This window comes from Taudactylus pleione, unplaced genomic scaffold (genome assembly GCF_031769625.1).
Source record: "Taudactylus pleione unplaced genomic scaffold, aTauple2 ptg000139l, whole genome shotgun sequence".
Lineage (NCBI taxonomy): Eukaryota > Metazoa > Chordata > Amphibia > Anura > Myobatrachidae > Taudactylus > Taudactylus pleione.
In genome coordinates this window covers 979,294-1,051,382 of record NW_028284541.1, presented here as the reverse complement: position 1 = coordinate 1,051,382, position 72,089 = coordinate 979,294, and the positions used below count along the sequence as shown (strand labels likewise).

General features: G+C 45.2%; 1 protein-coding gene and 1 long non-coding RNA gene across 3 annotated transcripts; one reads left to right on the top strand and one right to left on the bottom strand.

Moving 5' to 3' along the window:
- Positions 1–21,164: 21,164 nt before the first annotated feature.
- Positions 21,165–39,879, top strand: TMEM179 (transmembrane protein 179). Its single transcript, XM_088473744.1, has 4 exons — positions 21,165–21,807; positions 33,101–33,238; positions 34,641–34,719; positions 38,191–39,879. Exons 1-4 carry the CDS (start codon positions 21,395–21,397, stop codon positions 38,368–38,370), a joined length of 810 nt encoding a protein of 269 aa, XP_088329870.1. The 5' UTR covers positions 21,165–21,394; the 3' UTR covers positions 38,371–39,879.
- Positions 39,880–50,872: 10,993 nt separating this feature from the next.
- LOC148522759 (uncharacterized) lies at positions 50,873–55,425 on the bottom strand. Of its 2 annotated transcripts, none has more exons than XR_015878506.1 (3): positions 55,268–55,425; positions 53,668–53,790; positions 50,873–51,606 (listed from the first exon to the last, which is right to left on the bottom strand). It is a non-coding gene; the product is annotated as an uncharacterized LOC148522759 (long non-coding RNA). The 2 variants fall into 2 exon arrangements; XR_015878505.1 differs by having other exon boundaries at positions 53,668–53,779.
- Between the last annotated feature and the right edge of the window lie 16,664 nt (positions 55,426–72,089).

Sequence of the window (72,089 nt, the reverse complement as noted above, 5' to 3'; positions counted from 1 at the left end):
GACCATCGCGACCATCTTTTTGGCCGCTCGCATAAGCTGTGGGTGGTCACCCACAGCTATGCGAGCAGAAAGGACGGCCCTGATTCAGAGCGAGCGCTCTGTCAGAGCGTCCGGCTCTGAATCAGGGCCTCAGTTCTAAGGATATTTTTCTTAAAAAATACTATGAGAGTATGTCTGCTCATGCGCTGCTAAGCTATGCCACTACCATACCTCCCAACATGACCCTCTCCAGGAGGGACACAATGCTGTGGTCCTGGACTTCTTTGGTAATTTATGATTGGTGGCGGCTCCAGAGGTGGGGCTGCAGCACAGTCCAAAATTCAAATAGGGGAGTCACACCAACTGCCAGTGAGTCCCAGCCAGTGATGCTTGGCAGTGTGTGAAATGACAGTTGGTGAGGCTCCCCTATTTTACTTTTGTACTGCGCTGCAGCCACACCTCTTAGCAGGGAAGTCCAGGACTAGAGCATTGTGTCCCTCCTGGAGAGGGTCATGTTGGGAGGTATGCGCTACCACCCCTGCTCCTCCGCTTGCACTTACCTCGGTAATCGGTGATCCTCCTCTCTGACTCTTTAGTTCATGCATGTGTGACCTCCGGCAGAAGGAGCCGGATGGGGACGGAGGGGTGAAAATGGATCCCTCTTCACAACCCGGGACTCCTTATAGGAACGAGCTTGCGTCTGGGAACAAGCGCCATCTGAAGATGGCGTAAGTTCCTGCAGTCAGAGTCCAAAATTATATTATTATCTGACTTTTATGGATTTAGGCCCTCATACTAGTGTATGAGGACGGCGGGTCACATCGGGGCTGAAAAGTAAGCAGGAGATATCTGTGATATCTCCAACGTTAATTTTATCATGAATAGCCCTGACACTTAACTTACACAAAAGTAGGTGAAACTGTTAATTTTCACCTGCTTTTGTAGATATTAAGTGATGATGAAAGGACCCCAAAATATTTATCCCTGTCACATGGCCCCCCTTTAGACACTCTGGTCAGTCTCTGTGTGCATGCAAAATAGGTTATATGACTCTTTGTGCAGAGCAAGCGTAAAGCAACTGACTTGACTCAGGAAAGCTTCAAACATAGTATATCTTTGCATCTGTACATCAAAGAAAGATAATATTAGAATTAAATAAAAAACAGACATGAATTCATTATAGGAATGTAGTTGATATACCAACGGCCAGGAAGCCGTCTGTCTAAATCCCGACACGAGACTAAAGACAGACGTCAAAATACTGACAGCAGTCTAGATCTCGATGCCGGAAACCCGACAGACGACTTGAATGTAGGTAAGCCGGCCCGTCTTTGCTTTTAGCCGCAATGGGGGGGAGGGGGGGTTAGGTTTAGGCACCCCCGGGGGGGAATTAGGGTCAGACACCCGCCAGGGAGGGTTAGGGGGCTAGGGTTAGGCACCTCCCGGGGAGAGTTAGGATTAAGGTGCGGGGCAGGGGGGGGTTAGGGTTAGGCACCTCCAAGGGGAGGGTTAGGCACCCCCGGGGAGATTAGGCACCACTAAGGGAGGGTTAGGGGGGAGAGGGGTAGGGTTAGTGTACTTATCTGCCCCTGTTGGGATCTCTTAGCATCGGGAATCTGACATCGGTATTTCACCCGGCGGGTACTCAGCCATCGGAGTATCATACCCAACTCTACATTATAATGTGGTGTGCAAAGGCTGTGATATTATCCTACTGTATTAATTTTTCCTAAAGTGAATTTGACGGCTGATGTCTCACAGATCTTCAAGGAATTTTGGGAGACAACTGGAACACTTCTCTCTACCCCCTGGCTGGACTCTGTTTCTCTAGGTTACACCTGGACTTTCTCTACTGCTCTTTGCTGGTATTGGACTCCATTTGTTCCACTAGGGCTCCCTCTATTTCTCTTGGCTAGACCTGGACTCATCCTGCTTCTCTGGAAGCTTGTTCAAGGCTCTTTGTAGATAATTATCTAGCTGTGAGAGACCACCTTTTGGGACTGGCAATTGCCTCTAATAGGGGCATGTTCACTAGTAATAATTATGATTTAAACTCGTTGGAGTCAGCTTTTCAGAAAAGGGATACTTTTCCCCCTACACTGTGTCTGTCCTCCTTTCTATTCCCTGCTGCCTTTCACCCCCTTCTGTGAAAGACACCGCAGATATCTGATCCAGCCCCCCCTTAACCCCGCGGGTGTCTGATCTGGCCTCCGTGTAAACAGCAGCCTTTGAAGATTATCGAGGGCTGTAAGTCATCTCAGGGTGGCGTACAGTTTTTCAGTCAAGTTTTGAAAAAAAAAAAGCATTTTCGGAATTTGATGAATTTCATAATTTCTACATCCGTAAAACTAAAGTATGGGGATTGTGGAATTGATCGAGGCATATTTGTACCCAGGAGATATTTGTGATATCTCCTGCGTTACATGAATGATGAATGGGTCTGACTTAAATCATACAAAAGTAGGTGAATATTTAATTTTTCACCTGCTTCTGTATAAATTAAGTGATGATGAATAGACCCCATAGTCTGGCAGCAAACTTGTAGCTCCTCCTGATTGATTGTCAGCTTTTGTGAACAAACCGGCAGCATATTTCCATACGTTTTGCAGCTCTGTCAGCATTGCAGCTTGCTCTGTGAGATTTACTGTACTTCTGTTAATCTGGTGATAATTTGAAACAACTGATTTGTTGTGGTTTTGGTCTTTAAATCAGCTGTGGGTAAACTAGCACCTTACCGTACATATACAGCTTTGCGTATTGCCAGGCGATACGCAAAGCTGTATATTCCTGGGCTTAACCTGGGCCGCAACTGGGCATACACACTGAAGAGAACCATCTTATTGGAGTGTCCAAGGTGTGTCGTGGGCATGCAGCCAGAGTTATGCCTGGCTGAGTCACCCACCGAGGGGTCGCTTATTTCAGTCATATCGTGTGCGCTCAGCATGAGGTAGGTGTACGCGCTGATGCTAGTGATAACGTCTACTCTCACAAGGGGCATATTCAATTAGACGTGAAAAGTCCCGTACTTTTCACATGCCGGACTTTTCGCTAACATCGCTGGTTTTCCGTGCGAAAAAGTATCGCGCGCGTCCCCGCTTATCCCCGTACTCAATTAGAAATCCACGAAAATGGCACCCGGCGAAACGCAAACAGGTGAAAAGTGCTGTCAGATTTGGGGAACTCAGCCTGAAATCCCCCAAAAGATGCACTAACATTGGGGATCATGGTAGATGCCCCCGAATAGACCTGCTGAAGCTATTTGGGGTACTAAAATGCTCTCATTAGCTGCTAAATAGCGTCTTTGCACAAGTGGTGAAGAATAGCATTTAGCAATTTTTTTGGGGTGAAAATAACTAGTCCCAGCAAATTTGGGGTACATGAAAATGGGTACAGGCATGGTTAAAAATCGCATAAGTGAGGTTTTAAATAACGTGGCAACCACAACTTCAGCAAGCACCTGCAATAAAAAAAACCTCCCCCATACTTACAGACTCTCCCCAAAGTCTATTTAGCTAATTTTTAAGTTTGTACCCCTACTTTGAATTTTTTCGCTCCCTTTTTCAAAGTAAAATTTTGGGGTGTTCTTTTAATTTTTTTAGGATTTTTTTTATGCAGTTTACCTTTCCTAAGGGTGCAGGATGGTTTCCCCACCTTTGCACCCCAAAACCGCAATTCTGCACTTTTTTCGACAGCTATTCATAGGCGAAACTTTTCTGCCTGGTAAATTGCATTGCGTTTTCGCACCGGCGAAAAGTCGCAACAGTTGAATACGTGGATAAGTTTCTGTTGGCGAAATGACGTCACCGGCGAAACTTTTTTGCAGAAAACGGCTTTTCACCGCTAGTTGAATACGGCTCAAAGTGGGGAGGTGGGATTCATATGCATTAAGACATACATACAATATAGCCCCATTAGTATTCTGTTTGCAACCATCTACATTCTGACCTGCGTGGGACTTGGAATCCGGCCTAAAGTCTAGTATAGTATTATTTTGAATTTAATTAAGATATTTCCCCAATTCAGATATATTATATAACATACATGGAATCCAAAACTACCTTCCTCTGCATAAATAGATGCAAATTAGAGAGATTACCAATTTGCCTCCCACACAATGATAAGAATACAGCACTTCTTTGTGTTGCGGATGGCTGTAATTATTTAAATGAAGCAATTAGAGAAAAGTATACAGAGGAGAAAGATACGAAGAATAATTATGTTACAGAGGTAAAGGAGATGACTGTTTAACGCAAGTGTGCATTTGTACTGAGAACCTTTCCCACACAAAGGAATTAAGAATATGTCATGTCACCTAATGCTACCGGGGCATGTATTTCACAGAGTGATGGAATACCTACTGCCAGAGTAAAAGTCAGCTAATCATAATTATTCAAAGACTAAGGAGTATAATTTGCATAAATATTGTTTGTAAAAACCAATTAGCAATAAATTGACACGCATAACCAGCAGTAATTAAGCCATACACAAAATACAATTTCAAAGTCCATATTCATATTGAATACAATGAATTCTGTGCTAATGTAAATCATATTTTCACATATTTTTATAATGATTATTGTGATGATTATTATTATTATGTAATATATGCTAGTGATTGTAATTAAGAAACCCCACTAAAGTCTTGATTGACTACTCAGGGGTGTAATTGAAATTTCTTGGACCCTATAAAATTTTACCATGGGACACACACTTTTTTTTTTTTTAAATATATTGTTTATTATGACTCTTTAGCACATAAACAAGAGTAACATGTACTTTTGCACAATAATATATAACATATCAGCATACAATGCATAGTATAATATTGATGTCATATAGGTAGTCAACAAAATAGTATATAACATATATCACTTTCAATACAGAAATTTCAAATTACATATAAAATTCCAATAAATGTGTCCTGCCACCATGCGGATAGAAGTTCCCCCCCCCCCTACATCAATATCGGCGGGACATTATCCACAATTCGTAGTTCGAACCATGGCGTAGGAGAGAAACACTTATGTAGTAACTGCTTGTACTCAGTGGCAGAGTGGACACATAGCTCTCCCACATCTCAAAAAATTTACCAACCCTGGTCTCGCTCTCGAAGGATGCCTCTACCCAGTCCATCCTGAAAAGATAGAACAATTTTTCCCTTAATAGAGAAAAAGAAGGGGTTTCCGGTTGAATCCACATCTGAAGGATAGTTTTCCTCGCCGCTGCGCTTATAGCTAAAAGCAATTTTCGCCCTCCCTTAGATACCCTTTGGTCATTTGGCAATATGCCAAAAAAAAATTCACTAAATGATCAGTTGCAAATTTCCAAACACCCAACCAGAAAACCCTCACCAGGGGACAGGCCCAGAGACAATGAAATAGGTCGGCATTTTCTTCTTGGCATCTATAACATCTATGCAAAGAAGAAGCTCCCATTCAATAACCTTTGTGAGGGCTTATATACGTTCTGTGAAATATATTTAAAAATAACTCTTTGTAGGGGCTAGCTGGTATGAATGCTGTAAGTAAATTATTATTATTATTATCCTTTATTTATATGGCACCACAAAGGTTCCGCAGCGCCTTACACAGTACATAAATGAGCACACAAGAAAAAACAGTAATAGTAATACAAAACAATGCAGGACAAGGACATGGTTTACAAACATTGCTGCATAACACAAGCAGCAGGACATGAGCAACCAGGTGTTAGGTGCCAATTGGGGAGTTAGGATTACATGATAGTATAAGTAAGGGAGGAAAAGCACATGAGGGATGAGGGCCCTGCTTGTGAGAGCTTACATTCTAAAGGGGGGGGGGGCAGACAGACAGGGACAACACAGATGGGGTAGATAGTGAGGAAGGAGCATGGAGCAGTGGGTTAGGATATATGCCGCGGCATGTGTATAAGATGACCTTGTGTTATGTCAAAATGAAGTCCTCCATTCATCTACCTCTATGACAAAAATAGATTTTATTTATGTGCTATTTGCATGAGAAATGTACAAAATAAAGTGTTTGCCCTTTAAATTTTTGTCTGTTACATTTTAGCATCTAAATACATCCAGCTAAAATGTGGCTATTATGGGACTGTCCTGCCATCCTAATAGTGAGTACTATAGTCCCGGCTGCTGGTTGCTATGCCATGCTCCTGTGAGTGGGTGCTTCTTACATGCTAGGCCCACCCACAGAGAGGTGCAGCCATCCCCAACATGCAGTGGCCATGCCCCCTCCAGGGGGGGACCCCCCGGGATGTTGCTATACTCTGGTCCAGGATTTCTCACGGCAGCCCTAGAGGGGACCAGCAGAGACAGTAGGGAATAGGGCTTAGTGGTGGGGTAGCAAGTCCATGGAGGGAGGGAGGTGGTTAAGAGTGGAGGAACAGGAAGGGTGTTTGAGAGAAGTAGAGGGTTGTAAGGGAGACTGGTGAGAGAAAAAAGGTGGAACAGCAAGTGGAGGAGACTAGAGGGGCAGGATAGGGGTGGAAAAAGTAGGTAAAGCAGAGGATTATGTAGACACTGAATAAGAGGGGTGATTGAAGTAGAGGTGTTCATGCTGTGGTAATAAGTGAGGTGAAAACTGGAGTGGAGACTGTGTGATGTAGGGACAGTGTGGATAAATGTGGTTAGATGTTCAAAATACAGGTAAACTTATCCACAGTCAACTCCGGGAAATTATATAACCAATGAGACAACCCCGTTTGAATACCCTCATAATCAAGTTTTACTCGTAGAAAATTATAATGGATAGAGATGGCCTTAGTTATGGGGGAATGGCCAAGAAGAGATCCAGCGAATTGGACCAATCCTGTGCAGAAAAAAATTTAATAGTTTCACTAACATAATGTTGAGCCTGATAGTACGCAAATGGGAAGGATGACAGAAACTCATATTTCTCCACCTCCTGTTGGAACGTGAGAGGCCTCTTCATATTATAGTCCAATAGACACCCAACTGATCTAATTCCATTTGTCACCCATGAGGTAAATGGGTAATTAGCCTGACCCCGTTGAAACTCAAGATTAAGCACAAAAGAGTTAAAAGTTGATCTATTAGTATTTAGAGTTGATTTGTGTCTCAATATACACCACAGTATGCGTGTACTCCATAGGAGAAGATTTTCCTTCAAACTGAAGGGGAATATCATGGTCTGACATGTGTAGAAAAGACACCAAACTACAATCAGAGAGGAAGCCACCTTCTAAGGCCGAATCGGTATATGTGTCTGTGCAATGTAGCCAGTCTCAAAGATGACGCAAGATAGCCGCATGATTGTATTGAGTAACATTAGGAAAGTTTATTCCTCCATTTGATTTCAGTTGCTATAGGCGAACAAGGCCTATTCTACGATGCCCATGGTTCCAGATAAAGTGTACAAACTCTTTGTTTATCATTTTGGTATCTTCCAAAGACAACAAGAGAGGAAGCGATTGCAGGAGATACATTATCCTAGGAAAGGATACCATTTTTAGCAGACTAGCTCTGCCCAAGTAAGAGAGTTGGAGACGACCCCATCCCCCCAATTCCTTGCAGAGTTCCGTCAGGGCTCTAGTAATATTCATACTGTAGAGAGATGCAGGATTTTTAGTTATTTGGACTCCCAAATACACAAAACACTTTTTTGCCCATACAAAAGGAGTACTAGCATGCCAAGAAGGGCGCATGTAACCCGGCCGAAGATATAAAGAAATCAATTTTTCTGGATTAATCTGTAAACCCGAGACAGCCCCGAAATCCTGAAGTAAATTGAATAGGTGATGTAGAGAGGAAGAGGGTCTAGAGATATATAATAAGATGTCATCTGCAAAGGTGGTAATCTTCAGCTCTCGGGTGCCTATTGAAATACCCTGAATAACTGGCGACTATTGAATGAGCCGTAGTAACGGATCAAGAGATAAATTAAAGAGAAGAGGGGACAGGGGACAACCCTGATGGGTACCTCATGTCACGACCAGGGTTTCTCAGCATGGTGGTCGACGGGTATTACCTGTGAGGTCACTGTGGTGGGGGACATCTGGCGGTGGTGCTGGTGTGTGGCGAGGGGCATTGGCTGTGCGTGGTTCTGCACGTGCATGCTGTCACATTGGGCTGGCGAAGCCTGGCAGTGCTTCCGTTCTGTTTGGCATGGGCACCGCCATCTTGCCTCCGGCCATGTGATTTGCTCGCCCAATCCTGGTTTGTCACATGCTCTCTCTGGCCAGTCATGGCACAGCTCTTGGTATTTAGGGAGGTTCAGAGCCTCACTTCATGGCCAGTGCAACGTGTTTCTCAACATAGCTGAGAGAGAGTTCCCTGTGCTCACCAGTTACCTGTGAAATGCTACCTGCCTGCCTGCTTGTCTGCTCCAACCCCGCTGGACTACCCTGCATCCTCCATAACCTTCCCCTTGCCTTAGTACCTGAGTCCTGCTGTTCACCCTGCACCCTGCCTCCACTGACACTCTGCTGGATATTTCTTCCTCCGTCTGCATTTTCCATTAATCAGTCACCACCTGGACAGTTCCCCTTGTCTGCCACTACCTGGACATTTTCTATTAACCACTACCTGGACATTTTCCATTGCCTGTCACTAACTGGACTTTTTCCTATTTGCCTCACTACAGCTCCCAAGTGCACTTTAGTGCTATACCCGGACTTTCTGTTTTATCACTACCATGTCTGTTAAGCCACTCATTAAAAACATTTACTTTTAAACCTGCTTCAGTGCCTGCACCTATTACCACCCCCGGTCCACAACAAAACCAGAACCTCACACCTGGAAACATCTCCACTGTCTCCCTCCATATCCCATTCAATAGTAAAGAAGTCTTAGGAGATGTATAAAAATAACGTATAAAATCTATGAAGTTCTGGCCAAAAGCTCTTCGTGCCAAAACTCCACGGAGATGGGGCCAGAGAACAGTGTCAAACACCTTGTGACAATCTAGACTAAGAAGCATGTTATTTGAAGACGAGTTACCAGAGGAGACCACAGTAGCTGCTACAGCTGCTCTTATACCTTTTATGGAATGCCTACCGTTTACAAAGCCTAGTTGGTGGGGAGTAAGAAGATCTGGAAGTATAGTATGAGTTGCAATCGTGTGGCCATTATTTTGGCCAATATCTTAAAATCTACGTTACGCAATGTAATTGGTCTGTAAGAGGCTACTAAATGGGGATCTTTATCTGGCTTAGGTAGGAAGATAGTATGCGCTGAGTTAAAGGTAGGATATAGGGGAGAGCGTTTGTGTATACGCCTATAAAGTTCCAACAAAGTGGGAGCTATATCATGTTGCATTAGTTTGTAATATTCCCCAGAAAAAACATCTGGGCCCGGTGTCTTGTGAGATTTAAGATTTGAAATAGTGTCATTTATCTCAGTTGGAGAGATGTCTCTATCCAACCTATCTCTCTGCTCTCTGGTAAGTCTAGGAAGGCGCGCTCAGTCAGTAATCTATCTTGGAGATCCATATCTATAGGCCTATCCTCACAGAGACTTTCATAATATTTCTGAAATTGTTCAGAGATTAAATTTGTCTGAGAATATGAAGTTCCAGAGGTAGGATCCCTAATCATGTGAATAAAAATTCTCCCTCCTTTAGCCTTGGACATTGTAGCCAACAATTTTCCTGACCTATTTCCCCAACGGAATATTTATTTTTGGCGTAGTGTAATTTACACTTGGCCTGGGAGAGCAAGAAAGACTCCATCAATTTACGTGCCTGTTTGTAAACTTCAAAGGAATCTCTGGTTGGATTGGAGACATACATCTGAAAAGCCGAGGTCATATCCGTTTGTAGGGACTTATATTGAGTATTGGCTTCTCTCCTTTTTCTAGAGACATAATTAATAATGTGGCCCCGCATCACCGCCTTTGCCGCCTCCCAAAAGAGCACAGGGTCATCCCAATGATCGATATTGTCATCAAGATATTCATTCCATTTGATTGCAAAGAAACTACGAAAATCTTCTGATTTGGATAAGTATGTGGGGAAGCGCCAAAGACAGGAGGCAGTTACCAGAGACGTATCATACAAAGATATACTAATTGCGGCATGGTCGGAAATAACTATATCACCCAAACTTTCATTTGTATCCTTGAAAATAGGGAATCTGCCACTAAAATTTATTCAATACGGGATAAGGTTCTGTGAGCTGCCGATAGATGTGTATAAGACCTACCAGTGGGATTTAAGATTCTCCACAGAGCAACCAGGCAGTGGAGAGACTCAAATCGTGTCAAATGTTGCCAATAAACCGAGTGAGGTCTCATAGGGGGAGTAGATCTATCCAACACAGCATCAGCAACCATATTAAAATCGCCTCCCACTATCAGATTCGTAGAGAGATCGGTTATAAAATCGGCCGGGGTGTTAGGCGCGTAAAGATTCAGTAGAGTATATTTAGTGTTAGAAATTTAGATGTCTAGAAGAATGAAACGCCCTTCTGGGTCTATGTATTTATCTAGAATCACATATTGTAAGTCACGGTACAGTATTATAGCCACCCCTCGTGATTTATTTCTAAAGGGAGCAGATATGCCTTCACCAATCCAGGAATCTCTCAATGCGGAATCGTCCCCAACTCTAAAATGCGTCTCCTGCAAGAATACTATGGAAGCTTTACGTTTTTTCAAGAAATGTAGTGACTTTTTCTTTTTAGGGGTATGTTTAGGCCTCCCACATTCCAAGAGATTACCTTTAAAGTGTTATCCACCCGAGAAGGTGCAAGCAGAGTTGACACCATTAACCAATACCCTCAGGAGGGAAAACAACCAAAAGAGACATACAGAAAGAAAAAAACATCTCCCCGTCCCAGCCTTCGAGGAGACATCACTGAGGGGGGCCATCCGCATGTCAGGCCAAACATTTGAAAAGATACATTACATTTAATACAAACATCAAAAAAGTTATGGTACATTTTAATTAAGAAGAAAGTGAAAAAATGTGCCTCTGGGTCATTACTTTTTCCTTTTTTCCATCCAAAAACATCTGTACGACCCCTGATAGAAGGAGAAGTACAGGAAAAAATTGCAATAGATATGAGAGTTATCAATAATAACATGTTATACCGTATGACTATGACACACACATTTTTATAGAGAGGGACACTCTCCCGTCCCCTGGCTTTTCATTACTATAGTACCTTGCTGGGTTGGTTGCCTGGATCTGTTTTGTGCATCATGCTCACAAAGAAAGGATCATAAGAGTTAATTGCCCCACTTTAAATTTGGGGCCCTTTATTGTCATCCTGCAGTGCAGGGAGCCAACTAAACTTCCTGGTGGCCACAGTCATCACTCTATTCACCTATGAGAAGCACAATTGGCAGCTACATGGCAATGGAAAGTTGAGGCACTATAAATGCAAAGCAATAGAAGGGATGCAGGTGTCTCCCAGGTTCCTCTGTTATACATTCATCAACCAGGAATCCTATTGTAGATAGAAAGTTAGAAAAAATATTTTTGGAAGGTTCTGTGCTGCTCTGTAGAGTGAATGCAACAGGTGCAGCTGACTGGATCATTTACATCGCAATCATATCGTTTATTGCTTATAATGTATTTGTATTTTTTTTTTTTTATTTATTTATTACAAGCTACACTTAATCTGAAACAAAACAAATAACCAAAAAAGTTCCTACTGTAGTGTATAGTGCGATGCACAAGGGGCCTATAATAATACCACTTAAAACTTTAAACTTTACTATTTAGTTTTAGAAACCTCTTGCTTTACTAGGATACTCTGTAAAAAAAGGAAATGTAAAAAATTCAAATGACTGAAGTGTATCAAAAAATAAAAAGTGTTTTTAAAACTAATTATCTGCTGCCAACAGTCCTAAATATATTATAATCCTAATAATTTAATCATTGATCTTATGCAAGTCCTGTAGGGAAATATTAAATTGCTTATCTGACAGTGCTGATGTAATATAACTGATGGGTCTATTTGCTCAGCCTTGGATGGAAATAAAGTGAACTGAGACAAAGTACCAGCCAATCAGCTCCTAACTGCCATGTCAAAGGCTGTGTTTGAAAAATTACAGTTAGGAGCTGGTTGGTTGGTACTTTATCTCTGTCCACTTTATCCCCATCCAAGGCTTAGTGAATAGACCCCATTGTTCTTCGATTCTCCTATGTCTATTAAACAGGAATTTCTGAAGCAGCTTTTTTCAAGAGTAAACTATTCCTCTTGTGGCAATTACCGATAAAAAGGAAGACTCCCTTATATACTGGTCCACGTTACTGACTGCAAATCAAAAATTACGGTCTGATTCTGAGCCGTACGAAAACGCCAATGTCAGAATCAGGTGATCATTTTTTTTTGTCTTTTGCGTGTGCGTCTAATTCGCACTGCGCATGTGTACAGAGCTAGTGCACGGATTTGCAGTTGCGATGTAAGCACATGGGAGACCCACAGTCTCAGAAATGTTTTGAAAATATATTGAACGTTCCTGGGCGGTGACAGGGCGCTAAGCGGACGCACAGAGATAGTCTGTCTTATGGGCGTCTTATGGGAGTGTCGCACATCATTTTCAGATGGCGAATCTGCAGCTGCCATGGAGCCATGATGGTGTGACCGATGGTGTCTAAAGACGCACCAATTAGTATTTGAGGGGATGTAGATATGACACCGGCAGACGAGATGTCGCCGGTCTATATCCCGACAACGAAAGCCCGACAGGGGACTTAAGATAGAGGTCGAAATACCGACGCCTATCTTAATCCTGACGCCGGAATGCAGAAGGACGCAGGACTGATCGAGGCAAGTCCCGGAATCTCAGCACCCTCCGGTAGGGTTAGGGGACACTGGGGAGAGGTTAGGGTTAGGCAACCCCCGGGAGGGCTAGGTTTAGGGTGTGGGAAGGGAGCACTTAGGGTTAGGCACCACCCTGGGAGTCTTAGGGTTAGGCACCAGTAAAGGAGGGTTAGGGGGGCCGGGAGGGGAGGGTTAGGGTACTTACTAGCCTAGTCGGGATCTTATCCTGTTGGGTTTCTGGAGTCGGGATTTGAACCGGCAGCAAAACATACCCATTCCGTATTTAAGCGTCCATGTACGCTGAAAGTGGACGTCTCAGTCCTTGCACGTCCGGATGCATGGATGTACACCAATGAAGGGCTTTGTAGTGGCATTAGCATAAAGTCGCAAACGCGACTGTGGCAAATATACAGTCACGGGCACAGCCCCTGTCATTGTATTATTGTCTTGTTCAATTATTGATACAAATAGCGTAGTCATTGTTTCCCCATATACTTCCGTTCCAAAATGAACAGTAATAAGTACTAAAATATCAAATTCACATGGTAATAAACAATCCTCATTGATATATTTTTCTCTACAATCTTAAAAGTATAATATACACATCTCCCTTTATATCACTGGGTTGCTTGGATCGGTATGCAGTCAGGAAGCCGGCGGACCTAATCCCGACAGTCGGCTTCCCGACTGCTTTATCCCGGCGAGGGTTAAATGACAGTCGTCTAGATCTAGACGCCTGTCATTTTACCGATGCTGGGAGACCGGCGCGCGGCATCCTAATCGAAGGGCTGCCGGGCGCTGACAGCCGCGGGGGGGGGGAGAGTTAGGTTTAGGGCTTGGGTTAGGCACCCCCGCGGGAGGTTAGGGTTAGGCTAGGGGGAGGGAGGGTTAGGCACCCCCGGGGGGGACTTAGGGTTAGGCACTGCCCCGGGGGACTTAGGTTTAGGCAGCGTGGAAGGGGGGGTTAGGGTTAGGCACTTAGAGGGGGGACTAGGGTTAGGCACTGGGGGGAATATTAGGGTTAGGCACCCCTAAGGATGATTAGGGTTAGGGGAGGGAATTAGGTTAGTCTATACTTACCTTAGGGACGATCAGGATTTTCACCCATGTTGGGCAGCCGCTGTTGGGATTCTAACCGCCGGAATCATACCGATTCCCTTGGATCATATTTCGTGTTATGGAGGTTGCCTGACATAAGCTGTATCAGGGCCCTGCGCCGCGGGAATCATTTTTTGATTGCTACATTTAATACAATCTATTAATTATGCAGCACACTCTCTATATTACGTAATAACAGGCAGCACAGATATTTTCTCCGTATCAAATATTATTTATCACTTGTTTTGGCTAGTGATAAAAACTGAAGCCATTTGCCCAGAGGCATTAATACAATACCAGTGACATCAGATGTCAAATACGATCTGGTGTGACACATTGGGCTAAATGTAATAGGGTGCGAGCCAGCGCTGCTGCGGGAATACATGCCAGTATTTTTAAAGTGGTAATAATTTTAAAGTTCAACAATAGTACAAGTTTTACCCAGTCTTGTGCATATTAACAATAATGCTTAACCAATTAACACAAAATAAAGTAACACCACCTTTAGTATACAAATAAAAATATCAATTGGTGTTCTAGGTTGGCGCTACTTGTTAATAAAAAATGTGCCTTACACTGTTTCTCTTCTATAGAAGTACAGATGTGTCCACATACATCTAGCCTCCTTCCGCGCTAAACAGTACTTCTAGTCGCGCCATGCTGTGGTGTGACTCGGTAGCGCTGAGCATCTTTTTGTGCGACTTTTTACCTTCATATGCGTCTCTCCAGAGCTATCCCCCTACGCCTCTGCAATGCCATCATCCTGCGCCGCTCCAGAACCATCCTTCCAAGTCTTCCCAATGCCATCATCCTGTATTTCTCCATCACCATCCTCCTTCGTCTCCCCAGCGCCATTCTGCTGCCCTAGCACATAATATCCCCCTCCCCAGATAGATCACCGTCTCCCCTTAGCACTAAATAACCCCCTTTCCCTCAGACAGATCATCTCACCCTAGAACAGTATTACCCCCCTACCCCTCAGACAGATCATCTCCCTCTAGAACAGAATAACCCCCAACCCCCTCCCCTGACAGATAAACATTTTCCCTTAGTACAGAATAACCCCCTCCCCCCAGCAGATAACCATTTCCCCTAGTACACAATAACCCCCCCTCCCCCCGACAGATAATCATTTTCCCCTAGTACAGAACAGCCCTTCCGGACAGATATCAATCTTTCCTTATCAGGTAGTGCAGCTCTGCAGGCAGCCTACCAGGCAAGCGGCAGGACATTTTTTTTTAAAGACTGACAGACTGGCTGCAGCAGGTGCCGATTACAGCGCTGGCCTGCAAATTGCAATCAGAGACTCTTGCCCTGTCTGAGTCTCCCGGCCAGCCCTGACTGTCTCCAACCTGTCCCCCCCTGTCTACAGTCTGTCTAGCAGGGTGCAGCTGGCAGCCTGGGAAGTGTAGTGCAGATGGAGATGGTGAGCAGGCATTATCAGCACTGCTTCCTTTCCCCTGTGGATGTGCCCCCAGTGAGTGTATTGGCAAGATGTGATCTTACCTTTCATGCCGGTCCCGGACGTTGACCAGCTCTGCCTCCGAGGTGCGTGACATCACCGGCCGGCATTTGTGGCGCGCGTAGCTCTGTGTCAGATGGGTGGGACTTGGAGCCTCTCCTCTTCCCGCGATACCAGCCGCGGACCGCACTATTATCTACGAAAGGCAGCCATCGGGAAAGAAAGCTGTGACCGGGGACATGCTAAGGGGGGCGGGGCCGCAGGTGACAAGTGGCCCCACACACCAATCAGCCCACCGGGTATCTTCCCACTGTAGGCAAAGGCCAATTCGCCCCTGTATTCCCACAGCGGCTCCAGCTCACACCCTATTACATGTAGCCACATTATCTCTCCTGAATGAAAATCAGAAAGAAAGAAAAGATATTCATTCATATACTGTACAAATCTAGTTAAGTACATGGAAAACTATAATATTAGAGCAATAACACCAAAACAGTCTTTTTTTTACCCCTACAATACATATAGGTGTCTTGTTTTGTTTTTCTGTTTATTAAAATGTGCAAACAGAAACAACTGGGAATGTATGGAAGTGCAGATTCTTTCTGGCTTATGATACTGGACTGTGTAATCGGAATGACCACACTACATTTTCCACAATGACCTATACTATTTGGAGCTTGGCTGCATAGGTTATTAACACGCCATCCTCAGATGCCTATGGCGAAATTTTAGCAGGATAGGTATCTTGCGACCCTTCTGCCACAGCCTCCATACTCTGGTGAAGCTTTTCAGTAAATGACACTGCAGCGCATGCACAGTGCCGGGAAATGTGGAGGAGTCCTTCGAAAAAGCGAAAGAATCATACATTATGCCAGGATGTAATTAGCAGGGACAGCAGGTTATCGAAAAAGCTTGTCCCTGCAATATAACTTTGGCGCATGAGGGATATATAGTAGTAAAAAATTTAATAAAATGCAGACTGAAAATAATTGCAGCACTGCCCTTGTTATTGCTACATAGACCCCTTAGGGGTCTAGTTACTCAGCAGTGTTAGGTAACAGAGTGAAAAGTGATAAGGTGCCAGCCAATCAGCTCCCAACTGTCATTTTTCAAACACAGCCTGTGAGATGGCAGTTAGGAGCTGATTGGCTGGCACCTTATAACTTTTCACTCTGTCTCCTAACACTGCTTAGTAAATAGACCCCCTAAGTCTTTCAATTTCAGTCCCTGCCCCAGAAAGAGCTTACAACCTAAAGCTGGCCACACACTAGACCAACTTTCATCCAACCAACCAACTAGTTGATTGGTTGGAATGAAAATCTGGTAACGTGTGGGAGTAAATGATGATCAGCAATTTGCTTCTAAATGCCAGAAAACAGATGAAAATGGTCGTCAGACAAGTTTGTTAAATGTTTGATCTCAACAATTTGTTCAAACAACAGTTTTTGTCCATTTTCCAGTGTTTGGTAGAAAATTGCTGATTGTCATTTGCTTTCATACCTTACCAGATTTTCATTACAATCAATCAACTAGTTGGCTGGTTGGACGCAAGTTGGTCTAGTGTGTGGCCAGCTTAACAAATGTACACACATAAACACTAGGGGGCAAATTTACTAAAATGAGAGTTTTTAGAAGTGAGTTTTAAAGAGATGTTGCCCATAGCAACCAATCAGATTCTACTTAACATTTAACTAGCACCTTCTAGAAGATAATAGCTAGAATCTGATTGGTTTCTATGGTCAACATCACTTTTACAACTCACTTCTAAAAACTTTCACTTTAGTAAATTTACCCTTAGGGGTCATTTTTACCAGAGCACCCATAGGAAACCCACACAAACCATAGGAGACCATATAAACTCCCCACAGATAGGGCCCTAGTTGCACTCAAACCCATGACTTCAAAGCTGTGAGGCAGCAAAGCTAACCATTGTGCCACCGTGCCAAATCTCGCTTTCCTGAATTTTCACAGCTACATTAGAAAGACACGAAAGCTTGAAAAGCATCAGCAGAAATATATTGTAGAATTTATGTAGCTTTTATGTAAAATAACAAGAAATGGGCTACTTTAATATGGCTTTGTGTTACCCTTGTCTTACACATTTCTTTGCTTGCATGCACTAGGCACATTTTTTAAAATGTAAATGAAGATAAAATGAAGAAGGATGGAGCAATGCTTAAGTAGTGTCCTTTCTATATTACATAACAGACAGTTATGCTGTCCATGGTGCTGATATCTTACAGCTGAACCCAGCAATCCCTCAGTTCCCCTGCATCTCACCAAAGCCCCGATCTTACCACAGCTCCGATCTTACCACAGCCCCCTGCATCTCACCACAGCCCCGATCTTACCACAGCTCCGATCTTACCACAGCTCCCTGCATCTCACCACAGCCCCGATCTTACCACAGCTCCATGCTCACAGCACCCTGCATCTCACCACAGCCCCGATCTTACCACAGCTCCGATCTTACCACGGCTCCCTGCATCTCACCACAGCCCCGATCTTACCACAGCTCCAATCTTACCACGGCTCCCTGCATCTCATCACAGTCCCGATATTACCACTGCTCCCTGCTCACAGCACCCTGCATCTCACCACAGCCCCCTGCATCTCACCACAGTTCTCTGTATCTGACAACAGCCCCCTGCATCTCACATCCTCCTGCATCTCACCACCACCCTGATTTCACCACAGCCCACTAATCTCACTACATCCTGCTGCATCTCACCACAGCCCCCTGACCTCAACACAGCCACTGGCATCTCACCACACATCCCCCTGCATCTTAGAGCATGGAGGTGGCTGCTGCTGCCCCGGACAGAGGGGGGATGGTGGGGGATCATTGAGATGGCTGCTGGTGCAACAGCTCATCTACTTGCTGCAGAAGGGGTGCGGGGGGCAGGTATTTTGAATACAGTATTATATATAGTCAGTGCTATTTTTCTGCAGGAACACAGTTCCCGAAACTCTCATTAACTGTCCTGGGCCAAAATGTATTTTCCACAAGATAAGTTTTATTTTACAGTCCCTTTTGAGTGCTTTCCTTTCTAAATACTATATATATATATATATATATATATATATATGGGGCGGCTGGCGATGGTGAGTGACAGCTCGCCCTGTTTTGTAGGTGGGTAGGAGGGGTGGCTGCACACACGCAGGCGTTCCCTTAGGAACGCCTGGCATTTTGGGGCGGCCCTACTGACATCACTAGTGATGTCAGTAGTGGACTTCCTGCTCTATTAGAGCAGGGAGTCCACTCAGGCTTGCAGCAGCCGAGACCCTACCCCAGGGTCTTGTCGCAAGCCTGATGGTCACGATAATCACCACGGTCTCCAGCCCGCTCGCACAAGCTGTGGGTGGAGACCCACAGCTTTGCGAGCGACCTGGAGTAAAAAAAAAATTCCCATAGACCCAGCGAGCTGCCTGCGGCAGCGAGCAGGTCTTAATAAGGGCCATGTTCTTACTCTGGAAACCACTAAAACCCTGATCCATGCCCTCACCATCTCTCGCCTTGATAACTGTTATCCACTGATCCCCAGCCTACCTATCTCACACCTTAATCCCCTTTAGTGTCTTCTTACTTACGCTGCCTGACTTATTTTCCTCTCTCAATGCTCCACCTCCCTCTTGTCAATCCTTTTATTGGCTCCATGTCCAACTTAGAATCTAATTTAAACTCCTGTCACTCACATTCAAAGCCCTAAACCATTCTTCTCCTCTCTACATCTTCATTCCCACATGCACTGCCTTCCACCCCCTTCACTCTACCAATGACTGCCCTCTCTACTCCTGATTCTCCCATACCTGTCTCCAGGATTTCTCACATGCTGGTTTAATCCTACAGAATTGCCCCTTTGCACTCTATCAGACACCCATCCAGAATTGTCTACAAACATGGCCTCAAAACTCATTTCTTCATTCAAGTATACCCCCATCTGCCTAAACCTTCATCCAATGCTTTACCCAACTCTGCTCTCATCTTCCTCTATGTGTCCAGCCATTGCCCCACTAGAATGTAAACGTTTGTGAGCAGGTCCCTTTCTCCCTATGTGATTTCACTGTAATTATGTACATTTGTAAAGTTGGTAACTTGTCTGTAACTACCCTGTATGATCACCCATCTCTTATGTAACTATGATTTATGTTTTGGCTACTATGATGGACACTACAGAAACCATCTGGTGCCATATATGTACAAAAGATAAATAACTTGACTGCTGTAAAACAATTACACTATTGGCCTGATTTAGCATCGCAGGTAACTTTAGTTGTGCAACCTAAAGATGGGTTGAGAACAAAAATTGCACCTCTTAGCATGTGCAAAAATTTAATCTGTATTTACAGATGCACATATAATTGCTTGTGTCACTTTCAGCAGCATCTTGTGTCACTTTCAGGAGCTATGCCCCATTCTGCCACCTGTTCCGGCTATCTAGAGTAGTCTGTGCCCTGTTCCGGCACCTGGAACGGATGGATAAGGCAGTCTGTGCCCCTTTCTGGCACTAGGAATTGGCTGACTATGGTAGTCTGTGCCCCGTTCCGGCACCTGGGTCAACTGGCTAAGGTGCTCAGCGCCACGTTCCTGCATCTGGAATAGCAATCTAAAGTGGTCTGCATCCCATTTCAGCAGCCTGAATGGCTGGCTAAGGTGGTTTGTGCACAATTCTAACACCCAAAATGGCTGTCTATGGTGGTCTGTGCCCCATTCCGGCACCCGGGACATCTGACTATGTTGGTCATTGCCACGTTCAGTCACCCTGAATGACTAGATAAGGTGTTCTGCGCCTCATTCTGGCACCCGGAAGGGCAATCTAAGGTGGTCTGCGTCCCATTTCAGAACTCTGAATGGCTGGCTAAGGTGGTTTGTGCCCTGTTCCAGCACCTGTCTGTGGTAGGCTGTGCCACGTTCCAGCTGGCTTTGGTAGTCTGCACCCCATTCCGGCACCCGGGATGCTGGCTAAGGTGGTCTACACCCTATCCCAATACACAGAAAGGCTGGATAAGGTGGTCTGCGCTATGTTCCGGCAGCCAAAACAGCTACGTGTGGTCTACAACCCATTCTGCCACACTGAATGGCTGGTTAAGGTGAGCTATGCCCTGGCACTAGGAACGGCTATCTAAGGTGGTCATCTCCCTTTTCCGGCTGGATAGGTGTTCTGTGCCTCATTCTGGCTGGCTATGGTAGTCTGTGCCCTGTTTCGGCACCCGGGACGGCAGACTAAGGTGGTCAGTGCCCCGATACCGGCACCTGGAATGGCTATGTAAGGAGGTCTGCGCCAAGTTCCGGCACCCTGGCTAAGGAGGTCTGCGCCCCGTTCCGGTACCCGTAGCAGCTGTCTAACGTGGTATGTGCCCCATTCCGGCACCCAGGATGGCTGGCTAAGGAGGTCTGCACCCCGTACCGGTACCCGTAGCAGCTGTCTAACGACGTTGTCTGTGCCCCATTCCGGCTGGCAGAACTGATGATTAAAATAGTCGTAAGTTCAATTATGGAACATTCTGCACAAGGAATTGAGTTAAGAAAAAAAAACCTAAATCAATAAACTGATAGGCAATGGATTTCTCAATCACCCATCTCATTACATCCTCTGTGACCAATACCCCCCACTCCCACATTAACAGTTTGCAAAGGGTAATTCATTATTAACCATATATAATACAGTATTCAAAACACCTGCGTCCCCCTCAACTCTGCAGCAAGTGTTACATAGTTGCTGAGCTGTTGCACCAGCAGCCTTGTCTGTGCCCCCCTCTCTCTCTGTCCGGGGGCAGCAGCAGGGGGGTAGGTATGAGGCTGTATGTAATGTCTCCCTGCACAGGGTCCCCCGGGTGACAGCAGAGCCACTGTAAGGACCGTCTCCTCAGTCCGGGGGCAGCAGCGTGCGGGGAGCCGGCTACAATATCTCGCTCACTGTCTGCCCGGTGCCAGCTGTCACAGACACAAGCTCCCTCCCCAGGAGGGGAACGCGCATACCCAGCTCCTCAGCGGCAGGGGTCGCTGCAGGGAGCTGGTCCGGCGTTCCGGACTCTGGTCAGGACACAGTCTACTGCATCTGGGTACTGCTGCCCCAAGTCCTCCTGCAGCTGGCTGGGGCAATAGGAAGAGCAGAAGGGCCATGGATGAGGGATATAAATCGCGGCCACCCTGAGCAGCATCATCATCTCCCCGGGGCTGGGGCACCTGTGCGTATTTGCGCAGCCTCCCCGCGCACCCCTCCCCGGCTGCTGAACATGGCGATGAGCAATCTCCTATTTGCACAATGCGCCCTGTATTTCCTGGCCTTCCTCTTCAGCTTCATCGCCGTGGTGCCCCTGTCGGAGAACAGCACTGATTTCCACGGGAGGTGTCTCCTGTTCACTGAGGGCGTGTGGCTGAGTGGGAACATCACGCTGGAGAGGGAGCACTTCACGGTGGAGGAGTGGGGACCGGAATCCGCCTGCAGGTTCAGCGTGCTTACCGGGGTGCTGTCCTTGCTGGCCTCTGCCGTGCAGGCCTGGAGGTCCCTGTTCCTCCTGTGCAAGGGCCATGAGGAGTGAGTACCGCACATTAGGAATGGGATGGGGGGTGAGGGGGACTGTAGATGCTGGGTGTACATTATCACTGATTAGACTGTGAGCTCTCCAGCCGTAACAAGACATAGAAATAATAATAGCACCTGGACACCCAGCTATGCTGATCAATATACAGTCATTGCAAATATATTCAAATGACTAGCACAGGACTAGCAGAGTCATACATTGACCTATGGGCATGTGAGTGTGTATTTATTAGTATAGAGTATATAATTAATGCTGTGACACAAATAACGGTACATCGTACAGATATTGGGCCTAATTCTGAGTGGCACATGAAACCGACACAAGCCCAGCTAGATTTTGTACCATGTGCTAATGATGCTTTATGCACCCCACACTGGGTGCAAGAAATCTGCCTAAAACAGACGTCCTTTACAATACGCATACCCAGGGTTGGATTAAGGCTTGTGGGGGCCCCCTTCAAGCCACATGAACCCTACCACCCCCGAGTACTTACCTTGAGCCCTTTGATTCTGGCTCTATGTTCTGAATGCGTCAGCACTACTGCATACAGCGCAGAGCTGCTCCTGAGGCCCCACATCAGTGATCAGCGTCATGGACATGATGTGTCACGTGATGCTGATGGGGGGACTTAGGAGCCGCTCTGCGCTGTATGCAGCAGCTCTGACTGTGCTGCTGCAGAATCGCGTCAGCTGAGCCCCCATCCGGAAACAGGTGCCGCTAGACACTTGTCCTCGGCAGGGTCACACTGACCCTGTGTGGGCTCCCATCTGTGTGTGGGGGTGCTGGGGCGACTGCCCCTGTCACTCCCCCTTAATCCGTCACTGCACATACCTCAGAATAGCACGTAACTCTGGCTACACACCTGCAATACAACTCTGGCACTTCCAAAAAATGGTATATTTGCATGCGATCGCAAAGTAACCGCCCAGCAGACAGCCAGAATTTTCATGGCCGAGGAATATGGTGGAGATCCGTCCGACATAAAATCAAAAATCACATGAAGCTTCTATTTGACTTGTGTGCAATTCAGAATCAGGCCTATAGTTAGCAAGCATTATTACATCATGTGATTTCTAACAGTTTCAGTACCACCTGTCTTTCTGTCCCTAAAACTAATCCAGTTTCCACTTTCACCTTTATTTGTGTCCATTGGCAATAACTTTTTGAAATGTTGTAGTTTATCAAAAGTAAAGTTTTTAATATACGGGGATAAACATCCTTTCCTCATTATAACAGTGGGATGTTGCAAATTTAAACTTACTTAGGTCAAAATGTATTAGAATAAAAGCAGATAAACCTAAAGGGCCATTAAAGCAATATTATTATTATCCCTTATTTATATGGCGCCATAAGTGTTCCGCAGCGGCTTACATGCTACATAAACAAATAAGTGAGCAAGAAACCAGTGACTTACAGTACAATCCAATCCAAAGCAGGTCAAGGGCAAGGTCTATATACTGTACATTGCTGTATTAGCGATCATAACACTCAAAAAAACAACAGGGCATAAGTGTTAGGTGCCCTTGTGGGTAAGGAGCAGATGAAAGTATAAGGGAGAAACACAAGAGGGGAGAGGGCCCTGCTCGTGAGAGCTGACGTTCTAATGGGGAGGGGCAAACAAATAGGCGTAACACAGATGGGGTAGACAGAGGAAGGAGCATGTAACAGTGAGTTAGGATGAGAGCTGGGAGGCTTTGATAAAGTATTGGGTCTCGAGAGCCACTACTTTATATGAACATTGGTGCTGTGAAAGAAATTATTATAAATATGTCTTTATAAAATAAGTAAAAAAAATGTTCTGCTATTATACAGAAGACCGTTTACATCACACATTTAGTCATTGCAGCCTATAGATATGAATAACTACAAGAGGACCCCCATAGACGGTGATGGCAGCATCACTACCATCAGAAAAAAATAACACTACTTAAATTGAAAACCCTTATTAGGATATTTTAAAAAAAGTATTAAAGGCACAACATTTGCCGTATCACTGGTTGTTGCGCCCACCATTGCCGGGTTCTCTGCCCACCCCCCTTCTCATCTCTCTCCTTTTTATCCCCATGTCTTCTCTCTCATAGGGGTCTGTTTACTAAGCAGTGTTAGGAGGCAGAGTGAAAGTGATAAGAAAGTGATAAGGTGCCAGCCAATCAGCTCCCAACTGTAATTTTTCAAACAGCCTGTGAGATGGCAGTAAGGAGCTGATTGGCTGGCACCTTATCACTTTCTTATCACTTTTCACTCTGTCCTAACACTGCTTAGTAAATAGACCCCTTAGGCCAGGGCTCAACAAATCCCAGGGGACAGGTCGCCATGGTTACCAGATTTTGCAGTGAGCGAGGAAGCAGATCCACATCAGTCCCGACAGAGATTCTTGCCTATAGTATCGTGCATTCGTTTCATGCACAGGAGTGCATGTGCTGAGTGTCGCCTATGGTGACTGCTGTGCCTGTGTCCTTCCTGGCCTGCACTGACTCCTCCTCTCCATCCTGGCCTGCTATTAGGGTCTATGCGTCGCCAGATATTGTGGAGTGGCTTCGGAGGGATAGTAGTGTGACCACGAGGGGAGGGGGGTTTTGTTGTACTTTCTAGCACCATTGCTTTATGTGAAATGTGGTCTGTTGTTACTGGAGGGTGGAGCAGGAGAGCTGTGCAGAGTAGTGAGGGGGCCTCCATTTAACTGTATCCATTTAACTGCAATATTTTGTGGACTAGTATAGTGTGTATAACAGTTGCATAACACACAGAGCTCACGTCATTTTTTTGGGGGGGGGACGGTGGTCTGGCTCCTACACTTACAGCCTGGCTCTTAGATTTTATAAAAATTTGTCAAGCCCTGCCTTAGGCCACTGCTTTCTCTCCCTCTCCTTGTCCCTCTCTTGCTCCATCCATCTCTTTACCTGTCTCTCTAGACCAGTGATTCCCAACCTCGGTCATCAAGGCACACCAACAGTCCTGGTTTTAGTGATACCCATGCTTGAGCATAGATGGTTAAATCAAAGTAACCGAGGTACTAATCAAGTCACCTGTGCTCACGTATGGCTACCCTTAAAACCCGGACTGTTAGTGTGCCTTGAGGACCGGGGTTGGGAACCCCTGCTCTAGACCCATGGCCCTCATCTCTTGTTTTCAACTTTCTCTCTCCCTCTCTTCCTCTTCTCTCGTAAGCCCTTCTTTCTTCTCTCTCTCTCTCTCTCTGCTCTGTTTTAGTTTGCTCTGTGTTTACCTGCTCACCATCGTTCATCTCACAGCACGTGTCAGTGATGGATGTTTTACATGTAAGATCTAAAAATAATACATGACTTGTATGGCCTATATGGTGTACACCAGGGGTATTCAACATGCGCCCTTCAGTTGATGTGAAACTACACATCCCAGCATGCCAGTTATAACATGCCATAATAGCAAATCTGTGGCAGGGCATGCTGGGATGTGCAGTTCTATAGTAGCGAGAGGGATGCATTTTAAATACCACTGGAACACACCAAGAATTTCGCTGGGTACACACCTAAAGATTTTCTGTCCAATCATCCAACTAGTTGATTGGTTGGAATGAAAATCTGGTAATGTATGGGAGTAACTGATGATCAGCAATTTGCTCCTAAATGCCAGAAAACAGATGAAAATGGTCGTCAGACAAGTTTGTGAAATGTTTGATCTAAACAATTTGTTCAAACAACAGTTTTTGCCCAATTTCCGGCTTTTGGGAGCAAACTGCTGATTGTCATTTGCTTTCGTACCTTACCAGATTTTCATTCCAACCAATCAACTGGTTGGATGGTTGGACAGGAAATCTTTAGATGTGTGGCCAGCCTTAAGGTGTGTACACAAGGGACTATTTTCTCCCCGAATGAAAATCGTCCTGTGTGTCCCCAGCAGGGGTGTGCTCAGTGTTAACAACACTGAGCACAAACCCTGAACAAAATCATTAACTATTTCGTTCAGTGTCGGGCTCCCTCCCTCATCCCCCAACTACCAACTACAAACGGGAGCGCGCATTAGTAGTTGCCGTTCATCGTTTTGGGGCAGCAATTGGACGATTTTTTGAAAGACTGAATGATAACGACGTCGTTAATGTTCAGTTGTCCAAGAAATCGACACGTGTGTACGCACTATTAGATTAGCTGTTTTGTTTTTTGGGTGGTTACATAACATATAATTGATTAGAGTAAATTCCTCTCCATTTTTTTTTTTTTTTTAAATTCATCCCAGTTTATAAAAGTTTTAATTGGAAATTACTATTGACTGCCTGCAAATATAGGTTTCTAACGTATCTACTTGTGGGTTAGAGATTTCAGTTCACATGTGTATCAATTCAAGTTTGAAAAGACATCTGCCTCACTTTCTCTACCGTAATACCTACAATAACATCTGTCGGGCATCCAACACTGCAGTTTATTTTACATTTCAACTATGTGAACATCGGCATTGCATGTAGTGTCCCCGCTAGACACTTTTGGCGGGGCGCCACGTGCCCTGCCAGATTTTAAAGGGGCAAAATGTGCCCTGTCCTTTTAGCGACATCCCGCCCCGCTAAAACAGCCTGCCCTGTGCCTTCCCCACCTGCGGGCCGCAGTGTTCCATGCGTGGGTATAGTAGCGGTGATCAATCTCCGCCGGGTGAATGGATGCCGTGTGCATGCGCACGACATCTATTCTCCATGAAGGGAGAGCTTGAGGGAAGCTTAGCACCTCAGTAAGTTTTGCGGCAAAGCAGATTTTTAGTCACGTTTTGACCAGTTTAGCAAAAATTGAAACACAAAAAAGGCATAATAAAATATATAGTCCTGCTTTCCTCTCACTCTCATGATTAAGATATAAACAAAACTAATAATTTGTATCCAGATGTTTCAGTTTAAGACACCCACTGTATGTGCGCTTTAGCACTAAAAAGCTCCAAATACAAAATAAAAAAACACCAATATGTGCTTGAAACCATGTGCAAGTAGGACTAATACACAAAACGTAGCGATCATTGGTAGTGTGCATGAATGGGTTCTGTGAGCACAGATGAGTAGAGCTCACTCGTAGACAAACAGAAAAGCCTGGATATTTACACAGCAAGGCATGTGTGTCAGTAGTTAGGACATCGGTTAGCCCAACCCCGTGTTGTCAGCAGTTAGGAGAGCCCAACCCCGTGTTGGCAGCAGTTAGGAGAGCCCAGCTCTGTGATGTCAGCAGTTAGGAGAGCCCAGCTCTGTGATGTCAGCAGTTAGGAAAGCCCAGCTCTGTGATGTCAGCAGTTAGGAGAGCCCAGCTCTGTGATGTCAGCAGTTAGGAGAGCCCAGCTCTGTGATGTTAGGAAACCCTAGCTCTGTGATGTCAGCAGTTACTACCGCCCAGTCCTGTGACGTCAGCAATTAAGGCAGTCTAATTATCTAAGGTAGGTATATAGCTCAGCTAATTTCTGTGATATCAGCAGTTAGAACAACTCAGCCTGGTGATATCAGCAGTTAGTACAGCAAGGCTCCGTGATGTCAACAGATAGGAAACAGTATCTTTGTTATACCAGCAGTTGAAACAGCCAAGTTCTGTGATGTCAGCAGTTATGACATTCCAGCTCTGTGATGTAACCAGTTGTAATAAGCCAGCTCTGTGATGTCAGCAGTTATGATAAGCCAGCTCTGTGATTAGATATCATCAGTTAGGAGTCGGACAGCGCAGCTCTGTGATGTCAGCAGATAGTATAGCCCATGCCCTGTGATCTCAGTAGTTCGGACAGCCTAGCTCTGAAATGTCAGCAGATGGACAGCCAAACTCTATGATGTCAGTAGTTCCGAAACCTCGGCTCCATGAGGTCAGCAATTGTGACAGCCCTGCCGTGTATGTAATGCATACAACAAATTTCTTTTCCAGAGCTGGCGAGGTGTCAGATATATATATATCTAGGTGTACACTAAATGTCACTTAGAACCACAATAATAATGTGAACCCGATGATGCAATCTTTCAAACTTAATAATGAGCCATGTGCAAATGAGAAATTGTCCATTCGGTTGAATTAATTAGAATAATAGGGTTTTTTATTGGAATATATTAAACATAGGATTTTCAGTTCCCTGGAGTCCTATTTGTGGACACATATTTATAATCCAAAAGATAGTAACAATTCACTTCACAGTTTCAGTAAATATCATTATGGCAAAATTTTAAAATTTTTGGAACAGACTTTTTATTTATTTTTTTTAAATATAAAATTAAACTAGCATCACTCTGCAACGCTTTTCACAGATACAGTATGTCCACTTATCCAGCAGTTACTGTAGGACAGCCCAGTTGTCTAATGTCAGCAGTTTGGGTCCATTGGAGAGGGTGAATTGTGGGCCTGATTCAGAGCCGGACGCTCTGAAAGAGCGCTCGCTCTGAATCAGGCCATTTTTATTTATTTTTTGTGTGGCCTCCTGGCCGCTCGCTTAGCTGTGGGTGACCACCCACAGCTATTGCGAGCGGCCAGGTGATGGTTGCGATGGTCTAGACAGCTACTCCGCTTTGGTGCGAGACTTGTAGCGACGGAGCGCCCATCGCTAGCCGGGTCTCGCGCATATGCACGTCGGAGCCGGCTCCGCCATGCGCAGTGACCAAACATCGACCCGCTCGCGAGCGCATAGCGCTTGCGATCGAGTCTGAATCAGGCCCTGTGTCTTAAAGTGGTTATAGATTGTGCAGTGACAACCCTCTAATATCCTACAGAATACTACTGAACTGGACTCTCAAAATGGTACATGAGACTTAGGGGCCTATTTACTAAGCAGTGGTAGGAGACAGTGATAAGGTGCCAGGCAATCAGCTCCCAGCTGTCATTTTTTAAACACAGTCTGTGAGATGGCAGTTTGGAGCGAATTGCCTGCACCTTATCACTTTTCACTCTGTCTCCTAACACTGCATAGTAAATAGACCCCCTAGTGTAGTTTTTAAACACCGGAAGTCTGCTGTGCATAGGAAAATATTCTCCAGGTCCCAATGTCCTCCCAAATTTCTTCAATTCTGATAAGCTCCTTAAACTTTCATATGTATATTTTTCAAAGTAATTAATAACCTACTTATTTAAGATACCTTTCATTTTGGGTTGAATGGACTTTAAAAAAAAAAAAAAAAACATTTTAGTTTATTGCTGTGACATTTGATCCCTGCATATTCTCATTAGTTTGAGTTTATTACTTACTAGCTGGGATACCTGGCGTTGCCCGGGTTGAAGTCTGGACCCTGAAGTACACCTGCAGCCTTTATTTGTTTACATTGTCCTCGCCTATAACCCCATTCCAGTGATCCTGAAAAGGACCGCACTGGTTGCTAACATGCATGCAAACAATGGCGTAACTACCGTGGGTGCAAGGGGTGCAGTTGCTATGGTGCAGGAGCTGCCTCTGTGGCCTGACACTCCCCCTGCACCCAGTCACGCACACAAGGTGGGCCGTTCCAGTCAGTGCTGTCGAGAGGGGCCCGGGTGTCAGCAATATTGATTGGGTGCTGGCGCACTGGCAGGCAGTCATGGAGTGATTGCCTCGCGACCGGCGGCGCTATCAGAGCTCATGGAATGGCAGCCAATCAGCATTGGCAGCTCCTGATTGACTGCCTTAGCGAGCTCTGATTGGCCTGTCACCGGCACCAGATCCAAATTGCCCCCTGCTGTCTGTCCATGTCTGCCGTTGCCTGCCGGAGTGCTATCTGTAATTAGCTGGCGGCCCAGCCTCAAATCCACACCTGCTGGTTGCTGATGGCATAGAGGGGGAGGCGAGAGGCCACTAGCGCACACTGTTTTTTTTTTTGAGTATTCAGAAACCCCCCCCCCCCCTAACCAACCAAATTTTTTTACGGAGACAGTCTTGACTCCATATCTGCCATAACCAGGGTGGCCGCACAGACCGGAGAATGCCATGGGGGCGGGCCCTGCCACTGCTGCAATTTCTATATGCCGGGTGCCAGCTGCGATGTATATCAGCGGCGCACCCAGTTGTCCTGACTGCTGTGAGGGTTGTGTATAGATCCCCTTCAGTAGGTACATCTGCGGAGGGGAATCTATGCACAACCCTGCTGTGAGCTCTGCCTCCCCCGGCTCCCGCATGGCGCACTAGCCCGAATGACGTCTCTCCAGTGACTCAACTGTCTACCGCGCTGCATAATTACAGAGGGTCAAGGAGCTGTTTGGCGCGGCGTGGGAAGGCTGAATGGCAAGAGGCATCATGTCAGGTCAGTCTCTTGTTAGTGTTGGCCGGGTAGGTGGTATGTGTGTGATGTATGTATGTGTGTGCATGATGTATGTGTGTGTGTCTGACATTGAAGTCCCGGGGAGGTAGGGGGAGAGGGTGTTTTGGATGTATGTGTGTGAGACATAGGAGTCCCAGGGAAAGAGGGGGGGCTGTTTGGTGGCACCATGGTTATATAAAATAAAACTATATCTGCACAGACATTGCCAGTGTCAGTGTGGGGAATCGGTATGATATCCCGGCGGCCGCATGGCCGGGAGTCCGAATCCCAGCAGCGGCAGCCCAACAAACCAGCAGAGCCCAGCAGCAGAAGCCCGACAGTGCTGGAAATCCCGATCGTCCTAAGGTGAGTATCTACTAACCTAACCTAACCCCCCTAACCCTAACCCTCCTTAGGGGTGCCTAACCCTAGCCTCCCCCTCTGTGCCTAACCCTAACCACCCCCTTCCCCGCTGCCTAAACCTAAGTCCCCCGGGGGGTGCCTAACCCTAAGTCCCCCCCGGGAGTGCCTAACCCTAACCGTCCCTCCCCCTAGCCTAACCCTCCCGGGGGGGGTGCCTAACCCTAAGTCCCCCCCGGGAGTGCCTAACCCTAACCCTCCCTCCCCCTAGCCTAACCCTAACCCTCCCGGGGATGTGCCTAGCCCTAAGTCCCCCCCGGGTGCCCTAAACCTAACCCTCCCCCCTCACGGCTGTCCGCTCGCGGCGCCCGGCATCCCTTCGATCGGGATGCCGGGCGCCTGTCTCCCAACGTCGGGGAAATGACAGGGGTCTAGATATAGACGTCCGGCATTTCACCCTCGCCGGGATATGACAGTCGGGAAGCCGGCTGCCGGTATTAAGGCAGCTGGCTTCCCGATTGTATACCCAGTGTGGTCCAATTGGCCAAGTTGTGCTGTGCATCTGCATCGGGAAAGTCCCAGGAGGGGAGGAGGGTGGGATATAGTAATATAAAATACAGATCATCACAACCACCCAGCAGCAGGAGCCTGGCAAATTTGATGTGTGTAACCATGCAATGTGAATGTATGCTGTGTGTTGCGTGTGTCACACACACATACATATATATATAGAAATCACAGGGGCTCCGCACTCACCATAATAACTAATGTGATGGCTATGTCCATGTTATAATTCTGAGCAATAGAGTAGGGACTTGCAGTAAAGTGGGGTCCCGTGACGATGGGCTGCAAGCTTAAATGCATTGATCAATTCATGAACCAAAACCCCACTGTTTATTATGTTTATTATTATTAGTTATTATGGTGAGTGCAGAGCCCCTGTGATTTCTATTTAAACAATGTGGTCACATACCATGTTGCACCCCAATACTAGGAGTGTTATATGGGACACCACTATGTGGCATAATCTGTAAAGGGCATTACAATGTGGTATAATGTGTAAGGGGCATTACTGTGTGGCATAATGTATATGGAGTACTACTACTGTGTGGCATAACATGAATGGACTCTGTGTGGGGGAAAATTTGTGTTTGTTTGTTTTTTTACCTCTGGGGGGCCATTTAAGATCTTGCTGTGTGGCCCACAAATTTCTAGGTATGCCCAGGAGCACCGAGAGGGAGGGTACTAAATACCCGGGCCCAGGCTTGTTGGAGGGCCCCCCCCCCCTTTCTCTCACCTGTCAGCAGCCCAGCACACGCTGCTGTGTGCTGGGCTTCAATGAGAGACTACTTGCTGCTGCAGAATTTGTTGCAGTCTCACAGGTTGTTGGCAGGCTGCCAATTTCCACTGGAGCCAGCCTTGGAGCCTGTGTAATTTAAGCATGTCCCCATTTTTAGCGATTGTGTGACAGTGTATGGCCCTGATGAAGTTCAAACCTAGGCAAAAACCTAATCCTGGTCAAACTACACCACCCTGCCAAATTTGGTGGAGCTAGGTCCAAAACTCTGGACGTGCATAAAGGACAAAAAGACAGACAGACAAACGCATCTTCTCACTCATTATATAGCTTAAACAGTTAGGGGTCTATTTACTAAGCAGTGTTAGGAGACAGAGTGAAAAGAAATAAGAAAGTGATAAACCACCAGCCAGTCAGCTCCCAACTGTCATTTTTCAAACACAGCCTGTGATATGGCAGTTGGGAGCTGATTGGCTGGTACCTTATCTCATTTCACTGTGTCTTCTAACACTGCTTAGTAAATAGACCCCTTTGTGACATTTGTATCTTACATTGACTTTTATGTAAGTACAGTAAACATTACTTTGGTTACTTACCATCACTGCATGAACATTAATTAGATTTTACACCCTCCAAAAAAATATTTCTCCCCCAACTGCACAATGCAGATTAAGTTTTATTTCTACTAACCTAGCTTGCGATTTGTGAGAACTAATGTACAGGCAGTGCCCACTGTTTGTACCCATAGGGGTGGCTTCCAGTAGCTCAACTATAATAATGTATTAGGGAGGCAAGAGGGCCCAATGTAAGTGCAGGTCTCACAATCCATTCCACTTGTTAATTGCATGTAATCTTGGATCTTGAAGTTGACCAGAGCAAAGTAACTGAACAATTGATGAAATTCACCTCTAGATAGGGGCAATCAATAATTAGCTGTCACTACGGGTGCTTCGGTAGGGAGGTAAATTTGGAGAGCCTCTTTAAAAGAAAGGGTTACGTTACGTTGATGGCATATATTAAGCTCCCTGCACCAAAGAGATGATGTGTAAGTAAAACAGATTCAGAGATGTTCTAAAGTCCTTCATAATAAAGTTGTCTGCAAATATACAGGCCAGCAGCACCGCTCTCATCATCATCATTGGCTTCCCATTCTGTCAGCTACCTGTTTGTGATTGAGCAACATGATATATAGTTAGAAGACAGTTTAAAATGTATGATTTAAAATCTCATTAAGTAGAAAAAATAAGGGGTGTAAGTGACAAGGATAATGAGACAAGAGAAGAGTAATCTCAGGTCTTCTCATCTCTCCTTGGTGTTATTAATTAGAGCAGACGTCTTAGGAGACTACTTACGTCTGCTCTATGCTGGCACTACACTGTTTGGAGCATCTGCTGATGCTGTTTTTCTTGCTTCTTATTACTGATATTGTCTTTCTGTTTTATTGCAGCTCCTTCTTTTATGCCTTCCTGAATCTGCTGATCAGCTCCTTCGTGGTTTTCGTTACCTTTATTGCCAGCACCATCGTCAGTGTTGGGTTTAACATGTGGTGCGATGCCATTACAGAGAAAGGCAGTATGCCCAACAGGTCGGTAGCCAAGATTTATGCCCTGCTCTACGGAGAGGTTACAATGGGCTGTGTCATTCTATCAGTTTAATATTCCTGGTTCATATACTGTATATGTGTTGTGGGAACCACTGAGCAGTATCCAGACTTTCCTGGCTTTTCTCACAATCTATTTGTTCCCCATGGGGTTTTATGTGCAGATATTGGCTTTTACAAAGGGTTGGAGCTGTGTCAAATCCAGGACATTTATGTAGTAGCAGCAAAACAATAGGCACTACCTCCTTTGGTGCTATAGAGCAGAGGTTCTGAAACTCGGTCAGGACCCCACACAGTTCACATTTTCCAGGTCACCCAGCAGGTGCACAGGTGTATTCATTACTCACTGACACATTTTAAAAGAGCCACAGGTGGAGCTAATTATTTCACTTGTAATACTGTGAAGAGACCTAGAAACCATGCTCTGTTTGAGAACCTGTGCTATAGTGGTTTACCCATGGAGCTATAGAGGATAACATCAACTTTGGTTTTGGATCAAGTTTAATGTGTTCATATAAAAAAATCTAATTACATTTACATGGCTGATCCTTTCATTGGATCTGCCAGGGTTACCTATGGTTGTAGCTGCCCCACACCGTACTCTCTCTTCATACTCTTTGGAACAGGCCGAGTGGGTGTCTATGCCCCTCCCTGAGAACTTCCCATTGACGCTAATGGAAGGTTCTTGGGGAGAGGCCATCAACACACTCATGGACTGTTTGCAGCAGAATGAGTTATACAGGGGGAGAAGAGTTTCATGTGGGACAAATACAGACATCAGTACAAGTTTTCTTTTAGATTAACGTATTGAAATCTTTATGATGTGTGTACTACACAGAGAACACAGCTTGATTTTCTATTGTCATTGAGAATTTAGATTTTTAGGATATTTTTATCTACAACACACTCAAGTTTCTGTCCTATTTTTGTGTATGAGTGCGTTTACCATAGAAATTAGTTGTCTTAATGATAATATCGTCCTATATACTATAGATGTACCTAGCCCTTCTACAGCTCCTAAATTCATTCCCCAAAAAGGGAAGTAGTACATTTTCTGACATTCACGGATAATCAGTATGTCGACAGCACACTATGCCGACACGGTACTAGTGTCAGTAAAACCATTGTAACTGTGTTGGCAGATGCTTTACAATAATTTTTAAACTCATTCGGTCGACAGAGTTACAATGCTTTACCACTAGTAATGTGTCGGCATAGTGTGATCCATATCACGCTGCCGGCAAACTGATTGACGACATTGGGACTCGGCAATGCATACCAATCCCGTCTGGGTTACATTTTCAAATGACCCCTAGGCATTTATTGAGCTATAAATCAAAACACAATTTATTGTAACTATTCATGATTTTGTTGTGTCTCTTTGAAGCTGTGAAGAACTCCAAGATAAAGATCTTGAGCTAAACTTAGAAAGCTCGTCCTTCTATGATCAATTTGCTATTGCACAGGTAAGAGGTGGCAGGACTTTTGTTAACTGTGGCATTCCAATCACCTGACTGGCTTTATGCACTATACAAATATACCTTGTTTAGTTTTATGTTACTTCAATATTAGATTTCCCAACACTTCATATGTGCGCTGGTTATTATGTTTCCACAAATCACCTTACAAATATTTGCTGACCATGTGTTTCCACACTCGCTGCTGGATCTATAAGTTACTTCATGTGATCCTAGGATTGATTGACAAGTAATCTGACCTTTGGAAAACAGCATGTTCTTGAAAGCACCATCTCATTTACCCAATTTAAATGCAAATAGCCCAACTAATGAACGCACCATTGATTTTATAAGAACTCATAGAGGGGCAAAGTTTCCTTCTGAGAGTGTTAAACTATATAGGTATAAATGTCACTTAGAGCTACAATACTAAAGTGAATCCAATGGTGCAATCTTTCAAACTTAATGATGAGCCATGTGCAAATGAGACCATGTTCATTCTCAATCCGATCAAGCGTCTGTGGGATGTGCAGGAAAAACAAGTCTGAACTATGGAGGCCCCACCTCGCAACTTACAGGTAATAAAGGCTTTGCTGCTAGTGTCTTGGTGCCAGATACCACTTGCCACCTTCAGAGGTCTTGTGTAGTCCACGTCTCGACGGGTCAGAGCTGTTTCTAAATTAAGGTAGTTTAAAAATTGTACTTAATTGTTTTGTAATGCTAAGGTGTATTTAGGCTTTCACAGAGCCTTTTTAGGACATATCCTTTCCATGCTGGAGAGTGACAAATAGCAGTGGCGTATCTAGGGTATTCGGAGCGCAGGGCGAATTTTAAAATGGAGCCCCCCCCCGTATGCGTGCGGCAAACAATGGGCGGGGTCACTTAATGGCGCGTGTCAACAGGACACACATACCCCTTTCTCGTCACTCTTAACATTCCTTTCCATATGCACCTTAACCCCTGTAGTGCTCCTTATACAGTCCGCCCTATGCAGTGCCCCCAGTAGTGGTCCCTCTTATGCAGGCCCACATGAAGTCCCTTGTACAGTACCCCCAGTATCCACTGTCCCCAGTAGTGGTGGCTCTTATGCAGGCCCCCAGTAGTGCCCCTTGTACAGTACCCCCAGTAGTGGTCCCCCTTGTGCAGCTCCCCATTAGTTCCCCTTATACAGTGCCCCCAGTAGTGGTCCCCCTTATGCAGGCCCCCAGTTGTGCCCCTTATACAGTGCCCCCAGTAGTAATCCCCTTTATGCAGGCCCCCAGTAGTGATCCCCCATATACAGTGCCCCTTGTAGTGGTCCTCCCTATTTAGTGCCCCCAGTGCAGTGTCCCTTGTACCTCCAGCAGTAAGCCCCTTATATAGTGCCTCCAGTAGCAGTGCCCTTTATATAGTGCTCCCAGTAGTAGTCCCCCACCCCCTCCTTCCCTATGCAATGCCTTTTATATAGTGCCCCCTAGTAGTCTCCCCAGTTGTGGTCCCTGATGGAGTGCCCCAGTAGTAGTCCCCCTGATTAGTGCCCCCAGTAGAGGTCCCCCCAGTGGTGCCTCCAGTAGTGGTGCCCCCAGTAGTAGTCCCCCCAATAAGTGCCCCCAGTAGTAGTCCCCCCGATTACTGCCCCCCAGTAGAGGTGCCCCCTGCCCAAATACAACTTACCTGCATCCACGCTCCGGCTCCTGCCGCCGCGACGTCCGCACGTCAGCCCTCTCGGGCTGGCGCGCTCTGCATTATGGGAGAGAAGTCATGACGTCTCTCCCATTACCCACTGCAGGAGCCGGAAGGGAGCCGGCTCTTGCAGTGGGCGCTGCAGCAGCCAATGAGAGTCTATCTGACTCTCATTGGCTGCTGTTTAACACACACCTCTCCGCCAGCACTGGTGGAGATGTGTGTGCAGCAGCAGCAGCCAATGAGAGTCCGTCTGACTCTCATTGGCTGCTGATTAACACACACATCGCCGCCGTGCGGCGGTGATGTGTGTGTTAGCACAGCCTGAGCCCACCTGCCACCCTTCTTCTGGTGCTATTGGGCAAGTGCTCAGGGGGAGGGAAGGGGCTCGGCTGTGCAGCACAGGACCGGCGCTGGGAAGCCTAGCGCCGGTCCTGTGTAAATGTGTAGCGCTAACTGCGGTCAGCACTACACTGGGTAACTAGGATGGGCCGGTACCGTAGCCAGCGGCGCCCCCACGCGCCGCCGGTGCCACGACGCCCAGGGCACGTGCCCCACTTGCCCTGCCCTAGTTACGTCACTGACAAATAGAACAATATATTTCACTCTTTTCATCCACTGTTCACAACCTGCTGCTTCTCTGCTTCAATCCTTTCTTCCTCTGTTAGTTATCTCAGCCAGAGATCGCATTGCCCCCAATCCATGCGGCACTGCCCTCACCATTCACAGAGATATATCATATAGTTTGTATTTCACTATGCATTTAGGATCTGTTCCTGATTTGCACGCCGGTCTCAGTGCACTTGCCAATAAATTGCAAACACAATGCTGAGAGCGGGATGCGGTCATAATCCCGACCGCGGGGATTCCGGTGTTCAGGAATGCCACCCCGACATTTGTCAGAATCCTGGTGCTTGCATCTTGACCGTAAGTGCTGGGGTTAGGGTGAGGGGTAGGGTTAGGCACTAGGGGGAGGGTTAGGGTAAGGATTAAGAGGGGAGGGTTAGGTTTAGGGTGCGGGTAGGGGGAGGTTAGGTTTAGGCACCAGGGAGAGATAAAGAGAGGTGGAGGGTTAGGATACCGACCGACAGGTGTCAGTATCCTAACCCTGTTGGGATGCCAGTATTGGGATTATGACTGCCGGGATACCAAGCATCGGCACCCCGTACCCAACCCCTGAGAGCAGCTGTCATCATTATCATTATCATCTGTCTGCAGAGATCTACTGTACTGCCGAGGTCAACAGTTAAAATGTCGGCAATGAGAGGTTGTACTCGGCATGCCAACATGCTTTACCGTCATGTTTGAAGTTACAAAGCCGCCACTGTTAAAAGGCTTTAAATTAATAACATGTTGGCATGCCGAGTACGACCTCACAGTGTACCCTTGTTGACATTTTAACTGTCGAACTCTCATGCCAAAGCCCATCTGAATTTGGGGGTCTATTTACTAACCCTTGGATGGATATAAAGTGAACGGAGATAAAGTACCAGCCAATCAGCTCCTAACTGCCATGTCGCAGGCTGTGTTTAGCAAATGAGAGGAGCTGGTTGGTTTGTACTTTATATCCATCTAAGGCTTAGAAAATAGACTCCTTTGTATCCAGATTGCACACTCATAACTCAGAATAATGAGTAACTAGGGCTGCATGCCCTAGACACACCCAGAAGATGTCTCTCTTACATGCCTTCGTATTGCCACTCAGAAACGCCAATTTAGCATCCGCAGAGACACGGCTGAGATCTGTGAGACACTGAATTGTGTGTGCATGCCTAAAATATCATTATTGATAGGTATATTTTCTATCTGTCTTCCCAGTTTGGACTGTGGGCTTCCTGGTTGGCTTGGCTGGGTATTACAACCCTTGCATTCTTGAAGGTTTACCACAACTACAGACAGGAGGATCTACTGGATAGTCTGATTCAAGAAAAAGAGCTTCTGATCGGAAAGTCTTCTTCCAGAAACTCTCTACACGAAGAGAAAAGTGGCATGATTTAATAGAAGTGTGTCATAAATTGCCAGATTTTTGTTTTATTGCCTAGCATTGCTTAACCTCTTCCTAATAAAAAAGTGGTATAAATACTTCATTATATTCTAGTGGTGAGCTGGCGTGTTGGTCCAGCAGGCACATGGGTGGTCAGTCCACTGAGATAACACATCCGCCAAGCTAAATTCTTCCACTCAAATCAGCTGAGGGTGATCCTTACATCCTGGCACACCTCAAAAAACCCACCTATTTGTGGTAATGGAATAGAATAAATCTGTCCTACCTGTAATGAATCAATAACTGGTTAAGAGGCAAAAAAAAAAAGCACATTTGTATGCAATGTAACAAATATTGGTTCATAATTAAGCACTGGTGTGCCTTTTGCCATAAGGAAATGGTGTCTGGTGGGGTTTTAGAAATGTGTATAATCACTCTTAAAGTATCCAGCAATTATGAATGTGTTGATATTGTAGCAGTGAGTCAGTGTACTTATTTCTTACAGACAGTGGAGTCAGCCATTTTGTGAGCTACATCGGCACTCATGAAAATGGCGTCTATGAATTCTCCAGGTAGTGACATCACTGAAGTTTGAGGTCAGGATGTATTCACATGAATATTGCTATATGGCTTTCTCTACTGTGTGTAGGTAATAAGTACACTTCCATGCAATATAATGTCTAATTATCAGCTTTAATTGTACTTGGCTTGAAGCTGTACAATGTAGTACAATGCACTTTAACATGTGTAGTGTAATTTACTAAGAGCAGTGCAAGGCAGAATAGCATATCTACCTGTGCGCTCGAGTGTGACCATGTCTTATTGCGGGCCTGGAGCCTTCGCAACCCCTATGTGCTTCACTAGCGACCCCCATCTGTGTTACCTATATATTATTTAACTTATTCTGCCACTCCCATGTTTCCGCCTGGACTTTCTACCCCCTAGAATGTGTCAGTATGACATCAGTATGAATGCTGTATGCACCTATCACAGTGCAAGGAGCCAGATCACATGATTATTGGCCACAACACTGGGTCACCACACAGTCATGCCATATGCACAACCTCTGAGAACCTACTTGGGTCCCAGGCCTTGTTGCCTGTGCACCTTCTGCAATGAAGTTCATATCCAGATTAGTTTTACCTCCCGACCAATCTAGGAAACAATTACCACAGTTGCACTTTGTGAATTCTTTGTTTCTCTTTCTGTATATGATCACCAAAGTAATCTCTGTGACATTAATCACATGGAATGACAGTATTGCTATAGAAATGTCCTTGCAATTCTCTTATTATATTACCCTAACAGTATTCCATATGCTATCGTTATGTTCAGTTTGTCATATGATAATAGCAGTGTCTAATAGTTATACAATTTGCCATTTCTGAAATATATATGTGATGATCCTTTAGGTGACATAGATATTGTGAATAATATGTAAGCCTACATGATTATAGCATGGAAAATATCAGTTTAATGGACTGCGTGATAACAGACTTTTAATAAAAGAATAGCAGGACGAATTTCCTATAGAGTGCTGTTTGTTGTTTTGTGTCTGTGGGCACAATGTGTTCTTGTGTCCTAGGATGTTCTGTGCCGATGGAGTGAAACATAATTCTGACTAGGCACAGAAGTGTCTTCAAACACTGTTGCTCTCGTCAAGCCAAATAGCCCCTATTGGTGGACCAGGTCTCACGCGACTCAATCATGCCAAGCGTCCTTAGCTGATAATGTGCATCTTATTCACATAAATACAACAACCAGAGGCAACAAAGCTGTATTGCTAGGGTATGCCAACCACTGGCACAGATGTGTTCACATACATCTTACCTCTGTGCGCTACAAGTCGCGTAACGCATAAGTGCCATGCAACTTGACAGCGCCGAGAGTCTTTTCGTTAGACTTTTTACAGAGGGGCTGTGACACTGTAACGTTGCATTTACCATGCAGATACACCCGCAGTCACACGCAAAATATAGGCATCCTGCATATCATTTTAATCAGCATAAGCTGCTTGTGCGTCCTGTTATGCGGAAATTAAGCATTTGAAGGTAAAAAGTTGCACGAAAAGACGCTCGGCGCTACCGAGTCATGCCACGGCATGGCGTGACTAGAAGGGCATCCTGCATATCTCCCAACTGTCCCGAGTTTGGTGGGATATTCCTGACTTGCATCCATAAAAAGGGCGGGATTTCATCCAAAAGTGGGTGTTTCTGGTTTCATAGGGGTGTGGTTTGTGCGGGTCAGGGGTGGGGCTTCACATGTGTGAATGTTGAAAGGTAAAATACTGGTCATCCCACTCAGTAGATCATCAGGAACAAATGTGCTTACAGTGTTACACCAGTCATGGCAAATTATTTTTTCTTTACTGAACAAAACCTGCTTATTGTGGGCAAACAATTACTATTACAGTATGTGGTCATCATAGATAGGGTCAATAAAAATAAATTTTATGTTACTATTAGCAATCATTTAATATTGGTAACTTAATACAAGTAATAACTAATTCTAGTCTATTAATCTAATTACGAATTCATTTGGCTCACTAATATATTCATAAAATATTATTGCCCTCCATTAGATTACTATTAAGGTTTTCTCCACTGTTCTCGGTACATGTTTGCCCACGTAATAAATGTATTGTGCCTCTTCAAATTCTGATTCGCCAGATGTCTTTCTGGTGGTTTTGCAATGGTTCGGCCATTTCTGAGCATCACAAATATTGTTGGATGTTTGAGAATCCCCTTCAAACTGCTGAGTAGTAAATCCAGGGGTTTGAAGGTTAAAGCCACTGGTGATGTCTGTTGGTTTCAAACCAGCCATCATGGCCATAAGGGAACCTTTTTTATGATCCTGTGATGATAAATCATTCTACAAATTCCATGAAGCTTCAAGTACAATACATATGATTCTGCTTTGCCCCCACATTCCTCTGTTATACCGGTGCTCAGGGAGCAGTGGTGTTGCTATGAGGGTGCGGGCTGCACCCGTTTGTCGCCCTCTTGGGGGTGACCCCAAAGTGCTGGCTTCTTCTCCATGACAGGAGCCTCTCCAGGGATAGACCACGCCCCCTTATGTTAGGCTACGCCCCCTCTGCGGAAGCAAGGGGTTTATGGAGTGCGCTCTGGGTATAACCAGAATATCACACACAATATGGCAAACGGCGCATGCGTTGCGTCTAGAGATAGATAGATAGTCTCTAATACAACAGCATAATTATAAAAAAAAACTATTTTAAAAAGGAGAGTAATTTGAGTACCTTTTTCATAAAATATTACAAATGTAATAAACAATATAAAATATCCATGCACATTAGCCTGCTCATTTAACATCAGCAACACATAATATGGGATATAGGACCTGATTCAGAGCCGGTCGCTATTTGCGGTCATTCGTTCTGGAAAAAGGGGTGGCTATTCAAATGAACCGTTCGCTTTTTACGGTCTGTTCACACCTCTAAGTCTGAACGAGCGAGCAAAACTTGCGGTCGTAATTTTGAAAAAGACGCCCCCTGGCCGCTCGCACCATAGGTCATGTCCGCTATTTATTAGATTAATCGAGTACATCGAACAGCGTATCAACTGCTCGCTATTCTTGTGGTTGGTTTTTCCTACCACTATATTGCGAGCAGTTCTGACTAAAAAAAAACCAAGTGACGTGGTCAATGACGCTGCTTTATTAATTATGCACACCCTTAAAACGCCAGTTTTGACCATTAAGCACGCCTGCGTTCTGAATTCCACTCCTCGTTTTCAAGCACCTTCCCCTGTTACCACCCACATACGCCTCCTCCTGTCACTCAAAATAGCAGGCATTCGCTGTTTAGCGAACAAACGATTTTCGGCCGCACTGACTGGTTTGCGCATGCGTATTACAATCCGTACGCATGCGCAGATGTGCGAACATCGGTCAGAACGAACGAGCGGCCGCTTACGAGCGGCTCTGAATCAGGCCCATGGTGTATTTCTCAGAAGGTGAAGTCCCACAAACTGGTTTCAATCACTGTAGGTACCAATAATAGTGTAGTTCCATATAGCACATGTATGTACCGGTACCGCTCAGTGGGTGTATGGGAGATCGCAATGTCCAGTCGGGTAAGTAATATTCTGCAGCCTGTGCAGTCCTTTTGGTCTTTCAATAAGCACTCCCAAAAAGCAAATAGATCCAGAGCAGCTTCAGCGTGAAATATCCGGTTATAAGATTGTAGCAAAAGGAAGTCCAAGTAAGCAAAAAGTCCGGTGTAATATCCAGTGCGGGGATCCTCTGGTAATCAGGCTGACGCCTCTCCCTGTCACAGACAGCTTTCCCAAAGGCAGTACAGTTCTCAAATGAGCTTCATAATGTATAATTTAGAGCTAAAACACAAAAGTCTTAGAAAATGCTACTTAAATAATGGATAGCATAGAAACCATGTTTATGATGTTTTATGGAGCATTGGGGGGCATCGGGGAAGAGAGTGTGGAAAAGAGATGGAGAGAAACAAATAATTAAATGCTGGGCATTAGCATATATCAAATATACAAATGCATTCTATATATTATATGTTAATTCAGCTGGATGAGTCCTTTTCTTCCTTCCCATGTGACAGTAGGAGGAGGCACTATGTGATCAGGCCAGAAACGACCATTTGCACCAAGCAGCACCAATTATTAACTACATCTCTGTCTACTTTTCAGAACATTTTGGATAGATAAAAGTTCCCAAACCCATATATGGGCTGAACTAAAGGCCACTGCAGATTTTTTTTTTAGTCCTAACATTTTTACTATCTTCAGCTCTAGACCTATGGCTGTATATCTTGTGACAATACACATAAGCGTGAGAGATTAAAAACACGTAAATACTTATTAGTATTTTTCTTACACAAATTCTAGAGCTTCTGGAGACCTGAAAGAGTTAACGGATTCCTTCTAATAAATGCATAGCTGCCTACTCTCCAGGCAAGTCCAGGAGATTCCCCGATTAAGGGGATCAGTATGTAATACGCCGGCGATTCTAATCCCGACAGAGGTGAAGATCCCGATCGCTAATTGAGGTAAGTACCGCTAACCTTACCCCCTCCATAACCCTAACCCTCCTTTAGGGGTGCCTAACCCTAACCTCTCCCCCAAATGCCTAAACCTAACCCCCCTTCCCCGCAGCCAAAACCTAAGTCTCCCGGGAGGGTGCCTAACCCTAACCTCCCCCCACGGGTGCCTAACCATAACCCCCCCCTTTCCCCTATCCTAAACCTAATCCTAAATCCCCCCAGGAGCCCTAAAACCTAACCCTCCCCCCCCGCGGCTGTCCGTGCCTAGCTTACCTTCGTTCGGTATGCCGGGCGTCGGGCTCCCTGCGTAGGTCTAATGACAGGCCCCGGGATTTCGGCGCCTGTCATTAGTACCTTGCCGGGATTTGACACTCGGGTAGCCGGCTGTCAGTATTTCAACCGTCGGCTTCCTGACTGCATCGCGTACATAGACCCCATAGTGTGACACCTCCTTTTTCCACACCAGTCCTCCACTTCTCCCAGAAGTCAGGTATGAAAGTATGAGCAGTTATAAGACGCTGTCTTCATAAATTATACCACATTTATATGTATCATACACAGCTCATGTAATGCACTGAGACTCCTGTGACACAGTAGATTGAAACGCTATGTTGATGTGAAAATTTCCATTGGATGGAAACAAGCCGGATAAACGTGTCTCCAGATTTATCATTAAACATTCAATTCAATTAATTCATTAAGTTCATAAACTGCAAATTGAAAGCTCACAGAGTTTATGCTCTGATTAAATCTTGTGTACTTGAACTGAGCAACTAATTTACACCTGTTACTATATGTACGAATTGTCTCAGTAAGCCTGTATTCTGTTTTCAAAGCAATTTAATAAACCATTCAGCAGCAAGCTCTTTGTCTGTTAGAGTAATTGAAAATCTAAATAGATCAAACCGTATGTGTTTGAACACAAGCTCAGCCAAGCTACTGACTTTCCATTTCCCCAAAACACATCAGGCCACAATATACAATACCGGTTATCAACACAGTTTATTGCTTCTTCAGGGGTACTCAACTCCAGTCCTCAAGTAGCCCCAATAGGCCATGTATTGTTCATGTCTTTAATCATGATAGACAAAAAAGGATGGGCCTCTGCACTAGTTTGTAAATTGAATCTGATCCGAACACTGTATATTTTTAGATTGTTTATAATACCCCTTTTACACCAGAGCTAAAATCCGGGTGATGCGTCAATCCAACCCAGGTAACTTGCAGGGTTTTACACGGGAATAACCCATGAAACCCTCCAGTGTAAACGGCACGATCCGGGCCACGATGACCTGGATCGTGCTGCATGCCTGCCGATTGGGCGACTTCAGTGGAGCTTGGAGATGCAGTCATCTCCAAGCGTCCACTTCAACGCTAGAAAAGTCGGGTCTCTGCAGACCCGGCTCCGGCGTGAACGGCGCCAATTTGGGAATATCCTGGGTCAGCGCCGGCTAACTTCCAGTTCTGATCTGGTTTGGAACCCTGGGCCTGATTCAGACCCGCTCGCGAGTGCTGAGCGCTCGCAAGCAGGTCGATGTTGGCCCAGTGCGCATGCGCGAGACCCGGATAGCAACGGGCAAGCCGTCGCTCTGGGTCTCGTACCAAAGGGGGCGTGCTGTCGATGTTGAGTGACAGCACGCCCCCTTTGGTGGGCGGGCCGGGGGCGTGGCTGGCCAGACGGAGGCGTTCCCATGGGAACGCCTTCCGTCTGGGGCCGGCCCCACTGACATCACAAGTGATGTCAGTGGGAGTGCTTTCGGCTCTGATAGAGCCGAAAGCACTATAGGGCTTGCGGCAACGAGACCCTACCACAAGGGTCTTGTCGCAAGCCCGATGGTCGCGATGGTCTTGACCATCGCGACCATCTTCCTGGCCGTTCGCTATAGATGTGGGTGGTCACCCACAGCTATGCGAGCGGCCAGGAGGCCGCACTGAAAAACAAGAGGGACGGCCCTGATTCAGAGCGTCCGGCTCTGAATCAGGCCCCCTGTTCCAACCTCTGGATCAGACCCGGAATTTAGGTTTAAAAGTGGTATCACATTCAAAAAAGAGGTTCCTGCCAGCGACAACTGTAATAACTTGGAAAGGAAGAAAATATGTTGTCCTTGGAAGGTGCAATTATTTAAAATATAACATTTATTGTAACATTTAAAATGGCGACAAAAGTGAAATATTGTGAGAATAACACATTTAGTAGTGAATGATGTGCAAAATAAAGAAAATTGTGAAGAATAAAATTCAGCTCTGTCACTTTATTGCTTTTCTTTGTATCCTTAGTATGTGTAGGTGTGAGGTAGTAGTCATGTAACAATTCAAATTGGTATATCTTTGGTAACTGTATGCAATTAACCATATATACCTGTTTATTTGCCAAATTCCATCATAACATCATATATATATATATATATATATATATATAATATTAATGCATAGGAGTGTAATACCAATAGTCAGATTTGAGAATTCACTCCAAGCAATTGTTTTATATTCCTTAATTTTTAATCCCTATTATTATTCATTTACTAATTTATGTATTATTATTTTAAATAAGTGTGGTGATATATTGTCTCCATTGTGGAAGATCCTATTAACATTGTAATATACAATGAATGGTAAATATAAATGGTCCCATGCCCCGCAGATTCTCATTAATTAAGCAACACCCTTTTAATAGCAAATAAAAATGGTCCAGTGGAGCTTTTCCAATTACCTTTGAAGAAATCACAACTTTTGTGACGAAACGCATTAGGCGGGGCTTTTGGACGGTGCCTCGTGCCTCTACTAACTGATTACAGGGACGGTGCAATCGGGCCTGTATTACCTGATTACTGGTTACAATTTACTAAAGCGACCATACTGTATGTGATCTGTGGGCAGCAGGCAGAAAGCACTTTCAATCCATTTTTTGCTACTTTGTATTTGATTTTTAAAGTTTGATACTGTGTGTTTGATTTTAATCTTGCTTGTTTTCATTTTGCTACATAATAATAAATCTATTGAGGATTTGACACATTCGACTCATTCAGTAAATATGTTATGAATTTACAATCACCTTTTGGAGGAATTTCGGGAACAAAGCAAAAAAAAAGTAACTGTGCACCTGAACAAACTATGCTGCACTGCAGGGTGTTCAAATCCATTTATTATTTGTGCAGGCAGGGTAAATACTGGCTGCTTCTGCATGTAGCCCACAAATGCTGGACAGCTTTATTTTTACCCTGCAATTTACATTTGAGCTAAGACAGGCCCCTCCCAAATCTAGCCTAGGTACTGTACACACTACACAATTATCGGGCCGATATACCAATAATCGGGTGATTAGGATGTTTTTTGGTGTCATGTGTAAGCATGAGCTTTTTGGTCTGAACAGTTAAAAATGGCCAGAAAACGCTCAGTTTTGATTATCGATTGGTCAGGCAGGCCAAACAATATCGGGCAAAAACTCCCTATGTCATACTGTGTGGCGTTCACGATAATCAGACCATATTTCCTACGATTTTTTATGCTTACCTCTTCATCCTTGTGGGCGGATGTATGCAAATTGTCAACCCATGAGCCAAAACATTGGCAGATTTATCACTTACATTCTATAGTATATGCTGGCGATATCGGAACCTACTGGTAAAAAAAATCCTGCCGATTGTTGGTTTGAGAAAAAAATTGCATAGTGATAAGCTAGCTTAACTCTTTCTCGATTGTTACATCTGCCTCGCCTCCATCAAGCCCAGGCCCTGCTAAATAGTACCTGCCCCATCACCTTGCTCTATTTGTCTGCAGCAAGTAGCTATGGGGTCTATTTACTAAGCAGTGTTAGGAGACAGAGTGAAAAGTGCTAAGAAAGTGATAAGGTACCAGCCAATCAGCTCCCAAGTGTCATTTTTCAAACACAGCCTTTGAGATGGCAGTTAGGAGCTGATTGGCTGGCACTTTATCACTTTCTTATCACTTTTCACTCTGTCTCCTAACACTGCTTAGTAAATAGACCCCTATGTTTGATAAAGGGGTTTGCGCACAAGCAGTGATGTGCGATGTGGTCAATGGCTGGGAAGGCACATGTTTGAGATGGGTCTAAGTGCTGAGAGCCTGTCTCACCCCCTGTTCACTGTAACTCTCCCCTCACCACACTAAGCTTCAGTGTCCATTGATTCTATTATCTGCATCACTGTGTCTTCTCTTGCTGCTACTGAATGAACTTCGATCTCTAAACACTGCAGTGCACATCCTGATCACATGACACATCCAAGATGTCCATCAGCTTACTGCCTGTGGTGTGGCCCCGCCCCCAGCTCTGCAAGCAGTGTCTGATTATACAGAAGTGAGGCTGAGCTGTTTCTGCCTCATCTCTTGTCTCCCTGCAGTCCGAGGGAGCTCCACAAAGCTGGTGAGTATTGACTATAAAAATGACTACAATAAACAAAGAAGATGTTTATAAGTTATAAATATCTTCTTTGTATTATTCTAATCATTTTATATCAAATCTCAGGAGTATAATAGGGGAGGCTCTGCCTACCCTGACTGCACTTCCCTAGGCACCAGCACAGCAGACACAGAAGTGCTGGCTCTGAGTTGGACGCTGCTGCGACCTTTGTAGCGTCTTTTGCCTTAGTGACATCTGCATAATGCTAGTATCAGCCTTTCCTCTGGTGTACAGTTGTGCGTCTAACTGTGCGCCTGACTGTGCAAGGGCAGTGACACCCACTTTGTCAGGCTGCATTTGCAACTATGGAAAGCACCATCGGGACTTACACCAGCACCGTGCTAGGTGCAGAATCTCTTGTCAGAGTATGGCCTGCAATGTATAGGATTAGGCGTCTGAGTCCGAAACCACTCCTGCGACACGCCGGCGACTCTGTCATAACACGCTCATAAAATGGATTATCTTCCTGCGTCTGCATAGCCACCTCCCAGTCACCGTGCAGGAACACCCATTTCATTCCAGAGTCAGTGTGGCTCAATCTGTATGTGACTTTGCAGAACCGTGGGAAGCATGCACCCTGCAAGACATTGCAAAACATTGCCAACTTACATGAACATCGGCATCGCGTCCAGCTCAGAATCAGACCCAGAGTGACTACAGCTTGACGGTCTTGCTTTGCAAAAATGTATTGTGAGGATTGATGGATTCATACATAGAGGTAATGACATAAGCGTATCTATAATGAAGGCAGGTTGTGCTGCGCAATGTGGTCCAGGGGGCCCACACGACACACCATGCACCTATTCATGATACATGCCTCTCCGTCAGCGCCGCAAATATCATTGGAAACATCGTGCCTGTGCAATTTCCCATAGATTGGTGCATGTGCAGTAGACTCTGGCACAGTGAAACCCACAAGACACACAGCCTGTACAGCAGTGTTTCCCAACCTCAGTCCTCAAGGCACACCAACAGTCCAGGTTTTAGTGATATCCAAGCTTGAGCACAGATGGTTACATCAAAATAACTGAGGTAGTAATTAAGACACCTGTACTCAAGCATGGCTTTCCTTGAAACCTGGACTGTTAGTGTGCCTTGAGGACCGAGGTTGGGAACCCCTGCTGTACAGTGTAACTTCAGGTTAACACAAAACTGCATTTTATCTACGTACATTTTATGAGACCTCAGCTTATAGCTGTTTTCCACCAAAAACCCGGGTCCGACCTAGGTTTTCAGACATGGTTCCAACCCAGGTCAGACCCCGTTTACACAGCCCCGTTCACACTGAACCTGGGTCTGCCTTGCTAAACGTGTGAGGTCATAAAAAGTGGGAGGTGACTGCTCCACAGCCACCAATCAGCTCATTTTAGGCATGACCCAAGTCGGATAATCCGAGTTGCGCCGTTTACACTGCACCATTAATAAGGTCCATCCTGGGTCCGACCCTGGTAGCTACCTGGTTTGGATTGCTGGGTCACTTGACCCGGGTTATTTTTCAGGGACCCTTTTACACTGAGCTGTGACCCAGTTAGACCAAGCAATAACCCAGATTTTTGCCCTGGTATAAAAGGGGTATTATACCTCTTTTCCACCAAAAACCGGGGTCCGATCTGGTTTTTCAGACATGGTTCTAACCCAGGTCAGATACCATTTACACAGCACCATCAATCTGGGTTATTACCAGGTCAGCCCTGCTAATCTTGTGAGGTCATAAAAAGTGGGAGGTGACTGCTCCACAACCACCAATCAGCTCATTTTAGGCATGACCCAGATCAGATAAGCCGGGTTGTGCCGTTTACACTGCACCATTACCCAGGTCCATCCTGGGTCCAACTCTGGTAGCTACCTGGGTTGGATTGCCAGGTCACTTGACCCTGGTTATTTTTCAGGGACCCTTTTACACTGAGCTGCGATCTGGGTAAACTCAGCAAAAACCCAGGTTTATGCTCTGATGTAAAAGGCGTATTATACCACTTTCAGACAGAAAATGTAAAGAACCCCGGATTTTTCCCGACTTTTGCGTACTGGGTTGTATTGCCATTCTCTGGGCCTGATTCAGAGGCGCTCGCAAAAAGAGAGTGCTCGCTCTGAATCAGGGTGGGCGCTGTTTTTTTTAGGAGTGGCCTCCTGGCTGCTCGCATAGCTGTGGGTGACCACCAACAGCTATAGCGAGCGGCCATGATGATGGTCGTGATGGTCAAGACCATCGCGACCATCGGGCTTGCGACGAGACCCTTGTGGTAGGGTCTCGTGGCCACAAGCCCCAGAGAGCTTCTGGCTCAAATAGAGCCGGAAGCTCTCTCACTGACATCACTGGTGATGTCAGTGGGGCCGCCCACAAACGGCAGGCGTTCACATGGGAACGCCTCCATTTGTGAAGCCACCCCCCCGCCACGCCTACAAAATGGGGCGAGCTGTCGATCAAAATCGACAGCCGCCCCTTTTGTAGTGAGTCCCGGAGCGAGTGCTTTTTGCGCTCGCTCCGGGGCTCACGCACGCACAGTGCACACGCCACGCGTGCGCACTGGGTCACCATCGACCCGCTTGCGAGTGGGTCTGAATCAGGCCCTCAGTCTGTACCCCCCTTCAGACAGAAGAGCAAATTACTGGGTCAAAAAATTCAACCCGGTAATTTGCTGATTTACACATGTAATTCTTCAGTCTGAAAGGGTCAACCCGGGACTAAATTCCCGTGTCTCCGACCCTGGTAAATTCCTGGGTCAAAGTCTCGGTAATTTAGACCCGGGATGACCCTTTCAGACATAAAAAGGTCCCGTGTAAATCACCAAATTACCGTGTTGAAATGTTTAACCCGGTAATTTGGATTTCTGTCTGAAAGGGGTATTAGTGGTTTATTGGGCCTGTAAGATAAAAAAAATACAGATATAAGCACTTTTGACCATATACAATCAAAAGTAAGCAGTGGATCAAAATGTCATATATACTATTATAAACAATTAAACAACCATAATCTACTTATAAACATAGCTACAAATGATACTCTACTTGATAGTTACTTTTTATAGAGGAAGTAAATCAACTCATATGAAGCTGTTTTTACTGCCTTGCATCACTCAAGAAAGTTCACAGTAGTTTAAAAGCACAAGTCTCACCAACTGTCTTGCAGTCTCATAGTTAACAGAAAAGAAGTCTTCATTAAAAAAATAAAATAGTAAATGTATACCCTGGAATAAAATACAATACAGCTCCGCAACATGCCTCATGAAAAGAAAGGATATACAGTACTTTTGATTCTACTTGATATTACAGCAATACACAGAAGACGGTAAGTTATTTCTTACAGTATAACAGTCGCATTACAACCAATTACATCACAACTACACAGATAAATGACATTCCTTTCATAGCGTTTAAGTGATGTTGGAAATGTTACTATTGGATTAGTTATTAAACCTGAAGTGCTTTTCAATAGCGCAAGTTACTCTTGTGTTGAAATACAAGGCTTCAGAATCTCCTTTAATCCTTTCAACTGCAAAAATCTTCAAAACCAATTTTTTGCAACAATTGCTGCATCCAATTGTTTATGCAAAAATTACCATTAAAGTTTTGTTTTTCTTTGAAAACCGGACTCGTAATATTTAATATTTTATGGTATCCTCTTCAACAAGTTCCAACAAATTGCTGCTTTGTGTTTCAGGCGTAGAATGAAGATTACAAAGCTTGATTTCAAGGCACTCAGGCCCAGCTGCAAATGATGACAATATAAAATCACCGCCATGATCATCAAAACACAAATGGCAATTATCAGAAAGGACAATATGTTGTTGGAACAATGCTTGCTTGCTGTAAGAGAAAAAAAAATAGGCAAAGAAACAAAAAATCATTATTATTTGGCGATAAAGAGAACAAAATTCATATGTTAAATAGTTACATGAATTTGATCTCATTGTATAAAACACCTAGTGTAAAGGAAATATCTCTGTTGCTAAATGTCTATTTTCGTCGCTGTAGGGCTTGGTTGTTGGTAGCACTCAGTTGGATTGATAGGAATTCAGGAGGAGCCACAGGTAGTAACATTACCTGCACAGTTGATACAACAATGACTAAATGCATCCAGGTGACAAATTATCCAGACAGCAATGCTGAGAGAATTCAAGGGTTTGGGGGTGTCATAAAAAGAATGTCAGGAGTGAGGAAACATCTATTCTTTTACCAAGTGGTAAGAAGGATAACATTGTAAAAAATAAATTAGGTGGAAGTCTGTTTCAGTATACAGTGGCGTCACAAGGGGGATGCGGGCTGCACCCGGGTGTCTCGCGCCGTAGCATTACATGCAGCACTCGGCTCCTGAAACTGAGTAGCCGCCACTTTAAAACAGATGTGTCCTCGGGGGCAGCCCGCATCTCCCAGACTGAAACGGGGGTTCGGGCTTTTACTAGTGAGCCACGCCCCTGTCCCACAAGGCCTCGCCCCCTTTGTTGGCGTAACAACCGTCCCCACTCCTCTCCGCACCGGATGTCACCTCAATGAGGGATGCCACTGCTCATAACCATAGTACATACTTTGTAGGTGTGCATGGCACAGATATATGCAGTGTGGAGCAGTGGCGTAACTAGGGGGGGGGGTCGAGCGGGGCATGTGGCCTGGGTGCTGTGGCAGGCCCAGAAGTGGGGGGCGCCGCTGGCCCGGGCATCGTACCCGCACTGCTGCGCCCACCCCCCTGCCACCATTGTGCCTGGCCTGACCGACGACGAGTCCGACTGTGAGCTGTGACGAGCAGCAGAGTGCCAGGCAACTGTGCCTGCTGGGGTTGACTGTAGGGGGAGCTGCAGCGGGAGCGCGCAGCCCCTCTCAGGCACTGCAGCCTTCCTATTCAGCATGCTGAATGCTGCCTCTGGTGCAGGGTGATAGCTAGTGATTTTTCCATCCCTGGTGCTCCGGAGCTGCACCACAGGTATGTGCTAGTGTGTGGTGCCGGAGGGGTGGGGGATATCTATGTCAGTGTGTGTGTGTACCTGTGTCAGTGTGTGTTTATCTGTGTCAGTCGAGCGGGGCACGTGGCCTGGGCGCCGTGGCAGGCCCAGAAGAGGGGGGCGCCACTGGCCAGGGCATCATACACGGTACCCAATGGAGGGACTGACAGAGCAGAGCAGCAGCCAACGAATGTTTGGCAAGGAAGTTCAGCCTCTCAGCTGCATTAAAAATGGATTGTTTCCACACAAATGGACCACTATGTATATATATCCTCACACATATATATACAATGTGGGTTATTTACTATATTTTACATGATTTTGTTATATTAAGGAGTTAGTACCTGGGATGGGCACCTAAGTGTCACGACTGCCGGATACCTGTTTATAATGACAGATAGAGAGGTTTTGGAAATCCCACTGTTTCTAATAGGTCATAATGGAGTAACAGTAGTCTCCGCATTGCCATTCCCTGATCCCAAGTGGACGTATAGTAGTTCATTTTATTCAACCCAGTCTGTGCACGTTCATTCTGTCACCCCACCACCATCACTCGCCCTCTATTCCATAGTTGACAGCTGAACAAAGGAAAAGCTGGGGCTCACAGGGACATCATTGATCTCTTTGGGAAACGCAGGTGCAGAGCACATGGCTGCCTTAGCTAAGCCCATGTCACAGCAGAGGAGGGGGGAGGTAGAGCATGTTCTACTTATACTAAATGTGTACTCTGATACTCTGCTTCAAAAGGCGGCCATGTGCTCTGTGCCAGCACCTCTATGGGATCTGCATGTGAGGCCTCTCTGCTCAGCTTTCAAAAATGTAACAGATGACAAGCAGAATTATTTAGCACCTGTGGGCACTAGGCCTGAGGCTATGAGCATCAGAGGCCTGAAATCCCCGTAAAAATTGCTTTTTGTTGCTCTATACCTACCATGCATGTAGGATGCCTCTGGTTCTCTAAAGTGCACCCGTCTCTCTGATTTCTGATGGCCACTTGCTTTCCTCTTATGTACTGTCCGCTTCCGTAATATTGATGGCGGCATCTAGAAGAGAGCTGCACAGTAAGGAACACGGTACATTTAAAGGGTTTAGATTCCCGTCTGAAAACATATCTATCAGTCATTACATATGGCGTCTGTTATCAGAAGCTGCCCTGGTAGATCCTTACAGCCGTAACATTTACCAGCTACTGTATGTTAGATTAAACCTTTTATTACCGCCAGATAGAGATTTTTCTTTCCTTCTATTGTTCTCTAAAGAGCCAATAAATCTAATATTTGTTTTTAAATGGCTTAAAACAGTATGCTTGAGATCCAAGCCCATCACAATGCTAATAATCTACTGTCAGTGCAATTTCTCCTCTCATTTATAGAGATGAAAAACATGCATAAAAATAATTCATCCTAGAAAGGGTTCGCTGTAAGGAGATTACCTTTGCTGGAGGACATTTGGTTTGGTTCATTGCACTTTCTGCATATATTCAACATTTTCTCAGTTTAATTTCTCTGTTTTTAATATTCTTCTTTTGTGCCCTTGAGGCCTTTCACGTGAATCTACTTCCTTTTATATTCTGAATTTTACTATTCTGCTTTGGTTTGAGAAATGCCTTTTTTTTTTTTTTAAATAAGGGTTTTCATTTTCCCTTTTTATTTTCTGATCTGATGTATTATATTTCAGCCCTTGTGGCTATATATTCCAATTCTGTCTTACCATTATTGTGTCCTTGGCAGCCCTGCAGTTTTCCCTGGCCCCAGCAGTGACACTTTGGTGGAACGGGGCAAATAGACAGCATGCGTGTAGGTTTTTTACGTACCGTGCAGTACAAGCAGAGCTGGAGGAGACAGTGCTGCTCTGTAAATACGTTGGAACTGAACACGAAAGTAGTTACCCAATAGGAAATTGACTTTTCGCAAGGTCATTTAAGAGGCAACTGTGACCAATGTGCACTGCATACCCTGTGCCTAGGGTCGCCACCCATACTGTATAATACAGGATCCCGTATTGATTCAATATAGGACGCAGTTTGTCCGGTATTATATTAGGTCTGTGGAGTAGATAAGTGCACTGTGCAATCATAATTTGTGGTACAGTGCTGCCCGTGAGTCTGTGAGATCTTGAAAGTGTGGGGAAGTGCCGGGAAGTGGGCAGAGGAGGATCACCAGCGGCTGTGGGCAGAGAACTGAGAGGCAGTGAGCAGAGAGGAGTGGGGTGTCTGGAGAGATGAATATTTATACTAAATGGATATCCGACTATCTTACTCTAGAACCCCATCCCACTCTTGTGAACAGGACATGTTTTAAGATTTTTTTTGTTAAGAAGAGAGGCATAAATCAAGCCGGTGACTGGCTACGCTGTACGGTGAACCAACGCCTGGGCCCGGAGATTACAGTCCGTGCACTCTCATGCAGCAGGGAGCAGAGGCTGAGCGTACCTGTCTGAACTTGGAGCGGAGGAGCTCTGCCTCACACAGTCACCAGCGCTGACAACATGCAGGCGCTGCTTAGTTGATGGTCGAACACAGGAGGACTCACCTCAGGCATAGACAGTCTTGGTAAGTATTTTATGCCTTCTGGAGACTAGGCACTGCGGCTGGGCTAAGCCATCTTCGCACAATGGGAGGAGGAGGTGAAAAAGTCTCTGCCGGAGGCCTCAGAGGTGGTTAGAGGTAAGAAGATCAACAGCATCATCCCCTCCTCCTTATTAGAGACTGCGTCCAGGGCCAGATTAATAAAGCAGCAGATAAAGCTACAGCTCCAGGCCTCCACATAAAAATAGGCCCATCATCAGCACGGTGATGACCAGGTCACACAGTCAGTATTAAAAGTGATTTTTTTTCTAGTTTTCTTACAAAATTATAAATTTTCTCTATTTTTATGTATTTAGAGAGACAATGGGGCTGAACACATATACTTGGGATGTACACATATACTTGGGATGTACACATATACTTGGCACTGGCCACATCCACAGAACACTAGTTATAGCCATACTTCCCTACTTTTAATTTTTCCTCCACGGGAGAAGCCCGGGGTGGAGAAGCAGGTGGGTGGCGATGGGGGGCAGGGCCTGACGTTTCACATCATGAAGCCCCGCCCACTCGCTGTATAGAAATTGCTGCGAATAGCACATATTTAAATAGGAGATGGGGCCAATGTACACAATTCTTGTAGAATTGCATCATTAAACCCCATCCTCTACTCAGGGATCCCCGATCTCTGTAAAAATTCTCCCCATTCTGCCCACTTCACTAGGTAGAGGGCAGGAATGCAGGAGAAGTGCCCACTCTGCCAGGGGTTCGGGGGTTACCCAAAAAATCGGGAGCCTCCTGCGACTTGTGGGAGAGTAGGCAAGTATTTTCAACCCCAGGCCCATGTGGACCTTAATCTGGCCCTGACCTATCTACCAAAGCTAAATAACATCACAAAGGCTGTTTATGATGTAACAAGTCACATGGTCAGTATTATGGGGTGAAAACTTACCTCCTGCATGCATTTTGCCATTGCTATATATCTATTAATAATCTCTATATAATCTATTTATCATTTAGGTGATAAGCTTACACTACAAGGTCAGTAGACCTTAGCATACCTTACATTGTGAGATGTCATATCAGCAGATACAGTTGATACCTGACAGTTCTCTTCAAAATGGTCACCAATGAGGCAGATGGAGCTATAGTTCCAGGTCTCCACACAGTGTCGGACTGAGGCATGAAGGGCCCATCGGGGCAAGGAAGTTGTAGGGGCCCATGCTTAAAAGGTGTGGCTAGCTTCCAGAGGGGTGTGGCGAGCCACCACATAGGCTTGGCTAACCATTAGATGATATAGCCTGTAGACAACGTAAAGTCTACACTGCATGGTCTGTCTCTACAATGTATTCAAGTGGACTGTCTGAAACCTGACATTAGAAGAGGAGGTGGGGCCCTCAGGAAGGGGGGCCCACCGGGTATTTCCCCTGTACGCCTGTGGGCCAATCTGACCGGTATCCACATAACTATAGGGCTATCATCAGCATGATGATGACCAGCTGCCTAGCTGGTTACACAGTCAGCCATTGACATGTCAGGAGATTCTTGTAAACCTGAGGGTGATGTTGGTTGTGGTTCAGTGGATGGGACTATGTGTAGGAAACTTGGTGGGTGAATGTAGTTTTTGCACATGCGGATATACAAGGATGGACTGGATACTGAACCAGAGATGATTGTCTGCAGGACTAATAGTGAGCAGGCACTTGTAGTTGGAATAAGGCTGGTACAGGCAAAGAACTAGGCATGGCCAGCTCCAGGGGTAGCTGAGCCCTGTGCCGGAGTCCTCTGAAGCGCCACTCGCAACCAAAAATGGGGGCTTGACCTAATTACCATAGGCCCCCTAAGTGATGTTATTTGGGGGTGTGCCCGCATTGCACGCCTACCGTGTAACGTCAGGCTGGGAGCGAGCACAGCACTCCGTCACTAGCTGGGCTTCCCCCAGCCCTCTCCCGGCACTGAATGGATGCTGTGTGCAGCATCCATTCAGCTACTGCGGGGTCTGGCACCACCGCGGCAGTGTGGGTGCCCAACCTCTTGATCAGACCACCCGCGTGTTACAAGTCATGGTCGCGACTTGTCTCCCGCTAGCATTTTACCTCCTACTGACGCTGTTGTTCCAGCACTGTCAGTTGCTATGCGATCCAGACGCCACAGGATGTCACGTGTTCCCCACAACACGGCGTGATTGGTCCCTACGCCTATTTATGCATGCTGGCCTTGTGCTGCCTCGCCGACTATAGCGTTCCTGTAGGTTCTCTCGGCATTAGCTTCCAAGCCGCACCAGCACATTCCATGCTGCCACCAGCTCACCAGCCTCTACTTTGGCTCTCCAGCCGCACCAGCAGCTTCCAAGCTGCCACCATTTCACCAGCCACTGCATCAGCTTCCCAGCCGCACTAGCAGCTTCTGTGCTGCCAATGGCTCACCAGCCACTACATCTGCTTTCCAACCACACCAGCAGCTTCCATGCTGCCACCGGCTTCCCAGCCACAGCATCGGCTTCCCAGCCACACCAGCAGCTTCCATGCTGCCACTGTATCCCAAGCCACTCCATCGGCTTCCCAGCAGCAGCACCAGCAGCTTCCATGCTGCCACTGGCTCACCAGCCACTGCATCTTCTTCCCAGCCACACCAGCAGGTTCAAGTGCTGCCAATGGCTCACCAGCCTCTGCATCGGCTTTCCAGCTGCACCAGCAGCTTCCATGCTGCCAAAGTCTCCCAAGCCACTCCATCGGCTTCCCAGCCACACCAGCAGCTTCCATGCTGCCATCGGCTCTCAAAGCCACATTGCAAGTACACTAACTTGTGTACTGGCTCTCAAGCTGCACCATCGGCAATCAAAGCCACATCACAAGTACACCGACTATAGCATTCCTGTAGGTTCTGTAGGCTGAGCTGCATGGTCAGCATTCTTTATCTCCTCGTGGTATTGTATTCTGGTTCTCCAGATGAATTGCCTAGCCACCAGCTCCCAAGTCTCTCTGTCAGCTCCCTAGCCACACCAGCAGCTTCTGTGCTGCCACCGGCTCACCAGCCACTACATTGGTTTCCCAGCTGCACCAGCACCTTGCGTGCTGCCACCGGCTCACCAGCCACTACATTGGCTCTCCAGCCGCACCAGCAGCTTTCGTGCTGTCACCGCCTCACCAGCCACTGCATTAGCTTTCCAGCCGCACCACCACCTTCCATGCTGCCACCAGCTCACCAGCCACAACATTAGCTTTCCAGCCACACCATCAGCTTCCGTGCTGCCACCATCGGCTTCCCAGCCGCACCAGCAGCTTCCGTGCTGCAATCGGCTCTTAAAGCCACATTGCAAGTACACCAACTTGTGTACTGGCTCTCAAGGCGCAACATCGGCAATCAAAGCCACATCACAAGTACACTGACTATAGCGTTCCTGTAGGTTCTCTCAGCTGCTCCTAACTATCTCTTTACACTGCACTTTTCTTACTATGGTGGTGCCCTGGGGCAACTTGGCTGGGCCATTTTTTGGGGGTCCTGCGCTCTGGATTTGTACCCTAGTATGTTAGGGACCTACCCGAAAGAGGTTACCTGGATATGGTGGGTAGGCCCATAACCTTGGCCATGATTATGCTAAAAACCTCTATTGATTGCAAAATTTTATTGCATTTATATATATTATTAATAATTTGGAGTTGTGCACCTGAGATTTGTCAAGAGACACAGCTGTAATCGCAACGTTGCTCTAGCATCTTGCTGGGAAAACAACAAGTCCTTTTATCCCCTCTGCTGCACTGCAGTTGGTGGAGCAGATTAGCTGACCGCTACAGGACTTGTGGTTGGGGAAACCAAGGTCAGCTGATCACAAGTGTCATAGCTGCGCTCAGCAAAAGGAGATGGCGGTAAAGATTCTGGGGTGCTGGCAGGGAGATCTCGGGCACACTGGAGACAACAGCAGGGACCAGGAGAGCAGTGGTGCTACCACCCACAGGACACCTGGAGTCAGTACCAGATTAAACCCTGTGGAGGCCCCTAGGCAGTTGAAATCTCGGGGTCCCCCTCGCAAATTATCTCCTAATATGTTTTTCATTTTACCAACCAACAATTTTAATAAACCATACATACTGTAGGTTGCACCGAATTTTTTTTTATAAACTGACAACTGACAGAAGATGAATCTGATGTCTATGGTTTATGTACTTTAAATTGTCAATGGGTACATTACATTAATACAGTATTTTCTCTATAGAGTTGATCAAATCAATATTATTTTGATCTGTTGTTGCGGGGCCCCTAAAAGACACAGTGCCTACTCTGCCTATTCGGTAATCCGGCACTGCCTGGATGCAGGCTGACTAGCACGCTTGTAAGTAACGGAGCACAAGTCTCCACGGCCTGACAGCCATAAATTAGAAGTATTAAAAAAGTTTTTCTAGTTTTCTTTCAAAATTATATATATTTTTTCTATGTTTATGTATTTAGGGAGACAGTGGGGCTGATAGTATATTGGGTGTATACACACACTTGGCTCTGGTCACCAGTGGCGTAACTAGGGCAGGGTGAGCGGGGTTCGTGCCCTGGGCGCCGTTGGACCGGCGGCGCGGGGGGCGCCGCTGGCCACGGTACCGGCCCGTCCGCCCTAGTTAGCCAGTGTAGCGCCGACTGCAATGAGTGCGGTCAGCGCTACACATTTGCACAGGACCGGCGCTAGGCTTCCAGCGCCGGTCCTGTGCTGCACGCCTGAGCCCGTTCCCTCCCCCTGAGCGCTTGCCCAATAGTGCCAGGAGGTGGGTTCAGGCTGTGCATAACACACGCATCGCCGCCAGCGCTGGCGGCGATGCATGTGTTAAACAGCAGCCAATGAGAGTCAGATAGACTCTCATTGACTGCTGCAGCACCCACTGCAAGAGCTGGACTTCCGTCCGGCTCCTGCAGTGGGTAATGGGACTGACGTCATGACGTCATGACGTCAGTCCCATAATGCTGAGCACGCCAGCCCGGGCGGACTGGAGGTCGGGAGCGGCATCGCGGACAGGAGCAGCGTGGAATCAGGTAAGTATATTTTTATATAAATTTATTTATTTTTAAACCTATATGCACAACGGGGGAGGGGTTGGCTACTACTGGGGGGGACATCTACTGGGGGGACATCTACTGGGGGTGCCATTGGGAGAACCTCTACTGGGGGGGGGGCTACTCTACTGGGGACTACTACTTGGGGGGGGGACTACCACTGGGGGCATTCTAAAAGGGGCCTAGCATTACTAGAGGCACTGCACTCGGGGGACCACTAATGGGGGCAATAATAGGAAGGGCCACTACAGGGACCACTGGATAGGGGGGGGTCACTACTGGGAGCCTGCATCAGGGGGACCACTACTGGGGGCACTGCATGGGAGGGGGGGACACTACTGCTGGGGGCACTATATAAGGGGCTTACTGCTAGGGGCACTGCGGGGACCACTACAGGGGCACTAGATAGGGGGGATCACTACAGGGTGCCTGCATAAGGGGACCACTACTGGGAAAACTGCATGGGGGGGACTACTGCTGGGGGCACTATATAAAAGGGCACTGCATAAGGGGATACCGCTACTGGGCGCACTGCATTGTGGGGACTGCTACTGGGGGCACTGCATAAGGGGGAACACTACGTGGGGCACTGCATTTGGGGGGGCCACTACTGGGGGTACTGAGTAAGGGGAACTAATTGGGGGCAGTATAAGAGGGACCACTACTGGGGATACTGTATAAGGGGCACTACTATGAGCCTGCTTGAGAGGGACCACAACTGCATACTGGGGGTACTACTGGGGTTAAGGTGCATATGGATAGGAATGTTCAGTTTGAAAATAAAGGGGTGTGTAATGTTGACACGCCCCATTTTTAAGTGACCACGCCCATTTTTTTGACGCACATAGGGGGGGGGCTCCTTTTTCAAATTTGCCCTGGGCTACAAATACCCTAGTTACGCCACTGCTGGTCACACCTACCTAGTACTGGTTACAGCTCTTCCCCTTCTCAGTATATACTAAGGTGAAAAATCACCTCCTGATTGCCTTTTGCTATTGCTATCTATTTATAATCTGTCTATAATTTAGGTTAAAATAAGCTTACATAACAAGGTCAGGAGACATATTAACAGAAACAGCTGATAACTGATAGTTCTATAGCAAGTCACATGATCAACCTCTCAAGGTTATAAATCACATCCTACCTGTATTTCACCAAATCCATCCATCCATCATTATTTTCATATATAAGATTTTGGTTAAAATAAGCATACCTTACATTGTGACATGTCATATCAGCAGATACCATTGATAACTGACAGCTCTCTTCAAAATGGTGACATTCTACCAAAGCTGAGTGACATCACAAAGGCTGTTTATGACGTAAGCAAGTCACATGGCCAGTATACTGAAGTGAAGTGAAAAAGCCCTTTTTCCATTCATTTTGCCATTGCTATCTATCCATTTATAATCTATTCATAAGCTATCTATCTATCTATCTATCTATCTATCTATCTATCTATCTATCTATCTATCTATCTATCTATCTATCTATCTATCTATCTGTCCATCTCATCTCTATCTATCTATCTATCTATCTATCTATCTATCTATCTATCTATCTATCTATCTATCTATCTATCTATCTCTATCTATCTATCTATCTATCTATCTATCTATCTATCTATCTATCTATCTATCTGTTAGGTTAAAATAAGTTTACACTACAAGTTTAGTGGACATATTAACAGATGCAGCTAATTGACAGTTCTATAGCATGTCACATTATCAACCTATTAAGGTTATAAATCATATCCTACCTGTATCTCACCAAAGCTATCTTTGTTGAGGAGGACACTCTCACACCGCTGCTCTGCAAAGGTGAGCAGCAGTGATAGGAAGACATGTGCACATCATCCATATACAGTTTGTCAGCTCTGGAAGAGGCTGGGGGGCTGGTAAGCCCCCAGCATGACAAAAATGGGGGCATAGCTCGCAAGTACAGCATTTCCCGTGAGGCCACGCCCCCTTGCCGATAGTGTCCCTTCTCCCCAGGTAGACGAGTTGGAATGCATGTTACATGGTCAGCACACTGAGGTTATAAATCACATTCTCCATGGATTTGTCATTTTCATTTGCAATGCTTTTTGCCATTGCGATCTATCTATCTATCTATCTATCTATCTATCTATCTATCTATCTATCTATATCTACTTTATATACAATATTTATCTATCATTTAGGTTAAAAAAAATAAGCTTACACCACAAGGATAACAGTTACAGATGAGAACTATTAGTTATATAGTAAGTCACATGATCAGTCCATTGAGGTTATAAATCACATCCTACCTGCATTTCACCAATTCTATCTATCTATCTATCTATCTATCTATCTATCTGTCTCATATCTATCTATCTATCTATCTATCTATCTATCTATCTATCTATCTATCTATCTGTCTGTCTGTCTGTCTGTCTGTCTGTCTAGCTGCAGCTCCAGGCCTCGACATTCAAATAGGCCCATCATCAGCAGATGATCAGCTGCCTAACTGGTCTCACTGTCAGCCAGATATTATAAGTATTAAAATGTTTTTCTAGTTTTCTCACAAAATTATAATATTTTTCTATGTTTCTGAATTTAGGCAGACAGTGGAGCTGATAGTGTATGAGGTGTACACACGCACTTGGCTCTGGTTGCACCCACACAGCACCTGTTACAGCGCCTCCCCTTCTCAGTATAGGCCCTTAAACATTTTCAGGCCCAGGCCCATGTGGCCATTAATCTGGCCCTGACTGTGTCTGTGCCCATGTGTTACTCAATGCCTGCCACTGCTGCTGGAGCATAAGCTCTCAGGGCCACCTGCCCTTCCGCAAAGTCTGCTGCTGCTGCTACTGACCCAATGTGTATACTTGTCCTAGAACTTATTTTTTTTATGCCAATCTGGGAATTGACATGAATGTGTGTCAGGCTGAGGGGGTAGGCTTGCATATAAAGGGGCATGACAGGGGGCTCAGGAGTTGACATATAAAGGGGCATGACAGTGGGATCTGAGGTTGGCATATAAAGGGACATTACTGAGGGGGCTCTGGGGCTATCATATAATGGGGCATAACTAAGAGGCTCCGAGTCTGGAAGATAAAGGGGCATAACTAAAGAGGCTCTGATTAAAAAGGGGCGTAAGCGACTCAAGACTGGCATATAAAGCGGCATGAGGCATCTCTAAACTGGCATATAAGGGTATGAAGTGGCCCTCGGCTGACATATAAAGGCATGAGGGAGTCTGAGGAATATAAGAGGACATGAGGGGGCTCTGAGGTATGTAAAGGGGATCATAGTGTAAATAGTGGAGAAGTGGACCAGTGGCAAAGTTTCCCACAGCAACCAATCAGCTTCTATCTATCATTTTATAGAATGCACTTTATCAATGTTACCTCAAAGCATAATGGTTCTATGGGCATCTTCTCCACTGGTCCACATATCCGCTCTTTTCAATGCTTAATACATCAACCCCTATCATATGGGCAGTAGTAATGTACAGTAGCTGTTAATGGAGTCTGTGCAATGGGTTATAATAACATCCATGACGAAAGCGCCACTACCTTCAGCGGAGAGAAGCGTAAGGGTCTCCCTTGCTTGCTACATCCTACCTGCATATCTATACTCTGCCAATAACAGCGTTACAGTGAAGCACCGGTGGTTTACGTGTAAGATCATAATAACATGGAGAGAGCAGTGCTAAGGCTCGCTAATGACGATCGTGAAGTTCCGTCTGAATCTGACAGACGGATCGAGACGCTTTTCCTATTAGCCGGCTGGCGGTAAGCAACTACCAATTTAAAACACTGTGTGAGAGCCAGTCACAAACTCTTCTGCACGGACCTTGATATAAATCATCGGGACTTAAGTTTATACTGCTGAACCAGTGCCATGATGTATTAGAACAGGTTGAGTTGATCACCTGTTACAATTAATTAATTGACAAAAATCGATGCAAGGATACTAAGTGACAACTTTAAGCATCATACTAAACATCTTGAGGTGCTCAATTACAAGCTATATTAATATCGGTGATATAACCCCAATATCTACCCAGATATCAGAGACTGTTTTGTGGAACTTAAGCATTAGATGGCCATACATTATGCATTGATATAGGAGACACCTTCGGCAGAGGTGGATCTCCTATGTTTTTATATATGAACCATCATTAATATTAGGAACCAGTCTGTACTATATGTATGTATGTGTGTGTATATCTTTATTTTATTGTTTACTTTTCTGTTTTACATTGTATGTAATAAATTGTTACATTTTATGATTAAGAACTCCTTGTCTGGATTAGTTCATATTTAAAAATAACATCACTGGCCATTTAACTGTATTAATTGACTATAGATCTAGGCTACTATATAGAGAGACAAGGTGGGAATTACAGATTAATCACGTTTAGGAGCAGCTTTTTGAGTTATTTCTGTATTAGAGAAAAGTAACATCCCATGTGCGCCTGAATTGTATATGACATCATATATTTCTGGTTATAATAACATCCATTTTTTAAAAACTTTGTTGATTTTCTCTCGGCTTGAGGCTGAGATAAAAATTTGATCTTCTTTTCCAAAGCATTTTTATTTTAGGCCTACTTGTTTGCAATTCTTTTTTGATAAATAGACAAAGCACTTTGACCTTCTCATTGGCTTTGTGCGATATAATTAGGAAAAGACAATTATAACATTTGATTAAAAAAAGCCCATTGTCTCAGCCCACTTAAACAAGCCCCATAGTGGTTGAATTTCATTCACCTGAGAGTGAACGCTTTACTACGTTTTCTGTCATTGTATTCTCAAGTGACTGATACTGTACAATTGCTGGAAAATCAGAGAAAAGATTTATAACAGAGCTAAAGTATAACCCATTGGCCAATGTCATGTAATGGGGATAAAGGAAAAAAATAATTTGGCTTTTGTTCATAATTACGTGTAATACAGCATTTTCTGAAGTCTCCTCTCACTTCCATGTCCATAATAGCTGTGCGTTGATAAGGGTTAGAAATAATACTACAGGGAGCATCATTCTTACTTGAGTGGTTTGTGAAAATGAACATTTTTCAAAGTAATAAAGTTTAATTATTTTCATGAGTGTAGTTACCCTTCAGGGTACATTTGTCTTCCCATCCTTTAAAGTGAATCTGCCATGAGCATGGCCTAAGGATTTTATTCATTTAAAAGGAAGACTGTGATTATGGTATAGTAGAAGCCTGGCCAATCCGTGGCTCTCCAGCCGTTGTTAGACTACAAGTCCCAGCATGCCATACCAGGTGATCGGTGGGAGGGTATGTTGGGATTTGTAGTTTCACAACAGCTGGAGAGCCACAAGTATAGTATATAGCAGAGGTTCCCAAGCTCCGCCATTACAGTCCATGTTTTATGGATATCCATTCCTGAGCATAGGTGCCTTAATTAGTACCTGAGGACAAAAAGAGAAAATATAAAGCTGCCAGAGATTCCTCAATGGCTGCTTTCTTAATTACTTGTCCTTATTTTGTCATATCTTTATATCATCCCCCCGTGCAGACCACTTTTTCGTGCATTGTCTACTCCCTGTGATGCTGCCTACTCTACTGTGTGTCCCTAATTTGTTATTGCAGGTCCAAGATGGTTCTTTAGAGCAGCAACCTCAACTTCTATTTCTAGCACAATGAAATGTGAACTCTTCTCCCAATGTAAATCTTGTTTAATCAGTGATCTGTCTGCTCTGATAGTGTGCTGATAGACGATGCAGGTGGGGAGGTGATAGTGCACTGAGGATGACGTGGTGGGGAGGTTATAGTGTACTGAGAGACGATGTGGTGGGGAGGTTATAGTGTACTGAGAGACGACGTGGTGTGGAGGTGATGGTGTACTGAGAGACAACTTGGTGGGGAGGTGATGGTGTACTGAGAGACGACGTGGTGGGGAGGTGATGGTGTGCTGAGAGACGACTTGGTGGGAAGGTGATTGTGTGCCTGAGAGATGATGCGGTGGGGAGGTGATGGTGTACTGAGAGACGAAACTGGGTAAGAGGTGATGGTGTGCTGAGTGATGACGCAGTGGGGAGGTGATGGTGTGCTAAAAGACAATGCAAAGGGGAGGTAATGGTGTGGCTGAGAGACGAAGCAGGGTGAGGTGATGGTGTGGCTGAGAGATGAAGCAGGAGGGAGGTGATGGTGTGGCTGAGAGATGAAGCAGGGGGAGGTGATGGTGTGGCTGAGAGATGAAGCAGGGGGGAGGTAATGGTGTGGCTGAGAGACAAAGCAGGGGGGAGATGATGGTGTGGCTGAGAGATGAAGCAGGGGGGAGGTGATGGTGTGGCTGAGAGATGAAGCAGGGGGGAGGTGATGGTGTGCTGAGTGATGATGCAGTGGGGAGGTGATGGTGTGCTAAGAGACAATGTAGAGGGGAGGTGATGGTGTGGCTGAGAGATGAAGCGGGGGAGGTGATGGTGTGGCTGAGAGATGAAGCAGGAGGGAAGTGATGGTGTGGCTGAGAGACGAAGCAGGAGGGAGGTGATGGTGTGGCTGAGAGATGAAGCAGGGGGGAGGTGATGGTGTGACTGAGAGATGAAGCAGGGGGAGGTGATGGTGTGGCTGAGAGATGAAGCAGGGGGAGGTGATGGTGTGCTGAGTGATGACGCAGTGGGGAGGTGATGGTGTGCTAAGAGACAATGCAGCGGGGAGGTGATGGTGTGGCTGAGAGACAAAGCAGGGGGGAGGTGATGGTGTGACTGAGAGATGAAGCAGGGGGGAGGGGATGGTGTGGATGAGAGATGACGTAGTGGGGAGGTGATGGTGTGCTAAGAGACAATGCAGAGGGGAGGTGATGGTGTGGCTGAGAGACAAAGCAGGGGGGAGGTGATGGTGTGACTGAGAGATGAAGCAGGGGGAGGGGATGGTGTGACTGAGAGATGAAGCAGGGGGAGGTGATGGTGTGGCTTAGAGATGAAGCAGGGGGGGTGATGGTGTGGCTGAGAGACAAAACAGGGGGGAGGTGATGGTGTGGCTGAGAGATGACACAAGGGGAGATGATGGTGTGGCTGAGAGATGAAGCAGGAGGGATGTGATGGTGTGCTGAGAGATGATGTGGGGGGATATTGTGTGGCTGAGAGAAGCAGGGAGAAGGTAGTTACACAGGGGGAACCAGTCTGGTTGAACCACTGTTGTATGATGATGACCTTGTTAATATTCCTACACTAACAGGCATCTTCCGGATGATGTAACCTACATTAATAGTGAATACCGACTGAAGACGCCGTCGTCCCATTTCTTCAGAGGTTCCACATTGTGAGAAACCACCATATAGGTAAGGTTCCTATGGAATGGAAAAGAATGTTCCCAGAGTGACGAGAAATGGGTGGCATGTCATGTTGGCATGCCCCATTTTCAGTGACCACGCCCCTTCGGCAATGCCACGCCCATTTTTTGTCGCGCGCATATATATTTAGATTTATTGGTGTGGCGGGGGGGGGAGGGGCGCCATTCTTCAACTTGCCCTGAGCTCCAAAGACCCTAGTTACACCACTACTATAGAAAAACAATATATTATACTGGGGAACAAAATATTATATTTTTTTTCTTGCCAAGGATTTAAGATCGGTTTGAGAATACTGGCAGGTCCTATTTTTGCATTAGATCTTCGCTATAGCTGAATTGGCTCCAGTTTTCAAATTAATGAAAAATTATAAAATTCTATTATTTTCTCCATTTGAAGTACCTTACTAGTTTAGGCTGCTTTACTTAATAGAATCAACTTAGTTTTGCTTTTCTAACAACTACCCTCTTTCAGCAATAACAAGAATTTGTTTTATTTGTGATAACGTAGCTGGTAGTCACGTTTGAGACACATAACACATTCATATCTCCTCACTAACGCTGGGAGGAGGCGTGGCCGTGCACTGCTGAGCCTGCTGGGACATCCCCAGACCACAGCCACGCCTCCTCCCAGCATACAGAGAGGAGCAACACATAACACATTCATATTTCCTCACTAACGCTGGGAGGAGGCGTGGCAGTGCACTGCTGAGCCTGCTGGGACATCCTCAGACCATAGCCACGCCTCCTCCTAGCATACAGGGAGGAGCAACGGAGAGGACCAGGTGACGCAGTTAGCACACCTCCTGGTCCTTTGTTCTGCCCTCTCTCTGTCCCACTACAACCAATTTCCCGCTGTTTGCGCTTGTTTTGTTCAGTATATCTTTGGCTTTTTTTGGGAGTTAGCACTGAATGTGTGAAACAAAACGTTTTCGCTGTAAAAATGAGTTCTTCTCGGAGACAGTGTACTAACAACCCTGATGTTTTATGTTATATTTGTGGAAAATATAGTGTTGCAAAAGAATGAACAAATATAACTGTATTCATAAAACAATGGTATCAGGCTTATTTTGGATGTCACATAAGCCAGCAAGACAAGATTTGGGTGCCTCACAAAGTTTGTAAAACCTGCGTGGAATGACTCCGCAATTGGACTAAAGGTGATTAAAAAGGACTTAATTTCGGCATACCTATGATGTGGTGTGAGCCAAAAGATCACTTGAGTGACTGCTATTTTTGTGCTGTAAATGTGAAGGGTATGAATCGATTTAAGAAATGCAGATGTGAATACCCAAGTATGAATTCTGCAAAACACATAGCAAAGACTTACCTGTACCATCATTCAGTTCTTTGAGCAAAGTTGAATGTGATGATGTGGAAATCTTAATTTCATCCAGTGTAAGTAACAACACAGATGAAAGTGAGTTTGAAGAAAGTTCCTCTACTCCAAACTATTTTTCTCAAAAGGAACTAAACGATTGAATTCGTGACTTCAATTTATCGAAAAAAGGAGCTGAGCTTTTAGCATCCAGACTTCAAGTAAAGCACTGTCTTGAGGCTGGATGTTACTATAACGTCATATTGAAATAGAGAGCAAGCCATACTGCTGTTCCTTAGTCAATATATAACAATCTTGTGTATTGCAACAATATTCCAGAACTTCTCCAGATGATTGGCTTACCAGAATATTGAGCAGAAAATTGGTGGCTCTTTGTGGATAGTTCTAAAAGGTCATTCAACAAAACTTAAAGAACAGTATGAAAATATCAAGTTAGTTTTAGTAAAAATTGCTTATTCTCAACATCAGTGGTCTGTTTGTGTCGATCTAAAAATGGTAAACATTCTTCTTGGGCAGCAAAGTGGATATACTAAGGGGTAAATTTACTAAGAATTGGGATTGTCCCGATTTGCAAAGTGATTCATCTCTGTGTACTTCTCCTGAACTCAGGTGATTTAATCTCTTTTTATCTCTCAAATTTACCAACAGGCGATTTGAGGCTAAAGGAGTTTGCTAATGGTGATGTAGGTCGATTTTCTAGGGTGATTTTAAAGCAAGCTTAAGTGCGTTATCTGACCCAAGATTGCAGTGATTTCACTCTGCACAACTGTCCCTAGCAAGCCGCCTGCACAAATGCTTATGGGATAGTCGTGCAAAACAAAAGCACTGGCAGCAAACCGTATTCATCATCAATTGACAGGAAAAAAATCATAAACTGGGTTTAATGAAACAATTTGTAAAAGCATTGGACAAGTCAGGCGATTGTTTCACGTATATTTGTAGAGCATTTCCATCTCTTAGTATTGAAAAATTAAAGGCAGGAATTTTTGATGGCCCACAAATACGGAAACTGGTGAAGGATCCAAATTTTACCACATCTAATGGCCGGATTCAATTAGAGGCAAAAAGTGCCGTTTGGAGATGTTTCCGCGGATTTGGACTTTCCGCCTGTTTTCAGTATCTCCATATTTAATTCCAGGCCGATTTCGCCTAAGCGGAAAGTCAATGCATTTTAATAGGCGGAAAAGTATCTCCTATGAATAGCAGGTGAAAAAAAGTGCAAAATTGTTATTTTTGGGTGCAAATGTGGGGAAACGACTTAGAACCCTTGGGACAGCCCCCCAAAGGACAAATAAAAAATAAAATAAAAAAAATGTCCTCATAACATCCCAAACAAAGTACTTTCGTTTTGGGGGTGAAAAAGTAAAAAGTGGGGGGGACAAGCATAAAAACTAGCGAAATAGACTTCTTGGGGGTCTGCAAGGATGGCTCAGGTGTTTTTAGGATTACAGGCGCATGCTACAGGTGCGTTTTTGAAGTTTTTTAAAAGTTCATTTTAGAGACATAAAAATATGCTAGCACCCATTTGCAAGTACCCCAAATGTGACAGGACTACTTATTTTCACCAATAAGTACTGCTTTATGCCATTCTTCACCACTTATGCAAAGACGCTAATAAGAAGCTATTTAAACAACTTAAGTACCCCAAACACTTTTATTAGGGCTATTAGTACACATCTACATTGATTCCCTATGTAAGTGCTTCTTTTTTGGGGGTACAGACTGATTTCCCCAGTTCTGACAGTACTTTCCGCCTGTTCCGCATTCGCCGCTTTCCATTTTCGCCTGTTTAGGAATTGAATAGGGCAAAAAGCGGTGACTCGCACGGAAAGTTTACGCCTCTGAAAAAGGCAAAGGAGGTGGAAAGTCAGACAGGCGAAACTTTTTCGACTTTTTGCCTCTAATGAATACGGGCCTTTGACTGAAACCGAATCTGAAGCATGGCTGAGTTACGTGTGTTATTCAACATTTTTTAGGCAATCACAAGGCAGACAACTATCATGAATTAGACCACAACATGCTAAAATGTTTCAAGACAGTAGGTGCCAACATGAGTTTTAAAGTACATTTTTTGTACAGCCATTTAGATCACTTCCCGTCCAATCTAGGAGATTTAAGTGAAGAACAGGGTGAACGGTTCCACCAGGATATTCAGGTAATGGAAGAAAGATATCAAGGAAGGTGGGATCGTTACATGATGGCCGAATACTGTTGGAGTCTGCATAGGGACTGCCCGCAACAAGAATACAAAAGAAAAAACTACAAAAAACGGTTCTCATAGCTTCCTGACACTTATGTACTGTATGTAATTATCCTGTGTCTTTTTATAACATTTTACAAATCAAATTTAATCAGAATAAAAAATATTTTTGTACCTATATTTAATTTTAACATTGTTTAATGAAATGTCTCATAAATATAAGACATGTGCATATCTCAAAAACTAGAGCCAAATGAAAAATAAGCATCTTATATTCATGGAGCAGAAAATTAATCAACATCGACTCTTAAATCCTTGGCAACAGATTGACTGTTCCCCAGTGTATCTATACATATATGAATATTATAGATACATATACTGTATATATATATATGTACACGATACAAACAAGCAGCGGCACTCAGAGACTGATAAAGGTTCAAAGATCACAAACATGCATTAATCCATAGTACCAACGTTTCAGGGCTCAGAACGCTCTTTGGCGGTCTGAACCCTGAAACGTTGCTACTATGGATTAATACACGTTTGTGATCTTTTAACCTTTATCAGTCTCCGAGTGCCGCTGCTTGTTTGTATCGTGTACCTGTAGAATATGCTCCAGAGGGTGGCGGAGTGAGGAATACCACTTGTGGAGAGTGCCGGTCCGTTTGGGATATATATATATATATATATATATATACTGTATTTATATTTATATATATATAAATATATATATATATAGTATTTAGAAAAGACACGTAAAAGGGACTTTAAAATACAACTTAACTTATGGAAAATACATTTTCGCCTAGGACATTACGTCATAGTTAATGAGAGGCTCAGGAACTGAGGGCCTGATTCAGAGCCGCTCGCTCTGACAGAGGGCTCGCTCTGAATCAGGGCCGGGCATTTTTTTTTTGGATCGGCCTCTTGGCCGCTTGCATAGCTGTGGGTAACCACCCACAG

Coding starts and splice junctions, on each gene's coding strand:
- TMEM179 (XM_088473744.1), top strand. CDS start 21,395: ATGAGGGATATAAATCGCGGCCACCCTGAGCAGCATCATCATCTCCCC. Junction 21,808..33,100: donor CTGTGCAAGGGCCATGAGGA/GTGAGTACCGCA, acceptor GTTTTATTGCAG/CTCCTTCTTTTATGCCTTCC. Junction 34,720..38,190: donor ATCAATTTGCTATTGCACAG/GTAAGAGGTGGC, acceptor CTGTCTTCCCAG/TTTGGACTGTGGGCTTCCTG.